The following is a 72,089-nucleotide window of genomic DNA, read 5'->3' on the forward strand; positions in this document are numbered from 1 at the left end:
TTTTGTCATTTTTGTCATTTTTGTCATTTTTGTCATTTTTGTCATTTTTGTCATTTTTGTCATTTTTGTCATTTTTGTCATTTTTGTCATTTTTGTCATTTTTGTCATTTTTGTCATTTTTGTCATTTTTGTCATTTTTGTCATTTTTGTCATTTTTGTCATTTTTGTCATTTTTGTCATTTTTGTCATTTTTGTCATTTTTGTCATTTTTGTCATTTTTGTCATTTTTGTCATTTTTGTCATTTTTGTCATTTTTGTCATTTTTGTCATTTTTGTCATTTTTGTCATTTTTGTCATTTTTGTCATTTTTGTCATTTTTGTCATTTTTGTCATTTTTGTCATTTTTGTCATTTTTGTCATTTTTGTCATTTTTGTCATTTTTGTCATTTTTGTCATTTTTGTCATTTTTGTCATTTTTGTCATTTTTGTCATTTTTGTCATTTTTGTCATTTTTGTCATTTTTGTCATTTTTGTCATTTTTGTCATTTTTGTCATTTTTGTCATTTTTGTCATTTTTGTCATTTTTGTCATTTTTGTCATTTTTGTCAGTTTTGTCAGTTTTGTCATTTTTGTCATTTTTGTCATTTTTGTCATTTTTATCATTTTTGTCATTTTTATCATTTTTGTCATTTTTGTCATTTTTGTCATTTTTGTCATTTTTGTCATTTTTGTCATTTTTGTCATTTTTGTCATTTTTGTCATTTTTGTCATTTTTGTCATTTTTGTCATTTTTGTCATTTTTGTCATTTTTGTCATTTTTGTCATTTTTGTCATTTTTGTCATTTTTGTCATTTTTGTCATTTTTGTCATTTTTGTCATTTTTGTCATTTTTGTCATTTTTGTCATTTTTGTCATTTTTGTCATTTTTGTCATTTTTGTCATTTTTGTCATTTTTGTCATTTTTGTCATTTTTGTCATTTTTGTCATTTTTGTCATTTTTGTCATTTTTGTCATTTTTGTCATTTTTGTCATTTTTGTCATTTTTGTCATTTTTGTCATTTTTGTCATTTTTGTCATTTTTGTCATTTTTGTCATTTTTGTCATTTTTGTCATTTTTGTCATTTTTGTCATTTTTGTCATTTTTGTCATTTTTGTCATTTTTGTCATTTTTGTCATTTTTGTCATTTTTGTCATTTTTGTCATTTTTGTCATTTTTGTCATTTTTGTCATTTTTGTCATTTTTGTCATTTTTGTCATTTTTGTCATTTTTGTCATTTTTGTCATTTTTGTCATTTTTGTCATTTTTGTCATTTTTGTCATTTTTGTCATTTTTGTCATTTTTGTCATTTTTGTCATTTTTGTCATTTTTGTCATTTTTGTCATTTTTGTCATTTTTGTCATTTTTGTCATTTTTGTCATTTTTGTCATTTTTGTCATTTTTGTCATTTTTGTCATTTTTGTCATTTTTGTCATTTTTGTCATTTTTGTCATTTTTGTCATTTTTGTCATTTTTGTCATTTTTGTCATTTTTGTCATTTTTGTCATTTTTGTCATTTTTGTCATTTTTGTCATTTTTGTCATTTTTGTCATTTTTGTCATTTTTGTCATTTTTGTCATTTTTGTCATTTTTGTCATTTTTGTCATTTTTGTCATTTTTGTCATTTTTGTCATTTTTGTCATTTTTGTCATTTTTGTCATTTTTGTCATTTTTGTCATTTTTGTCATTTTTGTCATTTTTGTCATTTTTGTCATTTTTGTCATTTTTGTCATTTTTGTCATTTTTGTCATTTTTGTCATTTTTGTCATTTTTGTCATTTTTGTCATTTTTGTCATTTTTGTCATTTTTGTCATTTTTGTCATTTTTGTCATTTTTGTCATTTTTGTCATTTTTGTCATTTTTGTCATTTTTGTCATTTTTGTCATTTTTGTCATTTTTGTCATTTTTGTCATTTTTGTCATTTTTGTCATTTTTGTCATTTTTTGTCATTTTTGTCATTTTTGTCATTTTTGTCATTTTTGTCATTTTTGTCATTTTTGTCATTTTTGTCATTTTTGTCATTTTTGTCATTTTTGTCATTTTTGTCATTTTTGTCATTTTTGTCATTTTTGTCATTTTTGTCATTTTTGTCATTTTTGTCATTTTTGTCAGTTTTGTCATTTTTGTCATTTTTCATCATTTTTGTCATTTTTATCATTTTTGTCATTTTTGTCATTTTTGTCATTTTTGTCATTTTTGTCATTTTTGTCATTTTTGTCATTTTTGTCATTTTTGTCATTTTTGTCATTTTTGTCATTTTTGTCATTTTTGTCATTTTTGTCATTTTTGTCATTTTTGTCATTTTTGTCATTTTTGTCATTTTTGTCATTTTTGTCATTTTTGTCATTTTTGTCATTTTTGTCATTTTTGTCATTTTTGTCATTTTTGTCATTTTTGTCATTTTTGTCATTTTTGTCATTTTTGTCATTTTTGTCATTTTTGTCATTTTTGTCATTTTTGTCATTTTTGTCATTTTTGTCATTTTTGTCATTTTTGTCATTTTTGTCATTTTTGTCATTTTTGTCATTTTTGTCATTTTGTCATTTTTGTCATTTTTGTCATTTTTGTCATTTTTGTCATTTTTGTCATTTTTGTCATTTTTGTCATTTTTGTCATTTTTGTCATTTTTGTCATTTTTGTCATTTTTGTCATTTTTGTCATTTTTGTCATTTTTGTCATTTTTTGTCATTTTTGTCATTTTTGTCATTTTTGTCATTTTTGTCATTTTTGTCATTTTTGTCATTTTTGTCATTTTGTCATTTTTGTCATTTTTGTCATTTTTGTCATTTTTGTCATTTTTGTCATTTTTGTCATTTTTGTCATTTTTGTCATTTTTGTCATTTTTGTCATTTTTGTCATTTTTGTCATTTTTGTCATTTTTGTCATTTTTGTCATTTTTGTCATTTTTGTCATTTTTGTCATTTTTGTCATTTTTGTCATTTTTGTCATTTTTGTCATTTTTGTCATTTTTGTCATTTTTGTCATTTTTTGTCATTTTTGTCATTTTTGTCATTTTTGTCATTTTTGTCATTTTTGTCATTTTTGTCATTTTTGTCATTTTTGTCATTTTGTCATTTTTTGTCATTTTTGTCATTTTTGTCATTTTTGTCATTTTTGTCATTTTTGTCATTTTTGTCATTTTGTCATTTTTGTCATTTTTGTCATTTTTGTCATTTTTGTCATTTTTGTCATTTTTGTCATTTTTGTCATTTTTGTCATTTTTGTCATTTTTGTCATTTTTTGTCATTTTTGTCATTTTTGTCATTTTTGTCATTTTTGTCATTTTGTCATTTTTGTCATTTTTGTCATTTTTGTCATTTTTGTCATTTTTGTCATTTTTGTCATTTTTGTCATTTTTGTCATTTTTGTCATTTTTGTCTTTTTGTCATTTTGTCATTTTTGTCATTTTTGTCATTTTTGTCATTTTTGTCATTTTTGTCATTTTTGTCATTTTTGTCATTTTTGTCATTTTTGTCATTTTTGTCATTTTTGTCATTTTTGTCATTTTTGTCATTTTTGTCATTTTTGTCATTTTTGTCATTTTTGTCATTTTTGTCATTTTTGTCATTTTTGTCATTTTTGTCATTTTTGTCATTTTTGTCATTTTTGTCATTTTTGTCATTTTTGTCATTTTTGTCATTTTTGTCATTTTTGTCATTTTTGTCATTTTTGTCATTTTTGTCATTTTTGTCATTTTTGTCATTTTTGTCATTTTTGTCATTTTTGTCATTTTTGTCATTTTTGTCATTTTTGTCATTTTTGTCATTTTTGTCATTTTTGTCATTTTTGTCATTTTTGTCATTTTTGTCATTTTTGTCTTTTTTGTCTTTTTTGTCATTTTTGTCATTTTTGTCATTTTTGTCATTTTTGTCATTTTTGTCATTTTTGTCATTTTTGTCATTTTTGTCATTTTTGTCATTTTTGTCATTTTTGTCATTTTTGTCATTTTTGTCATTTTTGTCATTTTTGTCATTTTTGTCATTTTTGTCATTTTTGTCATTTTTGTCATTTTTGTCATTTTTGTCATTTTTGTCATTTTTGTCATTTTTGTCATTTTTGTCATTTTTGTCATTTTTGTCATTTTTGTCATTTTTGTCATTTTTGTCATTTTTGTCATTTTTGTCATTTTTGTCATTTTTGTCATTTTTGTCATTTTTGTCATTTTTGTCATTTTTGTCATTTTTGTCATTTTTGTCATTTTTGTCATTTTTGTCATTTTTGTCATTTTTGTCATTTTTGTCATTTTTGTCATTTTTGTCATTTTTGTCATTTTTGTCATTTTTGTCATTTTTGTCATTTTTGTCATTTTTGTCATTTTTGTCATTTTTGTCATTTTTGTCATTTTTGTCATTTTTGTCATTTTTGTCATTTTTGTCATTTTTGTCATTTTTGTCATTTTTGTCATTTTTGTCATTTTTGTCATTTTTGTCATTTTTGTCATTTTTGTCATTTTTGTCATTTTTGTCATTTTTGTCATTTTTGTCATTTTTGTCATTTTTGTCATTTTTGTCATTTTTGTCATTTTTGTCATTTTTGTCATTTTTGTCATTTTTGTCATTTTTGTCATTTTTGTCATTTTTGTCATTTTTGTCATTTTTGTCATTTTTGTCATTTTTGTCATTTTTGTCATTTTTGTCATTTTTGTCATTTTTGTCATTTTTGTCATTTTTGTCATTTTTGTCATTTTTGTCATTTTTGTCATTTTTGTCATTTTTGTCATTTTTGTCATTTTTGTCATTTTTGTCATTTTTGTCATTTTTGTCATTTTTGTCATTTTTGTCATTTTTGTCATTTTTGTCATTTTTGTCATTTTTGTCATTTTTGTCATTTTTGTCATTTTTGTCATTTTTGTCATTTTTGTCATTTTTGTCATTTTTGTCATTCTTGTCATTCTTGTCATTTTTGTCATTTTTGTCATTTTTGTCATTTTTGTCATTTTTGTCATTTTTGTCATTTTTGTCATTTTTGTCATTTTTGTCATTTTTGTCATTTTTGTCATTTTTGTCATTTTTGTCATTTTTGTCATTTTTGTCATTTTTGTCATTTTTGTCATTTTTGTCATTTTTGTCATTTTTGTCATTTTTGTCATTTTTGTCATTTTTGTCATTTTTGTCATTTTTGTCATTTTTGTCATTTTTGTCATTTTTGTCATTTTTGTCATTTTTGTCATTTTTGTCATTTTTGTCATTTTTGTCATTTTTGTCATTTTTGTCATTTTTGTCATTTTTGTCATTTTTGTCATTTTTGTCATTTTTGTCATTTTTGTCATTTTTGTCATTTTTGTCATTTTTGTCATTTTTGTCATTTTTGTCATTTTTGTCTTTTTTGTCATTTTTGTCATTTTTGTCTTTTTTGTCATTTTTGTCATTTTTGTCATTTTTGTCATTTTTGTCATTTTTGTCATTTTTGTCATTTTTGTCATTTTTGTCATTTTTGTCATTTTTGTCATTTTTGTCATTTTTGTCATTTTTGTCATTTTTGTCATTTTTGTCATTTTTGTCATTTTTGTCATTTTTGTCATCTTTGTCATTTTTGTCATTTTTGTCATTTTTGTCAATTTTGTCATTTTTTTCATTTTTTTCATTTTTGTCATTTTAGTAATTTTAGTAATTTTTGTAATTTTTGTCATTTTTGTTCCAGTTTTGTCTCGTTTTGGCCTTCTCTTGTCTCATATTAGTCTACATTTTTCCTCATTTTTGTATCATTTCTATCACAGTTTTGTCTCGTTATATCATATTTGTTTGGTTCTATTTCTTTTTCGATTTATTTTTGTGTTCATCAAAAATTTTTGTCAATTTTTGTCTCACTTGCGTCCGTTTCGTGTTTTGTTATTGTTCTAGTTTTCAACCAACCTTTTTCCTTTCTATTTTCCAGAAACGAGCCACTGTACAAAGCAACCACAACGACCACCCAGAAGCCAGCTCCCACAACGTCAACGATAGCTCCACCAACCACAGCAAGGCCAAAGCCCCTTAGGCCCACGGTTCGGCGTCGAAGACCACAGGTCGATTACTACTACGATGACGAGGAGTACGACGATGAGTACTACGAGGAGCGGCCACGACGCAGGAAGAATCGACCCCGCAATCGACGACCCGTTTACGAGGAAGACTATGAGTATGAAGACCGAAGGGATCGGTATCGGGAGCGGGATCGAGAACGAGAGCGTGATCGGGATCGCGACGTTGATGAGGATGACTACGAAGATCGAAGACCGTATCGATCGAAGAACCGAAATCGTAATAATGACAGGAGGAATGGAGACGAGGATCGTCGATACAGTGGGTATGATGATCGTCGACGCGATAGGAGGCCGGTGGTTGATGAGGACAGGAGAAGACCGGTTGATGATGATCGAAGAATGCCCTACGAAGATGAGAAACGTTCGGTGCAGAACGATCGACGTCGGAGACCAATGAATGATGAAAGGAGGGCACCGGAGAGAGAACGTCGACCGATGAACGATGATCGTAGGTCTTTTTCCGGTTCTGAGGATCGCAAGAGGCCAGTAGAAGATAGGCGACGGCCATTAAATGATGATCGAAGGTTTGATTACGACGATGAAGAGGATGACTACGCTCCCAGAAGACCAGAGAAAAAATCAAGGCCCGATCCTAATGTTGTAACTGTGAAACCGTCGGGATCCACTATCTACGATAGACCTCGAACAGCTCCAAGAATCAACCGACCGGTTCCATTGAACGAGAAGGACAAGTATTCGTACATTAACCCAGATCCAACGAAAAAGAAACCTTCTACCACAACTCCGGTTCCGTTAATCGAACCAGAACCAGAATACTACGATGAGTATGAAGATGAACCGAAAAAACCTGCTCCAGTCGTTGTGGATAAGCGTAAGGCTCCGGACAATAAGGAACGTACGAGTTATCCCGATGACAAACGACAGAGCGCTTCTTCGGACGTCGTCTATTACGACGATATCATTGTTCCAAAAGATTCGCTGCCTCAAAAACAGGTTCCGGGAAACGTGAAAAAGCCTGAAGGAGTACAACGTGTCAACAGTCGTGACAATTCAGAGCTTACAAATCGCTACAATGAAAAAATACGTACTCCACAAAAGGCTGCAAAACCCGTATACGATGAACCACCAGCGAGATCGAAACCCGAGTACGTGAACGAACAGCCGGAAGAGAGACCGAAGTCGAGAACTACTCCAAAACCAACCACCAACATCTACAGTACATTCAAGGCTAAGAAGCCACAGCAAACTCCAGCTCCGGTCGAAAGCAAAAAACCAGCAGGGAGTCAGAACAACAATCGTGATTATGACTCAGTAGACAAACCTGTTGAAGCACCTAATCACCGTGTAACCAAGCGACCATTTTTGCCAAGTCGTGGTGGTAACCCTTTTGCAGCTCGTGGCCTCCAACCAGTTGGTGTAGCCAAGTCAACTCTGAACTCACCGCCACAGAAACAGCAATCACAGAGACCCCAACAGTCGGAATCGGAACGACCAGCCCCGTTCCGCATTGACGTCGACAACTCCCCGCCAAGCTCTTTCCAGCAGGATTCCCGCACCAGCACAACTCGGCCAACGGACAATCGTGTCAAAACACTGGATCAGCTGTACGATGAAGAGTTCGACGTTACCTTAAACGATGCCTTGAACCCCACTCTTAAACCGCTGACCCGAAGTGCACCACAACCTAGCTATTTCCGCAACCGATTCGTACCCCAGGGCTCCTCGATAGACAGCGAATTCGTACCCTTCGAACCCAACTACGCCCCGTCCGAGTTCCGGAGGGCAGCCGTACGACCTCCGGCAGCTCTGGTTCCCTATCAGCAGCACCAACCGGCGGTCTACGTCAGCCAAGTTCGGGGACACCATCCATCCAGGCAACGGTACGAATATGAGTACGAGTATTGATGAGCGCTGTCAAGAACAGAATTCGGTTTGAGGGAAAATGAGCTACTCAAGGATAACGCCATCCAGAGGGGAATCTTTTAATTTATTCAAACTACAAAATCCATGTACTTTTTTAAGGAGAGGATCAAACGGAAGAAATTATTTATTGAAACCGCATGTATTGAATCAGTGAAAGCGAAAATGAATTGGGTTCCCTAGGATCCCAGTTAAGTAAAAATCCGTTGAGAGAATTCCAAAATTGAGCTAGCCTCAGCAAAACGTGATCCTATACGAGAAGGCTTCTAAGAGAAAGGAAGCTTGCAATTTGAACAAAAAAATAAACTTAAAATCTGTACATATGTCTCCGCTGTAATTCTTAAAGATAAATACTCAATCAAAGGTGATATTGACGAAGCATGCAACTGCAGTTTAGCTAGGTTGTAGGACCAAACAAAGGAATGAACTAACCTTTTGCGAACTTGAACAAATAAAACAATACAAATAAACTTATTAAACAATATCTGAGACACGACAAAAATAAAAGTAAACAGTGACTTATAACTAAATGCAATATATTAAATATTTAGAAAACTGACATTTTTTTCTATAGGGTTAAGCAAACTGAACAGAACACACACACACACCTGCACAAATGTGCGAAAAACGTGTAATACTTATTTGTACATTGAGATCGATTAATTTGTAAAAACAAAAAAACAGAACACAAGAAAGTGCCTGAATCTACTAGAAGCGTATCAACGAGCGCTGGTGGTAGCAGAAAACGGAACCACGCACTAAGCAGAAAGTGATGTGTATGTGGAGGGAGGAGGAGAGATAAATTTATGAGAAAATAAAATTTTCGGAAAAAAATCGCCTTTTTTATTACTTTCTTGAGAAAGACCATTCGCACCTGAATACAGACCGTTCCGTATACATTTGGGAATACCCACGTGAGATAATTTTATTTCATGTATTTATTGTCAATTGCATGAATTTTTAGACTATTGAGAGAATCTGATTTTACAGATAACAATTCCGCACTCACTAACACCATCACATTCTTTATATAAACTATCATGTGCTAAAAGTTGAAAAGGGACTATATGAAAAAAAGGATGAACATCAGAGTTCAGTTACTTCAAATTATTTCTACCAAAAAATCAACTTTCATATGCACCGTTGCCGTCTTTAACAAACTGCGCAGATTGCACCTATTTAGACCCCCGTGCAAATTATTTGCGCGCAGTAAAATCTGCTCCCAGACCTATACATAGACATATCGATATTCTTTACATCTTTGGATAAAATTGAATTAAAAACAATTGCGACTGGTGTGTCAGTAAAAATTGTCAGTGAATCCATAATTTTTTGGCTAATTTTTCAGTAATTCGAAAAACGCCCGAAATGCATGATTTATTTGTTCCACTTACATTCTTGTACCCGAATGTACAGAATGCAATCTGTTTTCTGTTCGTTTCTTTTCATTTGTTGATCGGTAAATTTTCGTTATTAAACTCCTTGGTTCGCATTTCATAATAGATTTCGCAAAAACAATAACGATTATGCCGTTTGGAAATGTGATTCGAAAATCAGAAGCGAGCAACGGCTGATTTGAAGAACTGACACAGGTTGTCTATGTGTGCGTCAGTGCGAAAATATTTCTGCGTGGAAATTATTTGCACAGGAGTCTAAATAGGTGCAATTTCCGCAATAATTTTGTAATAAATAGTTGAGGTGCAGTAGTATTACAAAAATTTGACTGTTTGAACTTATTTGTTTATAATTTATGAGCAGAGAACCAGAAAATGTTATTCCTACAGAATTATGGAAGAATGTGAAAATAAATGAAAATCAAGTTTTCCATCCTACAATCAGTAGAATTTCAGGATGTTTTTAACCTTCAAGGCAAGCACGATCGAGTTTTTAATGCAATATATAACATTTGACAGGAATTGATCCATTGTTTTTTTTATCTTAAAACTTTTTTATTCTCATGCAAAGTTCAAAATTCTTTGTTATGATGGAAAAATAAACTTTTCTTATATAATTCATCAAGTAAATTTTAGATTTAATAAAACTTGGCACATAGTAAATTAGGTTTTAGTATGGATATAAATTTACAAAAAAAAAACAATTATATCTGAACTCCAAATACTGAATTGGAACCTATGATGAGGATTCCTTTTCGTACTGCGGAACGACCGTGCACCCAAGGTGGCTTCAATACATACATGCATGATGAGGATTCCTTATTAAATTGTCCAGTCGAAATTCCACTGTTAATCAGACTCAGATCTAGATTTAATACAAGAAAACAATAGGACACAAAATTAAAAATTCATATTTAATTCAAATCTAAAATTTCATCATGAAACTCACAAATTTATATTTTGCGATAATACTCATTCAATTTTAATTTAGCAAAAGATTTCAAAATTCAAATGCAGACTCAGAATTCAGATTTTTTTTTTCTTTAATTTAAGAGGCTTTCAGCAATTCAGATATTATTTTTTAAAGTTTTTTTTATGTTTTAGATTGTCATTTAGAATTCTACATTTGAAATTGTTAATTTCATATAAATGTTGCAGATTTTAAATGAAAGATTTCAGATTTTCAAATTTGAAATTCTAGAATTTCAGCTTTGAAATTCTAGTTTTCGGATTCCTGATTTCCGATTTTCGATTCCCGATTTCTGAATTCTGAATTCTGATTTCTAATTTCCGATTTCTGATTTCTTATTTTTGATTTCTGATTTCTGACTTCTGAATTCTGACTTCTGACTTCTGACTTTTGACTTCTGACTTCTGACTTCTGACTTCTGAATTCTGATTTCTGAATTCCGATTTCTGTCTTTTGACTTCTGACTTCTGACTTCTGACTTCTGACTTCTGACTTTGGTTTCTGAGTTCTGACTTCTGACTTCTGACTTCTGACTTCCTGACTTCTAACTTCTAACTTCTGACTTCTGAATTTTGACTTTTGGTTTCTGTCTTCTTACTTCCGACTTCTTACTTCTGACTTCTGACTTCTGACTTCTTACTTCTTACTTCTTACTTCTGACATCTGACATCTGATTTTAGCCTTCAGATTTCTGATTTCTGAGATCTTACTTCTGACTTCTGACTTCTGCCTTCTGATTTTTGACTTCTGATTTCTGACTTCTGACTTCTGATTTCTAATTTCTGAGTTCTGACTTCTGATTTCTGATTTCTGATTTCTGATTTCTGACTTCTGACTTCTTTCCTCTGACTTCTTCTATCAGATTTCTTTCTTCTGACTTCTTACTTCTGACTTCTGACTTCTGACTTCTGACTTCTGACTTCCAACTTTTGACTTCTAAGTTCTGAGTTCTGACTTTTGACTTCGGACTTCTAACTTCTGACTTCTGACTTCTGACTTATCACTTCTTATTTCTGGCTTCTAACTTCTGACTTCTGACTTTCGGCTTTTAACTTCTGACATCTGAATCCTGACTTCTGACTTCTGACTTCTGACTTCTGACTTCTGACTTCTGATTTCTGACTTCTGACCAGGCTTCGGAAAAGTACTGCCGAACGACAGTATTCTTGCGAACGTCGCACATCCACCTCGGTGAAAGCTTTCCGAATATTTCTTCCCCGACAGTTTTAAAAGGCGCGGTCGTGTGATGTACAACGACGCCTTGGTTTACCTCATGCGAAAGTTTGCTCGTGGATATGATAGCCTTTAAAGCTCCGTAACAGTTTTGGGAAAATCTTCGTGACAGTTTTCAATGCGTTAAACTTCGCATGACAGTATTGACAGTACTGCTAATTACGTCCGACTGTAGCCGAGCTTCGCATTGGATCATCATCGGCTCACGCTCGGGTCGATTTAATTTAGAATTAACGAACTTCTGCTTGAAGCTCAAGCTAGCTACTGCGGCTGGCTATCCTTACGTTATTAGTTGGTCGACACACAATGATGCGTGTTGTTTTCCAGCCTGAAATTGGATGTCGTTTATGAATAATAAAGTTCAGATTTCAAATTGAAATATGAGATTTCAGATTTCAGATACAAATTCGAATTTCAGATTCATACTTCAGATCGAGATTTTATATTCCAATTCGGATTTCAGATTCAGGTTTAGGATTTAAATTTCGGATTCAACTTTCAAATTCAGATTGCAGACTCAGATTTCAGATTTAAATTTAGGGATCAAATATGAGATTCAGATTTCAGATTCAGATTTAAGACTCAGATTTCAGATTCAGATTTCAGAATCAGAAACAAATTCAGATTTCAAATTCAGATTTTAGATTGAAATTTTAGATTCAGATTTCAGATTCAAATTTTAGATTCAGATTTCAGATTCAGATTTCCGATTCAGATTTCAGATTCAGATTCCAGATTAAGATTTCAGATTCTGATTTCAGATTCAGATTTCAGATTCAGATTTCAGATTCAGATTTCAGATTCAGATTTCAGATTCAGATTTCAGATTCAGATTTCAGATTCAGATTTCAGATTCAGATTTCAGATTCAGATTTCAGATTCAGATTTCAGATTCAGATTTCGTATTTAGATGTAAGATTCGAATTTCAGATTCAGAATTCATGTTCCAATTTCAGATTCGGATTTACGATTCAGATTCAGATTTCAAATTAAAATTTCAGTTTCAAATTTGATATTCATATTTCAGATTCCTATTTAAGATTGAGATTTCAGATTCTTATTCAAATTTAATATTGAGATTCCAGGTTCAAATTCTGAGATCAGGTTTCAGATTCAGATTTCAGAGAAGGGTTTTATATTCAGATTCAGATTAAAATTCTACATTCAAATTTCTAGTTGAAGATATCAGGCTTAGATTTATGTTTCAGGTTCAAATTCCTGATTGAGATTTAATACAAGATCTCATTTCGAGATTTTCACCCCAACATGATTATTTCTACGAGTATTTATTTTATGTTTCATGGTTCCCATCACTTGCCTTTTATATTAGTTTTTTCAATTCGTTTTCTCAATTTTTTTTCATTTTTTCTAATACTCGAACAAATTCTAGAGAAAAAATATAACGGCCAAGTTTCCCTTCGAATCGACACAAAAAATGTGTTCCATCCCAACCCACTTCTCCCGTGAGTGAATAATTTCTAAGGCTATGATTCTAAGTAAAAAATAAAAATAAAATAATAAAAAAGTATTAAATTGTACGATTGAATTCATGTCTTTTTATGGTTTTTTTTATCGAAGGTAATTATTATAACAATTTTCGCACAACCTTCACCGACACCACACATCGCGTTACGCCTCGGTCGTATGCTGCTGCTCGGTTGGAAACGATTGCTCGTTCGATCTATTCGAACCGAGCAGCAGCATCAGCAGCATACGACCGGGCATGGATACGGTATGGGCATGACAGTCGCCAGTGACAGTCCTGCGCAAAACTGTCACGCCCTACAGCCGACAGTTAGGATGAAATTATTTGCGAAACAGGCGGCATGAAAGAATGAAAATCGAACTGTCGGTTCGGTTCGCTACAGCTTAAAGCACAACATTTTCGGCAGCGCAAGCTTTGAGCCGATTGTTCAGATACAGTCTTCGTTCCCGAACGTGTGCGACGTAGCCGAAGCGTTTTGATTCGTCACCGACGGTACAGCAGCGAACCGAGTGGCAAGGAAAACCGAGACAGTTTGATCGGCGAAGAAAAAGCTGTCATCGCAATGGAGTACTTTTCGGAAGCCTGCTTCTGACTTATCACTTCTGATTTCTGGCTTCTGACTTTTGACTTCTGACTTCTGACTTTCGGCTTTTAACTTCTGACTTCTGACTTCTGAATTCTGATTTCTGACATCTGACTTCTGACTACTGACTTCTGACTTCTGACTTCTGACTTCTGATTTCTGACTTCTGATTTCTGAGTTTAATTTCCGAGTTCTGACTTCTGATTTCTGATTTCTGACTTCTGACTTCTGACTTCTGTCTTCTGATTTCTGACTTCTGACTTCTGAATTCCGACTTCTGACTTCTGACTTTTGACTTCTGACTTCTAACTTCTGACTTCTGACTTTTTATTTCTGAATTCTGACTTCTGAATTCTGACTTCTGACTTCTGACCTCTGTCTTCTGACTTCTGACTTCTGACTTCTGATTGTTGACTTCTGATTTCTGATTTCTGAGTTTTGACTTTTGGCTATTGACATCTGACTCCTTATTTCTGACTTCTGACTTCTGACTTCTGACTTCTGATTTCTATTTTAACATTAAAAATGGGTTTAAGTTAGAGTGGCGGAGGTCGGACGGAAAATAAATAAACCGTGTGTTCGGGTTAACGATCCAAGAACTTCTGATCATCTGATTTATTTCCCTTCTCGATACAGGGTATTAAGTTCCCTTTTGTTCATTGCTGTTCTCTCTTGATCGATTTCAAGCTAAGACAATATTATTCAATATTGGTTAAAATACTACAATTTCTGATTTCTGACTTCTGATTTAGGCTTTTGAATTCTGATTTCTGACTTCTGTCTTCTGTCTTCTGACTTCTGTCTTCTGATTTCTGATTTCTGACTTCTGACTTCTGAATTCCGACTTCTGACTTCTGACTTTTGATTTCTGACTTCTAACTTCTGACTTCTGACTTTTGATTTCTGACTTCTGTCTAGTGACTTCTGACTTCTGACTTCTGACTTCTGACTTCTGACTTCTGATTTCTAACTTCTGATTTTTGACTACTGATTTCTGATTTCTGAATTCCGACTTCTGACTTCTGACTTCTGACTTCTGACTTCTGACTCCTGACTTCTGACTTTTAACTTCTGATTTCTGACTTCTGATGTTTGACTTCTGAGTTCTGACTTCTGATTTCTGGTTTCTGATTTCTGATTTCTGACTTCTGACTTCTAACTTCTGTCTTCTGACTTCTGACTTCTGCTTTCTGACTTCTGTCTTTTGACTTCTGACTTCTGACTTCTGACTTCTGACTTCTGACTTCTGACTTTTGACTTCTGACTTCTGTCTTCTAATTTCTGACTTTTGACTTCAGACTTCTAACTTTCGACTCCTGACTTCTAACTTCTGACTTTTGGCTTTTGACTTCTGACTTCTGACTCCTGACTAATTCTGACTTCTGACTTTTGGCTTTTGGCTTTTGACTTATGACTTATGACTTCTGACTTCTGACTTCTGACTTCTGACTTCTCACTTCTGACTTCTGACTTTTGACTTCTGACTTCTGACTTCTGACTTCTGACTTCTGACTTCTGACTTCTGACTTCTGACTTCTGACTTCTGACTTCTGATTTCTGATTCCTGATTTCTGATTTCTGATATCTGATTTCAGATGTCAAACTCCTGTTTACAGATTTTAGATTTTCGATTTCAAATTTTAGTTTACAGATTTCAGATTTTCGATTTCAGATTTAAAACTATAGGTTGATGTCTTATTTTCGATTTCCGATTTCAAATTCCAAATTTGTAATTTATGATTTAATATTTATATGTAGTTCCTAATTCAAATTTAGATATAAGACTTATGATTTCAGATTTCATACTTTAGACTTTAGATAATAGATTTTTTTACTTCAGATTTAAACTGCGAATTCTAGTTTTCCAATTAAAGATTTCAGGAGTCAGATTTCAGGAGTCAGATTTCAGAATAATGATTCAGACCGCAGATTTTTCATTTCTTCTTATGATTTCAAATTTTGAATTAAGAATTTCAGACTTCATATTAAGGAATTCTAATTTCAAATTTCTTATTTTAATTTGAGGTTCTGTCTTGAAAACAAACTTTAGGTTCTAGATAAGATAATATATTAAGATTTAATTTTAGATTCTGAATTTTAATTTAAAAAAAAATCATATTAAGAAACATGATTCACAATTTAGATGCCAGATTCAAAGCAAATTCTCAATCAGTTCTCAATGCTAATCAATCTAAAAAAAATCAAAACCTTATTGGACCTACAAATTAACTTTCTAGTTTAATTTTGGATGCAACTTCTTGATAAAAAAATAATATTTTCAATGCTTGGGATTTTTATTATGAAATGCATTTTCAAGTTTAAGCTGGAATTTGAAGTAGCCTTTCCTATAAAAATAAGTTCAATTTTTGGATTAACTTGTTTCTTCATTTTTACTGGTTTCCCGTTTGGTATTGCAAATCTCTTTGCTACTGCAAATACCGTAAAATTAATTTCAAAATTATTTTGCTTTCAGCAATATTGCATGTTGAAAAAATTCTCAACGTAAATGTTAATTACAAAAATTGGTTTCCGCGCTGGAAAATTTAACGGAACATTGAAGTGTTGTTTTCCAATTTTCCTTGTGCTGTGACAATGAAACAGAACGCGCGATGAAAATTTCATGTTGCGCGACACGTTTGGTTTTACACTGTACTAAAAACTATACTTTTATGGCGAAAAGTTTTTAGATATTAAGTTTAACAATTTGAAAATTTTAAAATCTTTTAATTTGGAAATATTCATTAGAATGTTAGTTTCAATTTGAAATAAAAAAATTCATTTGCAGTGCAAGTGCAAGTAGGTCCATATTATTACTTTGACGTGTAAAATTGTATTTTATTTTTAATAGTTGCATAAAGTCTTTTACTTTAAAATTATTTAAATGGTTGGTTTGAATTTACGATGCAGATAAATTCTCAAAATATGCTTAATCATAGAATTCCACTTTTTTTTAAATTTAATTTAAAATTTTGCCCGAGATATGTTTCGCTGGCAGCCCTGAATATTGGGAGTACTAGAATACATATCAAAACATCGCGCATCATTTCGCCTCGTTGTTTTGAAGCTGCCGGCTGTGAAAGAACGCTTTCGATCCTGATCCTGATTCCTTTAAACCGTGTTTAACTAATTTCTATTTCCTAAATTAAATTAACTATCGAAAATATAGTTAAAATGCAGAACGAAGTAGTAAAGGACATTTTCGATGGCTTCAACGATTACCTGGTCAAGGAGCAGGAAATGCGCGAGGTAACTATACATTGCACGGCTTGTTTCTGTTTTGCAATGTGTTATTTTTTTTCCGCTATGTTTCTGTTAGCAAATCCGGGAAATTGTCCGAGAAATAGACCAGGCGGCCAAAGAAGCTACCATTGCTCTCCAGGTGATTCACAGCAGCCTCAGTGTGGTGAGTTCGGCTTGTGGCACAGCCCGGGCCCAATTCGAGCTTTGCCGTACAGGATTCCAAAAGCTGGCCGAAGTTGTTCCGGTAGGGCAGTTTTACCGGTACAACGATCACTGGCATTTCATGACCCAGCGGATTGTTTTCCTGGTGGCCCTGACAGTTTACCTGGAAAATGGTACCCTGGTGTCTAGGGATACGACTGCAGAAATTCTAGGGAGTAAGTTGAGGGGTCATTCGAAAGATGTTATCAGGTTTTAACTTCACGGTTTCTATTCCAGTGAAAACGAAACAAGCGGATGGTTTCCATTTGGACATCGAAGATTACCTGATGGGAGTCCTTCAACTGGCTTCTGAATTGGTACGCAAATTTTGTTTTTAATTTTTCGTTATCGGTCCAGTCCACTAATTAGTTGATTTTTTTTAGAGCCGATATGCCATCAATTCCGTTACACTCGGAGACTACGAGCGGCCGCTTTCGATTTCTAAGTTTGTGGCCGATCTCAACTCGGGCTTCCGGCTGTTGAATCTCAAGAACGATTCCCTCCGTAAGCGATTCGATGCGCTCAAGTACGACGTCAAGAAGATCGAAGAAGTGGTCTACGACATCAGTATCCGTGGCATGCGAACTACCACTTGAATAGAGAGGGACTAAACGTTACCGGTAACGTTGCATCGATGGAAACATTCATTTTCAAATAATTACTCTTATTGATTTTTTATACTTAAAGCCTGAGGTTGGCATATTGAATAAAGGAAACTAACTTTATCTCCAATGTTGTTTTTTTTTATAAAAGTTAATTTCGTTTCCATCTTCTTTCGCCTATCGTATTCAGTTTTATGGTTCACTCTATCCAGCACAGCAAAAAATTTCTAAAAGTATACGGAATCTAAAAAACGGATGATCTATTTTTTCTTAAGTGTAATTACAAAAAGATGTAATTTTAAATTTCTTTCGATGTAATATTAGTCTTTTTTCCAAAATTGAATAAAAATAAACTGTTGCGATTTAATTTTACATTGCGTCATGCAAAAATCAACCGGTCAATGAAATTTATATCACAAACAGTGTAAAATTATATCTGATTGATTTAAAATAGAATGCAAATATTTAAATTGTGCCTTTTTATATTCCAAGTTGGGTTGCGCATCGGGCACAAAGTAAACAAGTCGGAAAATTATTCGGAAACGAGCCCTTCAAAGGCGGTAGCTACAGGAGCACTTGAGGAGTCTTTTAAAGTAGTAAGTTTATGAGAAGTGAAATGAAGAATGCGGTTGAAACTGATAAGTTTTTTCTCCATTACAGCAAGGTAAAATTTTTCGCAGTGGCTGATATCCGGAGAAAGTTTTGTCAGAACAATTCAGTGTACAGGTGATGCTGACAAAAAATTATGATGTTCCGGAACCATTCGAGGATGCTGATCCGAAAAACATCCTCGAGCTGGGAATTATCGGATCCAACAACAATTCCAGCCTGACACTGATGGTATTTTTATTTTCAATTTTTGAAATAAATGTGAATTAAAAATGATACATGCAGCGTATTCATTCAAAGACAAAACAAAAACCTGAATATTTAACAAAAATATTAATATTTACGATAATAAATTTTAAAATTAACATCCCTGTGTATTTTTACACGACGGCTTTTGTGATCCGATCTCGTGCATTGATTTCGATCTAAATTTACACGCCTCGAAAATTACATCCTTGAAAAAAATACACCGTGATAGAATTTTACATCAAAATCGATGTTCCGTTTTCGTGCATCGTTTTCGATCTAAATTTACACGAAATTTTCTTGCTGTGAGGCTAAAAGTTCATGAACCGAACCCGTAATTCAAAATTGAGAATACAGAATTTACATTTAAGAAAAAGCAGAGTTCATGCATAACATTCTGGAAGATAGATAACATAACACAAAAGATAGATGAAAGTTAAGATTTTGAACTCTGTCTTATCATGTTATTTAGATAAGTACAAAAGCAAAAATATTAAAAACTAATTGAACAAATTTTGAATTAAGATAATCTGAATACAATGATCAGAACTTGGTTGATTCACTTTCAGAATAGAGACACAAAATGAACACAAATTCAGAGTTCATACTCAGACTCAGAATTCGAAATATTGATTTGAAAACATTGAATCAAATGAATTTGAAAATTCTAACTTTCTGAGTTGAGCCGGAATCCACTTTTACATGTATAGGACATGTAAAACATAGTATCAAACTGAGTTTCGAAACAAGAATTCCGAACAAAATTCAGACAAAAAGCAGATTCAAAATTCAAAACTAGAAAATCAATAATCAGATAAAATATTCCAAAATTTTTAATCTCGTTTAGAATTTTGGTTTTGAAAATTAGGTTGTCAGGTTGGATTGGTAATAGTTTCAAAACCAGATTTTTATTGAAAGTTTCAGCTTTGAAACAAAAAAATACCGGTCGAACTTAATATTAACAAATTAAGGGCTGCGAATAAATCTAAGCCAGAGAAAAACCAAAATTTGGCATTCTATATCTCAGAAACCACTTGATCATATTCTACAAATTTAGTATCTTTGAGTTACCAATAGTGTTGTGTTTATTTTCGTAGAATAAAGTTCTCTTGTAAAATTTTTAAGATTTGAGCTATTCTTCTAAGCGTAACACACTCGCGGAAAGCGAAAAACGAGATGAGTATCTCGTATGTGTTAATATTTTTTTCAGGATTTCAGAATTTAAGTTATTAAGATCTAGAAAATTAAGAATCGGTTTTCAAATGAGAGTTTTTAACTTTAATTCAGATTAAAAATTCTGTTTCTCAATATGCGTTTATAATTCTGAATCTACTAGTTCTGAATTATGTAAGATTTTCATTTTGATGTTAAAATGTATTCACTTTTATTTTGCATAACATTTGTTTGGAAATTAAGGATTTCTTTCAGAAACTTGTTTTACTTTCAAATTCCAGTAATGAAAACTTCACCTTTGTTTTATTTAAATTCAATAACTTTATTTCCACCCGCTTCTTCGAACTCCGGAATCGTTTCAGGGCTTTTTTTGTTGTTGTCGAATAACAGAAAATTCGATAGATGATTAACGTGCTTAAGCTTTGCATTAACAAATGTAAATTATTGCCTCAATTCTAGCTGCTTACAGAACAAACGGTACGTTTCGTCGGAAATCAATTAAGGTTTTTGAGCTGTGAAATCAATTTTCGCTACGCGATTTTTGTTTCTTTTCGATAAGCATCGACCTAAACAAGCATTTCCAAATTCTTATTATAAATCAACAATATTTACCGAAAGTATTGTGCTAGTTTTAGAAAATTTAACTTTGTATCCTAACTTCAATAACAGTGGTGGATCCTATACAGAAATTAGTCAGCTAAGAACAGCGCGCGTTTTACTTATAGGTTCGGAATTGAGCTTTGTTCGATTGCTAATACTTCGTTTTTTTCACGTGTTTATTTTTCTTTAATGTTACAGACTAGATAACAATAATTATTAAAATTAGCGCCAACCGATTGTTCAAATTGAATTTAAGACAGAAACGAAAAACAGTATTCGATAGAAAAATCTACAACCTTAAAGTTAGTTTTTGTTTGTTAATCGATTTGGGAGCTCTACCTTCATTTTTTGTGATAGATATTCATAAAAGTACGCCTAGTTAGGTATGTTTGAGGATCAATTTTGCCACATTCAAGATCTACTTAGTAGTTAAGTTTATAGTTTTGTTTTTTTTTCCCAATTTTAAATTTTCATATGTGTGATTAAAATTAATATTGTTAGCTTTGAATCTTCTAGTGGATCGGTTTCCGGAGAGCTAAGGTCTCGATTTTGTTGAGAGAGTTATCGTTTATGTAATTTAGAAGATTTTTTTATGTGTGTTGTTTGATTCTTCATTTCCCATATATTTGCGCGAATGTTACAAGTAGTTGTCTAATGGTATTCTCTAAGATGTACAGGTTAAAAACTCTTATCGCTAGTTGGTAGTAATTGATCCGTTTTGCTGATGGTATTGTTGGTATTTTTTTTGGTATTTTTGTGTTTAAATTTAGTCATTAAAGTACCTGGTGAAATTGCTTTTATTTGTTGTTCATGACTTTTGTTGTAGCAGAAATTTGATAATGATTATGAGCCGATCATTTTTGAGGATTTTGTGTAAATTTATATAGCTTTTCTCTTATTCTTTAAACGATTCACTCGAATTTTAAAAAAACTTAAGATGGTTGTCTCCTAAACGTACGTCAGTTTCCGGTTCCGGTGCAATTAACATGAAATCAATCAAGTGACTGTTTCGAGCAGTTCCACCGGAAAACGACAAATGAAAAAAGAATGGGTAGTTATTTATTTTTTGTTTGGAATTTGAATACATTTTCGACTTGACGAATACGGCTATTCTACTATTTTTTTTATTAAATAAGGATAATGATCCATTTTTCTCTAAAAAAAACATGGACCATTGAAGTTTCTTGATTGTATTTTTGAAGATTTCCGGGGAAACTGCGTACAATTTTGGATTCTCAGTTTGACAATGGATGTATGAGAAAATTTTATCATCAAATTTCAAAAACCGAGCATAGGTATACATTTTGCTAATTGGCCCAAAACACTGACGTGCAAAATTTGAAGTCAATCGGAAAAATTTAGTGCTTGTATTAAATATTTACTGAAGCTTCAAATAATTTATGGGTTCCCAAAAGCGCTCAAAACATTGTGATCGAAAGAACACCAGATCTTTTTTATGTTTTTCAGTCGTTTGGCTTTAAAATTAGATTTTCCAGATATCCTTTGGCTTCTCTTAAGTGAACGAAACTTTGAACGCTTTGAGGCATCCCTAAATCGAGTCCGATTGATCCGGAATTTTTCACAGGTCAATGTTTTGGGTCAATTAAAAATGAAAAAAGTCGGTCTTTGAAATTCGAAATAACCATTTTCGCTGCCTCCCTAACGTTTATAGATGAATATTTAAAATTAAATTTCATTTCCGGGTTCAGGTTTTCCTATAACAAATCACGTTGAACGGATGTCAATACTCGATCCCAACAGTTTTTTTTTTCTAATTTCCGTATAAACATAGATGCAAGTAATTTTTCAAATTTGGCTTTGTTTCATGCTTTCGGAAAAAATGTATATTTTATTTCTCAAAATATCGAAACTCCGAGGGTTTAACTATTTACAAATCAATTAACCAGTAACGAAAACAACCACTGCTAAATAACCACTTCTTCCACAATTGGTTTGTGTACACTTAAATGAAACAAATTGAGATACAACTAAATCTAATCGTTCGCCCAAGTTTTACTTGGGCACCATCACTTTGGCCAGACTTGGGAATATTTCGGCCTGAATCGGTCCGTACTCTACATTTTCACCGTCCACCGTCATGTGCCCGGTGGTCCCGCTCGGTTCGATTCGGAACGCCGTCACCGGGATCATCTGAATGTATTCGTTCTCACGATTGGGTATGTGCGTCCCACTACTTAAACCTAACATAAACGAAAGCAGCTGGGCCCTGCCGACTCCTCCGCGGATTATCACCAACCAGATGACTCCGTCGTTGAGCTTCGATCGCGGGGCGAAGAAACAGTCCGTACTGAGGTGCGTTTGGTAGGCTGCATGAACCATCACAAAGTCTCCGCTGATGGTCTTCCAGTTTTCCATCGTAAGCGGGGCCGTAACGGCTGGCAACCGGGAAGGTGGTCCATACATCTGGGCAATCCTATCACCCCCTCCTCCACCCATTTGGGTACCACCATCGTTGGAAGCGCGATCACTTTCATACAGGCTATCCACGGTCGAAAAGTATGTACTCTTCCGCGAAGTCGCCGAGTACCAACTGTCTATCCTAGGCCGGAACGTCTCGAGATTGCTACCCGTCTCCAGCGACAAAACATCGCTAAAGTTTGTGTCACATGCATCACAGTTATTGTGCCCATCCTGCACATCTCCCCCTCGACTACAGTCGTGACAATCCAGCGTCGTATTGTAACTTATACTATGCTTCAGCTGCCCAACTCCACCGCCAATTCCAAATCCTCCTCCGCCTCCCCCACCGCCCCCAACACCATCCCGGGGCAGCGAATTCGATCGATTGTAATGGCTAACCAGCGCCGGAATGTAGGACACCTTGCCCTGGTAGGTACGCAGGCTGATCAACCGGTGGACGGACCAGAGAGTGAACCGCTGACCCCCGATGGCCCGCAACCGTTCGCTCTCGATGTCGATGTCCGAGATGAGGCCCCAGCCCACCGACAGGAACGAGTACATTATCTAAAATGAGAGGAAAAGTGTACAGATTATTATTTGGAAAAAACAAGATTAGACTTCAGAATATAAGGATAGGTAAATAGGCCAGAAGACAATCATTGGAGTATTAACATTGAAATATTCATCAACCTTACGAGATTTCTTTAAATATTTCATAGTTTCATTCTCTGTCGAATACTTAATACGTTTTTGGCTCATTGCATTGGATTCTTGAATAAAAAATCTTTTTGTTCATTGAAGATGTTACCACAAAAATCGAAACGTTTTTTGGCGAGATTTTTGAATGAAACTTACATTTTTTTCAACCAGCATTAATATCAAAATCTATTATTGCCCATTTTTGAAATAAACAGGAGCAAGTTTTGGTTTTGTTGGCATTTAGGTTGATTTAACCAAAATTCACATAGTGGATCCTTTAATGTCTCTGGTATGTCTGTTATTTGACCACAAATTTTGTTTTGTTATTATCATGTTTAAGACCAATCAGCTGTGAGATTCATCCAATTAAACAGGATTTTTTAACTGCTGATTGATATGATGTACTGGTGTACTGACTACACTAACACGACACTTAGAGCCCCAAATTGTCATAGACACATTACTCGAAATCAAATGTCCTCCCATGCCAAATTTGGTTCCGTTGATCGATCGTCGTTCACGAGTAATGCCAAAAATTGCAGAGGTGCCCCATCTCTCCTCTTTTGTTCTTCATTGAGAGGAAGAAAGAGTACCAAACCATCATAGAAATATTTCTCGTTCCCATATATCCTCGAGCAAAATTTCGTTCCATTTTTTATCAGTTCTCGAGCTTTGCTATAACATACTTTTTTGCTTGGAAAACTCTCCCCTTCCTCAAAACCATTAGGGAAACCTTCCCCGACCTCAAAATCCTCCACCTGTTTAGTTTCACGCATATTGGTTAAGTAATTTTCGATTCTATAGTATTTGTATTTGTATTTATATAGGGAACAGACAGAAAGAAAGACAGACAAAAAAAGATTTTATATAAACGTAAATTACTATTTGCGTTAAATTTATTCTATCAAATTTGCCTAGTTCTAAAAAAAAATCTTCAAAGAGGGTAAAGTCGAGGCAGAACTTTTACTGTTTTCAAAAAATCATTTCACTGCACTGAACCCAAATCCACTCTTAAAATACACATGATTTTTCACTTAAAAACAAGGATCCAGTGATTTTCTTCCATTCAAGTGCGACATATACATTTCACTTGGCAGTCACTTAAATTTCAAGTGAATTCATCCACATTCACTTCACTCGTCACTTGAATTTGAAGTGAGAAAAAATATTCACTTCCCCATCACTTGAATTTCAAGTGAATGTCGGGTCGGTTGTGTTTATTTTCAGAGTTCAAAATGGCAAATTTTAAAGAGCAGCGTTTAAAGCATATGCTGGATTTGGATTTTCCCAATTCTTTACTAGGCGATTTTGGCGGTAGTTTGTGTTAAACGTGATGTAAGAAAAAGTTATTTAAAGGTGTTATCATGTTTCAGCTTGTGGGTTGAACGGGACAGATTTTCTGGTTTGCAGCAGGGAAGATTTAGAAGTCGCACTATCCGCAGTAACCGATCTGCCTTGGGATTACGATGGAATTTTCCTTTCGCCATAAATTTATGGCGAAAGCGTATATGTAAGTATTTGAAATCGTAGTGCTGTTCTATAAATGTTCTTTTATTTAAAAACGCGAGAGATAATTAACTAGAAACTTACTTAGAAACTCAGATAAATTTCATTCGAACGTCATAGTGTAATTCACTTGACCGGTCACTTAAGTGAATTCACTTGACCCATCACTTAAAATTCAAATGAAATTACGTATGGCGAGAATTTACTACAGATGTCACTTATTTTTTAAGTGAAAATTATTTTGGGTGTGGACATCGGACTTTTATCAGATATACTTGAACCGACATACACACCACTTAACGAAAAAACGGGAGACACGAATAGCGCTATCTGGCGACAGAAATGGAAGTATTACACTGTGAATTTTTTCAGAGGTTTGATCAGAGATCCCAGGTGTACCGATTTTTCAACTGAGAATCGCAAAAAGTGTGGCGTAGCATATCGAAAAGGCGGAAAGTAAAATGAGTACTTTTTGAATAAATATAAATTTTTAACAGCACAAATTCTTACAATTCTTAAAACGTTATCTGACCCTTTACGCATCGTGATAGTGATATGACAATCGATTTAGCGCAAAGTTTAAAAAACGAAAGAATGAAAAGTGAATTTATGACTTTTATGTTATTTATGACTTCATAAATAACTTAAAATAAAAATTGAATAGGCGATGGAAGCGCTACCGAATTTGGGTGATGATTTCCCATTCGTGCAAGTGGGATGCAGCTAAAATTTCACCCAACTTATGACAGATCTTACGGGTTTTTCTTAAGAAGAAAGACTAACTTTTCGATTCCATCGCCCATTACGACATTCACGATGAAATCTGCAGGGCTTGAGATATAGCTCAGTTGACAAGTCAGTTGCTTCCTGAACAGATTCCCGTGAGTTCGAGCCCAAGATTAAACATCGAACACAGTTGTACCGGATAAGTTTTTCAATAACTTTCCGCCAACTGCAACGTTGATAAAGTCGCGAATGCCACAAAGATGGTAAACAAAAAAAAAAACGATGAAATCTGCGCTTATCTCTTTTTCGTTATTATTATTATTATTAATAATATTAGAGACACTTTACCATTTTCACGGCTTTCGTGTCTATCGTTCTTCCAGCTTATCACAACTTATCAGTTAGATTACAAAGTTTGATGAATTTCAAAACACAATTTTCCCTATCATTACAGTTGGAAAGAATTTCATAGATAGAGCCTTCCAATCCACATAAGTCACGGGCTTCGTTAAAACCTCGACATTCTACCAAAATGTGTTGAACTGTTATTTGAACTCCGCAGAAAGAGCACTCTGGCGGTGAAGTTCGGTCAAGTAAAAAGCTATGTGTTAGTCTAGTGTGTCCAATTCTCAATCTCGTTAACAACCGTTGCTCTGAGGCACATCTCCTATCTGTGTATGGGCTAATGTAAGGTTTAACACGTCGTAGAAGGGTTTGAGACCGATTCCATGTTGACTGCCACGCATCCCGTAGACAAGCTTTAACCGAACGGACTGCATCTGCTGGTGGAATGGGTATATTTAATGGTGATTTGCTTCTTCCTTGGTTCGCCAATCGATCAGCCTTCTCGTTCCCATGAATATTGCAGTGTCCTGGAATCCATGCTACAACCACGTTTTTCTCCAACAAATGTTTTTCTGTTTCATGTATCCATGGGTGCCTTGTGTGACCTTTCGAAAGCGCATCAATACAGCTTGCCGAGTCGGTGAAAATGATCGCGCGTTGCAAAAATTTGGCTTTTTCGGCTGCGATCATGAGTGCATACGCCTCAGCAGAGAATATACTGCAAATATTTGATAAAGAGCAGCTAAATTCTAGGTCTCGACTATAAACAGCAGCTCCTATGTCGTCTCCCAACTTAGATCCATCTCATAATTTTTGTATTTGTTCTGTACCATTTCATTGAAGAAGGTTAAAACTTTCGAGCTTGGATCACCTGCTCTAACTTTTTGTCGCATATAGTTATCAATACGAGGTGGTTTCAGGTACCATTGGCGGACTGTTAGTCTCGTAGGTTCACATACTTTCGGAATAGGTAAGTTTGTGGTGGCTTTGAACAGTTCTTCTGATCGTTTCGCTAGCGGACAATCATAATTGATTATACCTTTTTCTACCATTCTAACTGCCGTAACACAGAGACGTTCAATCATTTTTTGCCGGAAATTAAGCCAACCTGCCTCGGCCATTATCGAATCCACTGGGCTTGTACGAAAAGCGCCGGAGGCTAAGCGAATCATCTGATTATATATCGGGCTCAAGATTTTTTCCATATCATCGAAACGCAAACTGGTTAAACCTATTCCAAAAAGTAATTTTGAGACGACAATAGATTCACCGACTGTAATGAGTGTGTTACGATTACTTCTTTTCAACCGACCACCTAAGTCTCTTTTTCATATTTTTGTGTAACTGGCCAACCAACTGCGATGTCTTCGGTCATCAGAAGACGCAAAAGTTTTTCTTTGGAAGCGGTTCCTTAATCCATTCCAGGTGTTCTAGCTGAATCAAAGAGGAAACTGCTGATTTTAATGCCGATGTTTTTTCGGGCTTCATCATTGATTAAATCTAGTGTCTTCAGCCATAATGGATCACTGGCTGAAAAACTTGTGCATGCAACATAATCATATAATGAAAATTCAATTCAGTATTTTCTGTGCAAGATTTCGTCAGATGTGAACTTGTACGAAAAAAACAGTGCGGTTTGAGAGCTACTATTTCAGGATTATCAGAGCGTTTGATCGGAAAAATGACTGCGTTTGACTGGGCAAAATGACTGCAGTTATGTTTATGTAATTAAGAAATTTACGAAAAATTTTACTTCACTTTTCTTGGCAATTTTTCAGGTCCTGCTATGCCAACTCATCATTGTTTCTGGTTTTGTGCATATTTAAGGCAAAGTTTCTTTACATAATTTACGAAACAATGTTTGTTTCCTTTCACAAAGATATTGGTCGTAAGCCATGAGCGGGTCATGGACGAATCTTAACCCTTCGTTTCATAAAGTAACATATTTGCAACAATTAAAGTATGAAAAAAGTGAAAATTCGTGTTTTATTTTAATTTTTGATCTTGATGTCATCATTTCCAACTGTTTAAAACGATTTTAAGGGAAAAATAAAAAAATCATGAAATGAAGGCTTAACATCAAATAAAATTAAAAATAATTAATTAGTAATTGCTGAGATCCATATTTTGTTCAGAAATGTTTACATGTATTGTATGGAAATATTTTCTTAAACTCCTTTTTGTTCGCTTGTTGATTCACTAAAATTTTTATGGTGCAAGAATAGAAATAAACAATTCCATTTATTATAACTGGCATCCCTGATCAAGTCGAGTCCGAAATACACGCTATTCATAAGTTAGACGAATTTCTTAAATTAATACTTCCATTTTGTCCGCTAGAGGATGCTGATGATGTCGCCTTCTCAGTATATGAAGAAAACAAGTGTGGTGAATATTGGTTTTTATTATATATTTGCTTTTATTATAGTGAGATCTGATGAAACGATCTTGTATTCAGGACATTATTTAGTTGTAGAGAAGAATATATTTTCAGTTCCAGATTTTATACCTACTTATAATTCTGTGATTCTGGATTATTGACCATTGATTTTGAAATTTACTAAATTTTTAGAGTGATGGTTATGAAGTTTAGGAGCTTCAGAATTCGGATTCAAGGTTTAAAGCTTAGAAAATAGAACTCAAAAATCAGATTCAAACTAAGAATTAGGAATACAAAAATTTATTTAATTAGGAATTCAGATATATCATGTTTCAAAAAACTGGAATTTAGATGTGAGGAATCAGAATCCTTAACTTTTAGAATTAAATTTTTATTTCCGAACTTATATATGGAAGCTGAATCTAAAATTTATCAGTCATTCATTATTTATTCAGAATTGTTAATCCAGAATTAAAAAAACAGTTTTTTTGGAAAAACCAACTTGAAATCGTCAGTAATAAGAATAATTTGAATAAAAACGTTAAAAATTATATTTCACTAGCTACTTGCTAGCATCCTTAGTGGGTTATCGAATTGATATTTGAATTGTTTGTTACAAGTTCTGATGTAAAAATTCCGCCTTCAGTCTATCAATAGCTTCAATCAATAGTAGTCAATAGTTCAATTTTTTAATTATTGAATTATTTATTTAAAGTTTTTTAATTGTCATTTTCCGATTTTATAGCTGGCAATTGGTGGATGATGTGCAACACGAGACCCCATAGTGGTCATATAACCTCTTATTCACAACTCCTATCTCTACCTCCCCGTGGTGCAGGCTGGGATGCGAGTAACCTAAGCGGAGATTGGGCGGCGTGCAACAACAACCGAGCGTCTGTTCTCCAGGTCAGGAGCGGCTCAAACAGCGTCTGTCTAGCAGCGAGTGGCTGAATTTACGAAATGCTGCTCCCGCCAGCTAAGTCCAAGATGGCAGCGGGATAGGGACCTTAGGCTAGCAACCTACTGCTCCCGATTCATTAAATAAATTGTTACGGAATCCGAAAGAAATGACCGACCTGGAACTATGGCGACGACTTTTAGCATGAAAACACGGACACGAATTGGAACTTGGAACGTTTTAACCCTTGCCCAACAAGGCAAGCTGACACAACTTGCTAGAGAAGCTAGCCGCCTCAAGCTTGAAATTCTGGGAATGAGCGCAGTCCGTTGGCCTAACACTGAAGAACACAAGACACAGTCCAGGCAAGTCCTGCTTTACTCTGGCATACGAGGAGAACATGCTACTCGGGAACGAAGAGTTGGCCCATGCGGCCCTTATAAGATGGGAACCGATAAACGGAAGAATAATCGTAGCCAGATTTAGAACACGGGTTAGAAATGGTCCAGTGTTATGCGCCAACTGACATTCCCTCATCGACCAGCACATAAGGTCACTTGTGTATCCCGAGATAGCCGAACAGAAAATCAAATGACCATATCTGCATCAGCCGAAAATGGAGAAGAAGCCTTCTTGACGTCCGCAACAAACGAAGCGCCGAAATTGCATCTGACCATCACCTCGTTCTTGGCGAGAAACGACTGAGAGTTGCGGGTGCCCAACGGCGCGAGGAGAAAGTCGGGTGTCGATACGACGTCCGCTAGTTAGAGAATCCAGAGGTGAACAGAGCATACGTTGAACAGCTAGAGTCCCGAGCCTCGGAATTGCCGATAAACGGAACAGTCCAAGAACAGTTGCAATGGTGTGGAATCGAGAATGCCTTTATCACGACGAGCCATGGTACTCTCGGTAAAGTTTGTGAAAAAATAAGTCAATGGATGTCAGATGAAACTTGGAGGATGGTCGATGATCGGAGAAAGGCGAAAGTCGGAATTGAGCAGGCATGTTAAATGTTACGATATGCATAGCTGGAAAAAGCAGTTAGTAAACGAGCTTGTAGACGAGACAAGAGAGCCTGGACAAACTCCCTAGCCGAAGAAGGAGAAAGAGCCGCCGCCAATGGAGATATCCGATTACTTTATGACATTTCTCGCCGCCTCAGTGGTGCAAGGACTAATGCGAGAATGCCGCTGAAAGACCGAGCAGGTCAGTTTTTGACCGATCGAACAGATCAGCTCAAACGATGGACTGAGCACTTCGAACAACTCTTCCGAGTCACGAATAGCGATGGCCAACAGAACCCGCAGCTCGAAGCGCCAATAGTAAGATGCATAAATGGCGTCAACTCGGAAGCGCCCTCGCTGGCTAAAATAGAAGCGGCAATCAAAGACATGAAATCCAACAAAGCACTTGGGATCGATTGCATCCCAGCTGAAAGCCGACCCTGCCTTCTGTACTCTGCAAAGTGATCCTGAACAGGATCCAGGAGAAAATCGACGCTACACTCCGGTGACAACAAGCTGGATTCCGATCCGGACGATCATGTGTGGATCACATCACAACGCTACGAATCATATTGGAACATATCAACGAATTCCAGAAGTCCCTTCTGCTGGTGTTCGTTGATTACGAAAAAGCATTCTACCGAATTAACCATGAAAACATCTGGGCAGCTCTAATGCGACGAGGAGTCCCAGAGAAACTAGTCCATCTCATCAAGGCACAGTACGAGACATTTTCATGCAAGGTCTCGCACGACGGTGTCTTGTCCGATCCAATCCCGGTAACTGCTGGAGTGAGACGAGGATGTATCTTATCACCGCTAATTTTCTAATAGTAATGGATGAAATTCTCTGGATCGACCGACTGTGAACCGAACCGATGATTGCCGTGGAATCCTTCAACAATGGAGCAACTGAACGACCTTGACCTGGCTGACGATATTGTTTTGCTCGCCCAAACACAATCGGATATGCAGAGCCAACTCGACGACCTCACCGAAAGCTTCAAGACAGCAAGCAGGTCTTAAAGTCAATGTCGGAAAGACCAAGTCTATGGAAATCAACACAGCAAATCCCTCCAGTTTCGTGGTAGCTGGACAACAGGTTTAGAAAGTGGAGTGCTTCCAGTATCTTTGTAGCTAGATTACGCCTGATGCTGATACCAAGATGGACATCGAAACCCGGATCAGAAAATCCCGATTTGCGTTTGCGAATCTCCGAAACATCTGGCGCTCACGCCAGATCTCTCTACACTAAAATCCGAATCTTGAACTCCAACGTCAAATCCGTATTTGTCGGACCCTTAGATAGAGATAGATAGATAAATTTGCACGATTAAGTAATTACCGTATTATGTAGAGAAAATTATATAGGAGTCCCCTTGCTATCTTTCCATCTCCCTACTGGTTAGAGAACGGTTTTCTACCTCCATTAAGAGATTCAGTTATATTTTTTAAACTAAACCCTAACATTTTAACATATTTAAGAACTTAACAAGCTTCCCTTTGACAAACCCTGATTCTGCGCATTTTCATTTTTAGCTAACAAGGAAACTAATTTGAGAATTAATAAGAACATTCGAAAAACCCAACTCCAATTTCAAATGAGAAAATGAATAAGAAAAAGATAAAAAAAAAAGTTGTACTATAGTGGGATTGTACTTCATGTACACTCTTTTTCTATTTACTATAGTAAAACTAATTTTCAATTCATATAAATAATTCAAAACAGGCGCAAATAAGTAAATTTAGTTGATATTCGGAATTTTGACTGAAACATGTTACTTAAAAAATATAGATAGCAAAGAAATTCAATGAAAAAATCTCATATTTCAACCAGCTATTTCTAGGTAACAACTGGATTGAAGTCTACAATTTCCTCATTTTTTGTTGCTCGAAGTTATGAGATTATTGTTTTTAGAAAATGTTTTGAGTGTTAGTTTGAATTGAACAATTGAAGAGCATAAGAGGCACTAAAATATTCCGATTTCTCGGAGGAATTCCCGACTTTGTTCCCGCATTTTCCCGATGGATTTTGAATCCCGACTTTTTCTCGCATTTTCTGACTTTCCCGAATGAGTGGCCATTTTGTACGCTGTCTAATTTGATTTCATTTGCTTGAATAGATCTCGATTTATGTAAAAAAAAAATCTAATGGAACCCACCCCGCTCCCCCCTTCGTATCTTTTCACTGGAAAAAAGGAGTGTTTCAAACAAGCATTTATCATTCTTAACTTTACTCAAGCCATTCCTCGGCACAAGGCAAAAAAGAAATAGTACTCTTAGACTGTACTCGAAAAATTGTAACCCTTTTTTTGTGCAACCCTATAGTCTTTATCGTGCCCATCCGTCAAATTTTCCCGCATTCCTGTAAATATACTCAAAATCACATTTTTTTTAAGAATTTCAAACAAAATGAAACCTAAATACAAAGATTCACGTCTCTAGTACCTACTGTTCACAACCCTTTTCCCCTACAGTAATAATAATTCAAATGCTACTTTCACCAAGTGTCCCGGCGGTGCCAAACACTTACCCGAGAACGTGTCTCCACTCGTACTACATCTAGGGAGGAATGTTTGCCTTTGACGACGGTGAGTGCCGAGGCCAGGATCGGTTTCATCTCAAACGGTTCGCTGAAAAGAGGATGGAGAAAAGCAGAAAAAAATAATAAAAATCACAATCCTTAACCAAAAGTGGCGGCACTTGATTTCATGCCATGGTAATAGGGGGAAGTGTTCCTAAATGCGCATGTTGGGTAATATGCGCATACAGCCGATTGTCGATATGGCTAGAGATTCATCATATCTAATCAGTGCAGTTTGAGGGTAATATGCTTTTAACACATGGCATTAAAAAATTAAATTGTTATATAAAGTCGAAAAAATTTAAAAATTCAAACAAGATTTTTGCCAGTTTTGTTATAATATATTGAACTTTAATTATTGTGCGTACAGATTCTGTGAACAAAAATTTTAATGGTTTTTCTCTCTTATTCATCTGGAAATCGGAAATTCAACAAATTGAAGCTTTTGGCAAAGTTGTAGATGATAAGATATTGGAATAAGAGACAGGTTCTGAATGCCCATATCAAGGCAGGTTAAATGCCTATATCTAGAAAAATAGATTATTCTTATAAATTTTTTACTTTCTATCATTTAAACATTAAATCTACGCTCAAATCACGATCTTACAGCGAAAAAAGAAGAACTTCATACTAATCCGATAAAAATACATTATGGACAAAATATTACCATGAAATATGGCCATATGGCATACTTAACTATGCTTCATGCAAAAGAACTAGTGATGTAAAAAATTTCACCAAAATTTCAGCCTTGACGTATGCTTAACATCCGTTTCTACCATTTTCAATTAAATAATTTCAAAATATTGCAAGTGTAAATGAAATATAGCTTAAAACATAAATATGCGCATTTAGCGCGCCGGTTTCGGAAATCGGTTATTTTGACTTCTTTTATTATAAAATTATTTTCACAAAAACTCTAAGAGATTTTAACAGAAAAATTGCTCTTACGTATAGAAAACAGATTTCCGCTCATGTGCATATAGTTTTCAGACTCCTATCTATCGGAATATGGGAGAAAATGAGTGTTTTCCTTAATATGCGCATATAGCCCGCCTCTCCCCTACTTGTTGATTATTCAAAGCCAGATTTATCCGAACCATCTCTCTAACGAACCAACTGACACTCTGGTTAGTGGAAAACCACCAAATCTGAAGTGAGCAAATGTGTGCAACAAGATAATAATATATGTACAATCAATTATTCAGCAGGCAGAATGTGAAACAGTTTAGTAAGCGAGACGAAACAGTTGATAAGTTTTCATATATAAAGCTCTGTCAGAGTTACTTTCCATGAACAGTACTGAAATCTTCAGGGAAATTGTGAAAGCATTTTTAAATACTTTTGTTAAGAATTTTTATCAAACAACATTAAAGATATCTTCAGAAACATAAAACTAATAATTGCATTTTTCAACGTTCAAAACAAGTCAATTTTCTGAGAAAAAAAACAACTCGATGTTTATCTCTGACACCTCAACAGAAAAGAAAACAGTCGGTTACATGGCATGGGAAAATGAACTTAATAAGGACTAATTGCTCCACTCTCATCGTGTCGGTCACTAATGGTCGGTAATAGAATGATCTAATTTACATGTCAATGTGATAATTTCAGATAACTGGCCCAACCACGTCTGTAATGATGCCGTTCGTTACACTGCACTTGAGAAGATTGTATTAAGATTTAGCTAACTTAATCAAACGATTTGAGATAAACTAGTATAGGTTTGTTTGCCTATTTTATTTACGAGCATTTAATCTAGTAGAGGTAAAACGACGTAAACGAACCAACGATTTATGTCGTTGAAATATGTACATATAAGTCTCAATATCTTTATGGACCATGAATGTTTGATGCTCCCCACTGCAATTGAAGGGATATTTTGAAATTGTTGCTATATTTAGTTTCCAAACAGAGATTCTAATTTAGGTAATATTGATTCAAAAATCTGTTACTCTACTGCTAAACTAGACCAAAACACCTTATTAAGATTTTTCCCTGTCCAATCCGACAAATATTTGTATTTAAATATTCTACTGTGCAGTATTTTAGTTTTGATACTAGTTCATATAGCAACTCCATCAACTACTTTTTCACTCTACAGGCAGATAGAACAAGTTTTCCGTATGCTTAGAAAACGTGCTGCTATTCAGCCTTTTTCCTTTTCCAATGTTTCACCAACTGTTTGGCAAGAAAAAACAAGCGTCTACCATGGGTTCTCTATTTAAAAAAAAGATTCAGATTATCATATGCACAATTAAATTCTAAGTAATAGGAATATGGATTAATAAATAAGTCGTACTTCACCTTGTACATTTCAGAAAGCACGATTCAAAATTCCCCATTCTCAAATTGCAGTGTTGAACAAAGTTTGAATACAGAAGCAATTCCTAATTAAGAGCTTCGAAAAAATAACACTTAGTATTAATAATCTTAGAATCAGAGGAAGAACAAAATCTTCAGTTGTTTAATCGAGATTCAAGAACCTGTATATCAAAAGAAACGACATTTGATCCATTTAAAAATTATATATCTGGCCACATCGGTGAAAGCTTGGACCAAAAAATCTTCAGAACTGAATAAAATAACGTGGAAAAGCGCACTCTCTTCCAACTTCGGAAAGCTGCCCTTTCCTTCTCGGTTGATATTTTTTCGAGAAATTTTCACACAATCTAGTTCAACTATCCAACTAACGCTCCACAAATTTTAAAGTTTGTGCAGTAGAGGGTGTCGTTGCAACTTTTCCCGAACTTCAAAAACCCTGTAGTCTAAAAAGTTTCCTTTTTGGTCAAAACGAACTGATGAATTTTTGCAGATTTTTTAAATAAGATTTAGGTACCTGGGTTTTTATTCGAAATTTTGTATGGAATAACGCAAAAATTTGTTTGGAGAACGTCACTCTTTTGTTTTTCTTGGATATTTTGTCTGACGCAATGCAAATGAAATTGCATTATATGGAGCCTATTGGAAAATTCTCTGGCTACATCTGGCCTCAGACAAAGTTTATTCGTTTGAAAAAAGGCATGAATTTGTTCGAGCAAAACATGCTACACGATTGAAAATGCCCAAACTTTAAATGTGATTTGGGTAAGTAAAAGAAACAGTTCCACCTAATTTATGTTACAATTTTGTAAAACTATTGCATTTGGTGACCCGAATAATCCGATAAGTTAATAGGTCTTAAATAAAATAAAATAATAATAATTATTGCATCTGGTGACTCCAAATTTCTGGTAACCCTAACTTTTTTTGCAAATGATAGAAAATCTTATGTAGATTATTTCATAAGAACATACTAAGACTCTAAAACTAATAGGTTTCTTGTTTAAATAATATTTCTGATAATTGGATGGAAAATACCAGTTTCTTTTAATAAAAAAAAAATGAATGCTCTGTTTGGGGGGTTAAAACGTTTTTCTCGCTACTCCTACCGCTTTGCCGTCTTCGGCAAAGTTTAAGCCAGAGAATTTTTTCAATAAGTTTCATATGTTGGAATTTCATTTGCATTGCATCAGAACAAAATATTCAAGAAATACCAAAAAAGTGACATTTTCCAAACAAATTTTCGCGTTTTTCCATACGAAATTTCAAATCAAAACCCGGGTACCTTAATCTTATTTTAAAAATCTGGAAAAAATCCGTTGTTCGTTTTGACAAAAAAGGAAACTTTTTTTAGGCAACAGGTTTTTTTTTAAATTCGAGAAAAGTTTTAATACGACACACTCTACGGTGCAATGATAATAACAAAAAATACAGCTATTCCATTGAAAATGGAAAAAAAAATATTTCCCAAAAACGCAGGAATAAAGTTTCTTTCAATTTATCCATTTTTTTTTTTTGGTAAATTTTGATTTTGAAGAAGAAAAAGCCCCAAAAACATGGATTACAATATTTCCTAAACAAACATCCGTAAATAAATGAAATCCGCAGCATTTTGATCACGTTAATTGATTTAGATGAAACTTGGCCAAATACTAAATTAAACTTTTTTAAACCATTTGACAAAATTTTAAGTTTTTTTTTCAATGAAAATTTCCGATGATACAGTGAATTTTGTGAAACAATCTCGAATTTATCTTTTTCAAGGTTTACCTTTATCTTTTTTTTGTCATTGCCCAGTCTGCAAATTTTGTGAAGCGTTAGTTGGATAGTTGAACTAGATTGTGTGAAAATTTCTCGGAAAAAAATCAACCGAGAAAAAAGGCAGCTTGTCGAAGTTGGAAGAGAGTGCGCTGCTTTACGCCATTTCATTATTTTTCGAACACTTTTGAACGTTCAAGCTCTAAAGTGAACACATAAAAAATCCCAAAAAACAATACATTTTATTCTCGGTGGATCGCAATACACGGTATGAAGAACTTGAATTTTGTTAAAATTCAGGTGGTTTTCTTACAACGAACACGAGCCAGAGCTAAGCAGTGAATAAAATTACTCCTTAGCATAAGTTCATATAACGAGGTTTGAAAATAATCCTCCGAATTACAACAGCAATAACAATACTTTCCTAGGTTGAATTTTTATTTTGAAAGCTGAAAGTTCTGCTACGAAAGCTTGGCTCGATTGGAATCGATTTTTACAGTTCTTTTGTATCGATTGGAGTTCTTGGCAAGGTTTCCGAAAAAAATTCTGTGTTTTGAAGAAAAAAAAATCTGAGTTTCTGTGACTTAACCCAAAATTCTGTGATGGTTTTCTGTGACGCTTATTCTTTAAGTTTCATTTAAAATTCCTTAAAAATGGGTCTTTTTACATTTAACATGAGGAAAACCCATAAACCTTACTAATCTTATAATATTTTTTCAATCTGAACTTATAAATCCGAAATTTATACTGGCATCAAAACTTAAAATATTTAAAACACGTACAAAATTAAAAAAATCTGTGAATATTCCCAAAATTCTGTGTTCTGTGACACAGATTCTGTGATGAAAATTTGCTCAAAATTCTGTGAAATTATAGATTTTTCTGTGATTTCGGCAACATTGGCTCTGGGTTGCAGATGTCGGGATTTGAGTAGATTTCTAATAACTATTGTTTACTTGCTATCAAGATTGTGTAGACGGTAAATTTTTGACTCGATTTCCAGCAAAAAGATCTGGTGGTAACGTTCAGCAATCCAAATTTTTGCTGGAAATCATCAATCGGTTATCTAATTGCTGGATTTTTCAGCATTCGGTAGTATTCATGTCATTTTTGCTAGAAAATCAGCAATCGGTTTTCAGATTGCTGGACTTTTCAGCAATTGCTCAAGTTTGCTGGAAAGTCGACAAACGAGTTGTCAAATTGGAGTCTGTTTGATTTCATACACTGGAGCAAGGTGAGACTATATTTCACGAATTTTGGTTAGGTTAATACAATGATTTTTATTTTCTTCTTTTTTCTAGATATTTCATGAAAAATATTAATCAAAACTCTATTTTAGGTGGCGGATGATAAGCACTTTGGCAGAAAGCTGCCACCTCAGAGCCGATGTTGGTATATTGACAAAACTTATATAGATCAAGAAATAAAAACATACATAATTGAAAAATTAAAGATAATCATTGTTATTTTTTTTGATTATCATGTGCACAGCCCGCAAATACAGCCAAATGTTTTGAGAAAAATAGCTGGTTTTCAGCAATCTTGATTGACGATTTCCAACAATTTGAATGGAACTATAATTTTGATTATTATCTTTTATAGAATATCAGCCTGTCCAATAAAAACTCACTGAATTAATATCTGATAGCTAGATTATGGAGGAAAATAAAATAATTATATTAATCTAACCAAAATTCGTAAAATATAGTCTCACCTTGCTTCAGCGTATACGAAAACAAACAGACTCCAATTTGACAACTCGATTGCTGATTTTCCAGCAAAGTAGATCAATTTCTGGAAAGTCCAGAAATTTGAAAACCGATTGCTGATTTTTCAGCCAAAATGACAAGAACACAACCGAATGCTGCAAAATCCAGCAATTCGAAAACCGATTGCTGGTTTCCAGCAAAAATTTGGATTGCTGAACGTTTCCAGCATTTTTTTTTTTTGCTGGAAATCGAGGCAAAAATTTACAATGTAAGTTTTGAAATTCTAAATCATGTCAGACTCTGAGTAAAAATTCAAAGCATAAATCAATATTCAATTCAAAATTCAAAATACATTAATTTAAATTTGAAATAAAAACGTACAAAGTACTGAAAACTACAGTATTATAATTTCGGTACTGATTATTTTAATCATCGAGAATTACTCCAAACCTGTTCAGTTGTGTTTTTCGAGTTAAAGTGATAGTATTTCACTGATCAATAATTGTTTTGCTCATTTAAAAAAAATGCATTAAAAGGTCAAATTTCTAAATATGTAATAGATATAGAAAGTGAATTTGGGAAAATTTGTTGTTTTGCAATACACTTCAAACTATAACGCGATCGTAATCGTATTTTTTTTTTTTTGTGAAAAAATGAATCCAACATCGTGGTTAGGAATTTGATTCATGAATTTTCATCGTTACTCAGGAAATAAATCAGTCGTCAGTATTTAGTAGGATTCGAACCCAAATTTTGTACCTCTTGAATAAAAGTTTCAAGTGTGACTCTGACTTAAGCAAGATAAATATCTACAGGGAATAAAAAAGTCACCGAACACATGAGAAAACAACTTCCGTTCTCCAGAGGAATGGACATGAATGTGAGTTCGAATCCTTCAAGAGAACTGTTGATTTTTATTTGCAGGCTTTCAACATTTTTTATTTGATTTATTTCCTCAAAATTTCTAAGTTCATGAATTCACTATTACATTGTTAGAAAGTATCGCTCAAAATATGTGGTGCTTTTAATTACTTTCGTGCTTTTCGTATTGCTAAAAATTACGACAACAATTGATAACATTCTACGATTTGATTGAGTTTGTTGAAATTTGTTCCTTTCAAAACGCAACCATCCTAAGAGAACATAAGTTTTGATTCTTTCCCTTGTTGCGGTATCCGGCTAAACTTGTCCAGTCCCCTTAACGATGGCCGTCAACAACATGAAGGAACAACGCGGTCCAAAACAAATAAAACTGTTTTTTTCCATTTCCGGCTCAGATGTACATTGAGATTGCCCCCGAATGGTAGCCTCAAGCAATGACGACGACGACGCTTTTGGAAGAATCGCCTCCCTAGCCATAAATCTGATATGGCAAGCCCAGCTGCTTGTTGTATAGGTATAAATATATTACTTCAGAGAGTTCCTAGCAATTCAGACAAATCGCAAACACGCATTGGGACGTATAAAGCTTTCATTGTCTGATTTACTGCGCTTGCATTGGCGTGGGAGCTATCTGAATGACTGATATGATTGTTGGAGGAAATAATTAAATTTATAAATATAAATAAACCTTTTTAAAGGAATTTGTTTGGAAACCTCCAAATGAAATTTTGTATGACGACTCCAATTTTGACCTTTGAACGACAAAACTTGATTCGGAGTTATTGACCCCACAAACAGGATTAGTGCCTATCGCTAGCCTAGAGCCACTGTTGTCGAGTGCTTGACAACAACATCTTACCGCACAAAATAGTAAACAAAATAGCTGCATTTCGATCCCCACACACAAACCATCGTTGTTTGACTCACGTTTACCTTGAGGTGTCAATTCTCGTACCGCATTCGCTTGCATTGTATTGCGCGCATTTATGCATACGATTGAAGAACTGCCATTGAAGGAATTAATTCTTGCAGGAAAGCATCAATCGGTTGGAATGCAACGGTACTGAATGGCTTCGTGCTTAAACTTAACCTTCAACAATTGTTTTGGTGAAGAAAATAAAACTTTTAATGTGCAAGCATATCAAGGTCTTATAGCCACAACCGAAGTAATGGGCGATTTTCGTGTCAATACTTGAATGTCGATACCACGAAGAAGGCAATTAGTAAGTTGATAAAGATCGACACAAAAAACATGACCCTTCCAAGGCACTCCAAGGGAACAGTTTCGGATGAAAACCTCCTCTACTTAGGTTCGAAGTTTTAAGTATAGGGCTTTACAACAATTATTTACTATTAGCACACTCACGAGGCTCACTTGACACAACTTTAAGTGGGACTTCTTGCAAGAAAAATATTAGATGACGATAAGAAAGTAAGTAGCATGGTGGAATTGTCCAGATAATCACTTGTTATGTAAGTTTTGCTTTGCATGGCTTAGGAGTGGAGTTACTAAGGCATAGAAAACAGCAGCACCTCTTAAACTAATAGTATGGCTTTAAAGGTATCATTTTCTTCCGTGTAGTAGCAACTAATTGTTTCATTTTTAATAATAATTAAACTTTCTCCAATCGACTGCTGAATGAGACACGTTAAACTATGAGAAACTTAGCTTGAATGGATTGTTTTCTCCTATTCAACTCATGTAGTACTTAATATTTTTAAATTTCTTTTTTTTTTTAATATTAGGAAATCCTCAGACCATTGATTTTTTCTTTCTATCACAAAGCCAATTAATTATACCCGATGCCGCTTGTCATTCTGTAAATTTCCATGTCTAACATTTTGCAATATCGGACGACAATTTCTTTTCTTATCTTGAAAGGACTAACAATTACAAAAATTTGCAGACCCACGGTTTTGGATGCAAGAGATGGCTAAAATGCTTGATATCATATGTGTTAAGTATAAACTTAAGAAATAATTGATGCATGACTGGGACTTAAGACACGGGATAAGCTGGTCCTCAGGTTGGTGTTCTCTATTTTATTGATGTTTAGAATTGGCCATTACAGCCTTCAAAGCTTCTAGTTATTCTAGTATAAGGCCCAGAGAACGGACGTACAAGCTAGCCCATGAAATTTATGTAAAATTTCCAACGATCGTTTTGAACCTTTTTTTTTTTTTTCAGATGTCTCTAAACACACCAAAGAGAACTGTCAAAACCAAACTGAGAAAAAAAGCAAAATTTCGCTTAGTTTTAAAGTGGTATGAACTGTTTGGCATGTTTCAAAATTTCTGTTAAAGTTTCGTAACGCTTTCGTCCGGTTGCATAATATCTTAAAAGTTAACCGCTAATTCTTTCAAGCAAGTAGTGCTAAATTTTGGGCAATGGGATGCAAAAGTGATACTTGAAAGTAGCCCGCTTCAAGTTGTCTAGAATCAGTTCTGATGAGTAAGACTAATCGTCAAGAATGTTCCTAATTAACTGGATATAGCCGATTCGTCCTTTGCGATAACCGCTCAAGAAGTGCAAAAACTTATTGTAAAACTGTTAGTGATTTTGACTGCCTCTAAAAGTTTATCACCAGTACTTTATACGATTTATACTGATTGACTTTTTTCGGTGAGTGAAAAAACTTTTTTTAAATTTTAAATTTGCGTTACGTTTCGGCTTACTCTGGGAGATCTTCCTCTGATGGGTGAAGGAAAGGAACCCCAAACTTTACGTAAATTTAAAAAAAGGTTGTTTCACCGAAAAAAGTCAATTAGTAAAACCCGTCTATAATAAAAGAAGTGGAATTCTGTCCAGCCAAGCCGTGCGAACAGGTGGGGAGGGGGGGAGGGTATACTACCCCCCTCCTCTATGGAGATTTTTTCCAAGTAAAATTTTCAGAACAAGAAAAGAATTTACAACAGTAACCGGAAATTTCTTGATCGAAAAAGGTATCAACGAATAAGAGTTAACAAACATGTCAGAAAATTTACTCGCCTCTGGCAGAATTTTGTCTAAAATCACTCAAGGCCAAAGACATTTCATTTTACGAAATTAAGTATATGACTTTCACGAATTGAAACCTAATTTTTATTGTAAGTTTAGAATTGCAATTCAATGAACCTTTTGTATTGAAACTCAAATCTTGACACACAAAAAACCTACCTTGAAAATTGGTTTTTATTATGAAGTGTTACTGAATAAATTTAAAAATTGAAACCCACAATTATAACTTCAAAATTCATGCATCGAACACTAATTTTATACATCGACAAGTTGGTGGTGGCTGGGGGTGTTCAATACTCACATTTGTCAATAGAATTAGCCATTAAAATCTTAAAGCTACTATCCATTACTGTATTACTATTCTTTTTGATTATAAAAAAAAAATCGTGTATGTAATTAAAAATTCTATGCTAATATGAATTAAAAAATAATTAAAGAATTAAAGAATAATGAAAAGAAAATATTTTCTCAATGCTCATCTTCACATTGAAATGGGTTTTGATAAATTACACAAGGCAAAAAAATTCGCATTTTCCAAGGTGCAAAGAATGTAAGCACTTATTACGATTAATTTTGTGCTCTGAATCCAAATATCCAATCAGATTCTTTTCTATCAGCTTTTATTTTTGAAATGTCTTTTGAAAATAAGTTAAAATCATTTAAGATTTGTTTGTATTTTTTCGACAAAGCCTCAAACATTAAACAAAAAGGTTTCAAATCAATTATCTACTTTCCTCAAGACCGCAAATAAAAAAAGGGATTTTTTTTACAATTTTATAAAAAAATTAATTTTGAATATTTTAAAAGGCAAAAAGCAAATCGTTTTGTAGTGTTTAGCAAATTTGTTTAATTTAAAAAAAAAATTTGCAAACTTTCTTCAGTAATGTCAGTAATTTTATCGAATTTTGCATAATTGTAGAATTTAACTTTTTAGATCATTTTTCATTCATTCATTCATTCAGATTCAATTTTTTTTTTCATGTAGATTTGAGGCCCTTGGAGCCAGAGGGGTTTTATAAGCGCATAATTTCGAGAAAACACGCTTGTAAGTTGTTGTTTCTGCCCATTTTCTTTTTATTTTTCGAAAATTTGTGTTTTTTAATATAATAGAGTTTGAATAAAATTTTAAAAATTAAAAGAAAGCTCAGAGGGCCTCATTTGTTAGTGCATCACTTATCAGTAATTGATTTGATCCAAAACGCAACTTATCTTCTTTTTAAAACTCATAAACATCGAATCAACAAAAATAGAGGTGAAAAACAAAATCTGACAAAAGATTAGAGTTCAAGACGCCAAAATTTTTGAAACATAGGCTCCAAAACGCTGTTTCCTGTAATCAATTCTATTCTTTAAATAAGTTTTCAAAATGGTAAGTTGTTTTTATTGAAAAAAAATCCTTCTAAATTGCTCAACTACATACTTTGTTTTAGTTTTCAAATAAATTTTCTGAAATTTAAAGATTCCTTGTTTTAGTTTTACCGAATTTTTCAGTCAAACTATTTAAATAATAGCAATATTTAAAAAAAAAATTCTTTGTTTTTCAATTATGAATTTTTGTGTTTTAAAAAAATATCTGCTCGGAAGCCGTTTCTGATAAAAAAAAAATAGTTTCTATATGTTGTCTTTTCCAGGACCCAATATTCCAATAGACGGCATCAATTTATTTGGAGCTTAACGTTTTAAATTACAAAAGCTGCGCTCGAAAATTAAAAATGTTTCACATATTTTCATAATGAAGAATAACGATTTCTTGAATCGTTCATCATTATTTTATAAATCTATTGAAAGTTCGAAAAATAGCAGCAAGTAGCAGCTGTAAATCTATTTTTGTTATGGGCAATGTTAACTAAATTATTATATGCTTCGGGCTTTCAATATTTACAATGAAACTGGAAGTTCCATTTTTTTATTTCTATCAGTTCCTCATTGATCATTCAAGAAATCACTCATTACCAGACCTTGTTTTCAGTTAAAGCTTTCAATGATGAACATGTTGCTTTAAAAGCCCTTCAATCGAAAATGAAGAAAAGAAGTTTAAATTAAGATCATAAATCAACAATTATTTTCATATTGCTTAACAATTTTAATCATTACATTTTGAATTTGGTATTATTCGAAATTTAAATTCGCATTCTATTTCTGTTGTTCCAGAAATATTGATTTAAAATTTGTAAGACTGCTTAAAATTTATTTTCAATCAAGTTTTAGTTCAGATTAAGGATCATAATTATCATAGTTTATGGGCTTGAGATATAGCTCAGTTGGCAAGTCTGTTGTCTCCTGAGCCGCTGTCCGCGAGTTCGAGCCCAAGAGAAAACATCGAACACAGTTGTATCGGATAATTTTTTCAATAACGATCCGCCAACTGCAACGTTGATAAAGTTGCGAATGCCATAAAGATGGTAAAACAACTATAATCGAAACAAAAAAAAATCATAGTTTATAATGACTAACCGGAGATCGCATCAAATGAAAACATTTATTCTGATTGATTTTAAAGCATGGATCACGCCAAATCTGGACGCATTAAAAAGGGTCCATCTCGGGGCGTTGTATTTAAATGAAATTAAAATGTTTTGTAATCAAAATGTAGGGTTTTTATTGCACTTCAAAGGAAAAATAAGAAAAATATTATTTCGATGTTGTTTTGATGAAATTTCGAACTTTTAGTTTAGAACCACTCATCATAGTTTGGACACCCTATTCACTGACCTCAACGGCCATTTTGTTCCACAATCTCTTCATCTCTGTTGCATCCCGGGTCGTTCTACCATTCTACTTCATCTTCTGCTTGACAATTGCCCAAAATTTTTCGATAGGGTGGAATTGAGGGCAGTTGGGCGGGTTGATACAAAATCCACCCGTTGGCCCAATACCACTGTAGTACCTCCTAGCTGTAGTGGCAGCATGCCAAATCTGGCGAAAACTTTACTGGTCCTTTGTGACATCTAATGTACGAAAAAAAAACGTTTTTAAGGCACTCCTCCTTGTACATTTCGGAGCCCATGGTCTTGTTTTTCACAAAAACCGGGGTTTTTCGTTCGCAGCTGCAAATGCCTTGACAGATCAAACACTTTCTTGCCAACTTATCGGCAAAAACGAATTTGAACTTGGCGGGGACATCACCCCGACCAGTGGCTTTGTAAAATTTTTGGCCAGGAAGCCGTCCAAAATCAGATTTCACGATTTTTTAACCAGACCACGAAGGGTTTTTGACGTGGGTGTCCAAAATTAATTTTCGCCTCGCGGCTTCCATTACGTGTAACTTTATTGGAACAAGACGAATCATTATAAAATTTTCAGCACTGACAGAAGAAACATTTTCGAACAAAGTACTGTCAAAACATTCCAAATCCGACAACTAGGAGCGCTGTGGTATAATAAACAGTGTGTCCAGATTTTGGATGATCCATGCTTTAAATCGTATTAGTAAAACTTATTATGTTTTCGAATATTTGTGATGGTCATGCTTGAGTAAGAAAATGGTCTTAGAAATAAATTTGCTTATTTGTTGTGCATTTTTGGTATTGTTCTTATTTCTAGCAGAATTTGAATCTCGAACCAACAGATTCATTGTGAATGTGAACAAACCATGCTGGATATAAATACTTTGCGGACCTAATATGTACTAAAGTCTGTTTCACATAAAATCTGGTCGCATCTTTTCATTTACTGCAGCGCCCCTAGATGTCACATCGCGAATCTATTGACAGTGTTTTGATCCGGATGGTTTGTTTACTTAGTGGTGAAAATTTCATCAAGATTGAAGCAGTTAGTCGAAAGTTACGACGATGGAACGCGAAAGACGAGAGAAAATTCTGCACACTCACGCAGAGAAACCGACGCACACAGGGGTAAATGCGCCTAATAAGCGATCAAAATTATTTGCGGACAAACGGTAAACGGTAGACATTTGATGTCTTCGCAACATTTTTATATTTTTGATGATCTATCAAATTCTTGAAAGAAAAAAGTGATTTTTCCACCTGGAAGGGAGATAAAAAAATATTTCTTGAAATAATTAGTTTAGAGACTCGATGTCTTCACAAAAGTTGTAGATGTTACTATTTTAAGCAACTTTGTTGAAGACACCATAAAGATCGCATGAAAAACATAAAAATTATGAGCATTTTAAAAATAACGAGCATTTTAACAAGTAATTTTGAGTTTTTATTTAATATCATTTTTAGTATACGATTTACAAACTTGGTATATTTGAGAAAGTTGTTCAAATTGTTGAAACAAACAATTTTATGGAACATGTCAAATACAAATTTCAACTAAGAAAGGAGATATACTACAAAATATCCAAAATATTGCCTTTTATCAGTAAGCTATAACCTTAAGAGTTCGGACGAGTTCGTATAATTTTTTGGGTGGGATTTGTTGGTCAAGTTATTGACTTTCTATTGATGTATAAATTAAACATTAGTTTTGGATAGATTTTTTACAAACTAGCAATCAAAAATGAGCTTTTTCCATATCTATTCGTGTTTTTTTACGAGCGATAAAAGTTTTTGCAAAAATGTGTTTTTTTCGGAAATTGACGCTTCGTTATTTTAATATTTTGTTGTTGTCAAGGTTGCAAATAAGAAATCAGTTAAATGCAAGTTTTCGGGAAATGACGTAAACGTATTCAACTAAAATAAACTTTTCTACTTTTTCCATTCAAACTGTAATATGTCAAAAACGACAAAACATCTTTTGTTGCAAATTCACTGAGAATATATAAAAATGAAGCAAACATGAGTCAAGTTTCAAAACTTATATGGTAGGAATCAGAATATAAGCAGGTTCGATTTTGTTGGATTTTGAACGACTTTATGTACAAAACATCAAATCTACCGATTTTTTATCTCATTTTGTATTGAGATCCAAACCAGAGACTCATGAATTCTAATTTCAAAATTTTAATGATCCATTCATCCAAATTTTCTTGTCATTTTGACTTTCAAAGGAAATTAATTGCATTGTTTTTCCATGCATCGTTACAATTCAGTAGAAATCGAGGTTTTCTATGCAGGAATTCAAATGTTTTCCTCGAGTGGTTATTGATTCCAATTCAAGAATCTCTGAAAACTGGAGAAGTTTTAGTTTTAGTTTTCAAGAATCTCTCAGTGACCATTCTGTAGAGCAAAGCGTTTGGTCGTATGTGAGATATTGCAGTTTTAATGAAAGAAGTTCAAAAAGTCTTATTTTCATAAAATTGATGTGTCTTATGTTTCGAATACTTAAGAAAATGTTTAATGTCATCAGATAATAAAACCAAAAAAAATCAAATCTTAAAATATTAAATTTTAAGGAAACAATGTCATTGGAGTTGAACGTTAGATATGTGTAAACTATGAGATATTCTTGCGTGCATCATAACGTCTATTAAATTATACATGGTACTGGTAGTAAAACCATGCATTATAAGCAATGCTGAATACATTCAAGTAATTTAATATTATAAATAGACTTTTTGCACTTATATCCCAGCGTATTAAGTTCTCAGCTTGAATGAGGTCAAATAAACAAAATTACTTGGAAATCAATTATGTTCATTCTTTATGAGTCCGACTGTGGTCAGCAAAAAATAGTTAAAATGAACCGGTCTAATTCTAATTGTTGCAAAACGGTTTCCTATGATTGTCGCAAAATTACGACGAATTATGGGATCCGAGTGATTCGATTTCAATCGAAAATTGACAAACTTACATAAATCAGATTAGTTTGAGATCATTTTTTTAATTTTATTTCAACATTTTTCTGTTGGATTTTATGATTTTGATCGTTACAGGCATTGAAAGGAAGCGTTAAAGCAAAGAAACACGTTGGAGAGATCACTAAGTTCGTCTTTCAATATGGCGGAGTGCGCCAATAATTCATTTCACCTCGCGATTTCGAAATCAAATAAATCAAAAAATAGTTTCAAAAGTGACAAATTTGTGATAGAAAATAAATTCACAGGCGTAAGTTTATCATGTGAAGTAGCTAATTCAAGTGGAAAGTGATTTTTCGGCTCTTAAACATGCATTCATGAATTAAGACTAATCAGAGGGATACGACGGAGGTTGGTGCCCCTACCCTATTACGTTTAGCTCGGTACGATCCGTGATCACGAAATATTGATAAATTTTTTCTTAAGAAATAATAATAATTAATCACTCTGTTTGCGATTTTCTAACTATTTTCTATTCAATTGTATCACTTCGATGTCTTCGTCAGATTTGTAGCCAGTGAATTTTCTTATAAAATCATATGCACTAAAGTATGGAAATGAAATAATGGAAAGAACAGATCTGTTAAGAAACAAGAAAGATATAACTAATCATGTCAAAATTATGAAATTGGCATTCCTAGGACTTCAAGGGGTAAACTAATCTGGGATGGATGAGGTTGGTTTCGGGTTTGGTTTTTCTAGCATAATTCAAAGCCTGAGATAAATCAATTTCTAAGTTTTATGTGTAGAAGAAATTTCTAAATGTAGCTAACTGGTGCAAACTATCCCTGGCCTTATGTCATCAGTTACATCGGTGATGCAATTTTTCACAAATTTCCACCAATGATGAATGAAACGAAATGACGTGACGTCGCCGTCGTTTAAGTTTATACCAGTGATTCTAATTTCAAACTTCCTGCCACACCTTATTTGTATGCTGAAACGTGCACTAATGGCCTTTATTAATATCCTGACTCAATCCACGTCGAAATTAATTAAGCTCTCGCCAGATTGCGAGCGCTCGATAAGATTGTCCTGTTTTTTTTGTACCTCATTTCCCCACCAAAAATACAAAGTTCCCCACGGGGTGGTTGGTGAAAATCCTCGAACGGACTTGGACGTGGACTTCGTTCGTGGTACGCGACAGTGTTTTCAAATTATAATGACCATTCTGCCATTAGCTGATGGACCGCTGCGTTTTGATGGCGTCGTCGTCGTCGTTGTTGTTGCTGTCATCATCATTCGAGCCGGCAAATCCGTTTACTAATTTTCCCCCGGTGGCAATTAGTTTTTCACGTGATTTTCCGCTTCCGTTTGTTTTTTGTTTGTTTGTATTTTTGCCCGTTAGCAGTAGAAGGATACAAGTTGATATGTTGGTTCAGTTATGTTTATAAGCAAGCAATCGTGACGTTTGATTGGCGCTACATGGATTAGGCATTTGAAAGAAGATTTCCAACGATCTTTTGGTTCGATTTAGTCCCTATTCTAACGAGAATCTTTAAAGCTTTTTCTATAAGAGGTGTTTGAAATAGTTATGACAGCCAATTTGTATTGTTAAGGAAACATAAAGATATCTTGTAGAAAGCATCGAGTATTTAATAAGTAATTGTTTTGATTGCTTTGTAGTACTCTGGAAAACTTTTTTAAAATCTCCATGTAGAATCAAATGGTGAGTTTTATAACGGTTTGGAAGCAGTCGGCAGAGTGATTTATTAAAGTTTTTTTTTCTAAAATACGGTTTTACAACAAAGAATACTTTGGAAAAAAATGTATACATAAACATCAAATGTTGGAATTTAAACTTTACCTTGTATGTTTACGAGAGTTTACAGGGCTATCGAAATTTTAACATGCAAACAAATAATGTGTTTATTAATGAAATTAATTAAAATTACACTAATCGTAATTTTTGCATAAACATTGTGTACGGCACGGAAATAGGCGTCTATTTTCACCCACTTATCTGGCACCACCCATTGCGTGACTTGTTCCGGCGAATTAGTCTCCGTAGCTCTGGGAAAGGACTGCTTGCACGATTTAAATGTGTTTGAAATTAGAGTGGTTCACAACATTGTTTATTAAATTGGCTTGTGATATAGCTCAGTTGCCTCCTGAATCGATGACCTCGAGTTCAAGCCCAAGAGTAAACATCGAACAGGGTTGTACCGGATAAGTTTTTCAATAACTGTCCGCCAACTGTAACATTGATATAAAGTCTCAAATGCCATAAAGATGATATAACGACTATAATAGAAATAAAAAAGAAGTATATGAAATGTTAGAAAGCAAATACGTCTTGACATAGTTAAATATACACAATATTCTGGTTTAATTTTACTCATTATTTTGCAAAACCGAAAACTTGATTATATAATCAGAATTTTTTTTTTAAGATTTCAGTCATAATAAAAGACAAATTCCTTTTTTTTGGTAAATCGTTTTATAACTGCAATAGAGATATAATTTCGACAATCAAAATTGTGACACCTACACCGTAATAATTGGACGCATGAACCGTTCCACTGAACTGTATCTAGCGAGGGGGGGGCGCCGTCTTTGGCGTGACTATTTTCTAAACACGACACATTAGTTATATTAGCAGCGGGCGAAGCGATGAGGAAAATTGTAGCAATAGATGTCTTCCAAAAGAGTAGAGCGAGAAAAAAACACACACAGAAAAGTTCGGGCAGACAAGGTCTTTACGTGAGCTAGAATTGTCAGCACCGTCACACTAAATGTGTAGTTTTTTTATTTTTTTTTTTTTGCTGGATTGTTGTAGGTTATGTTTTTCCGTGACAGTTAGCCATATCGCATTGGACACCATCATCATCATCAGCTACAGAGCGCGAGCGAAAGTGTCGTGCTTTTTCCGGTTGCTTGCCTCGTTTCGCCGAAGCCCGTGGAACGCGTTTTAGAACGTGTTAAGTAAGTAGTTAGTTTGAATGATAACAATCCATCCGTTTCACGTTGTTTACCTTTAAACTGGTAGAGTCATCAACTTTGCTACTGGTTCTGATTTACAACTCCCACCCAAGCAGACAGATTTTGACACCGCGATAATCATGATATATTGCTCATCAGTTCATCGATCGCCGCTAAGTTGTTGCTTCAGGAATATTAGTCTTTTTAAATCTTTTTCAATGTTACTATGATGAATGTTTAATTTTTGACTTGAACTTGTGAACATCGTCTCAGAACATTTGCATTCAGAAAATCGAAACGATGATTCAATATTTAACTGCAAAACGTCAACGATTGACTTCATTATTTTAAATATCAAGAATATAAAATTTAACACTCAGAGGACCAACGTCTGTGTTCGTTACACAAAAATCGGTTCATTGTGAAATGAGATACAGAGAAGCAAAGCCAAAATTGTAAGTCATTTTTTAAAGTAAGATTTTTTATACAAAAATTACATCTGACCAAAACATATTTATACATCGTCGGATAGGTTTATTCTTGACAATTCCAAAGATCAAAGAAACACATGAATGCAACAATCTATCAGAAATTATAGATCATTAAAAAAAATCGGGATCTTTTTCATAAGATCCAACTATAGACAACTTATTTACTTAATTTTGGAAAGTTTAGAAACTAGAAAAAATTACCTACACAACGAATATAATATCATCAAAATAGGTTAACATTTGCGGCCAGAGGAGCACAGGTTAAATTTTCCCCAAAACGAATATTTAGCGAAAAGCTTTGAAGGGTTCGAAAAACATGCTACAAAATTTTCAAAAAAAAAAAACTGCAAATTATATATCATTCAGTTTCTCGGATGCTGAAGATTACAGCAGTATAATTTTTAATATTGTATCTCAAAAAATAAAAGCGATATTGCATGGGTAGTGTTATCTACAGGGTTGGTCGGCTCTTCTCAAACAACAAAGAGCCGGGAGTAACCAACACTGTTTTCAGTTCGGCTTCCGAGTGTAATCCTCTTTCGCTGATCGTGCTCCACTCGTTACCCGAGTTTACACGAGCTGTAAGTGACTCGGACGGCAAGTGTGAGAGCATTTGCATCCGAGTGGGAGAAAGAGAATTCTTAACAAAGAGCGCCCTGTGTTTCAGTCATGCACCTCAGAGTATAGAAGGAAAAAATTATGTAGACTCCCACCACACAACGTAGAAAAATTATAAACAATTTCTACTCCGCTACCATGCCTACTGCTGTTAGCTGTTTTGAATTTTTTTTTTGCAAAAGGTAGCGTTCGAAGAAGAGGTGACAGGTGGTTTCATCAAAAAATTAGGACACCGCGAAGAACAAAAACCAGGATTTTTCAGGGCCCCAGTAGATTGGTGGAAATGAAATGCAGCTCTTTTTAGATTGCATAAATTAAGGCGAAATAGCGGTGCAGTATACGTCTTAATTTATGCAGCAGAAGAGATATGAAGTTAGGGGGCTTTTAGTTTATACCTTCAAATATCATCTGAACTGAAGATTATCATTGGTTTAAGAGGTTAAACCTGTTTTTATTGCAAAATCAATTGATATTAAGATCAGGACGGCTTCTAGAAAATCAGGACACCGCTGGGAGGTTTGATTCGGAAAGTAGCATCTTTTTTCGTGAACGTACCGTAAACTGGGGGCACTTTGATCAGCGGGGTAACTTTGATCAACATGAAATTTTTTCAGAAAATCATCATTAACTAAGTAAGTAGTAAGTTAAATATCTGAAAACTGTTTACTACGTTTGAAAGCCTGTAAATTGAGTTACAAATAAGCTAAATTTGGTTTTTATTAGGAGATTTTTTATGTTACTTAAAATATAATTTTAAAATCTTAAAATATCTGGTTTTTTGAAGGCTCACAAACAAACACCTCTCCTGATCAAATTTAAGCATTAAGGAGCAAATGGATTATTTAATGTGAAAGTTCAACTTTTCCCTTGGTTTCGGGTAAGTTTAAGTGATATTTTTATGGTCATTTGATGATAATTTTTGGATATTGAAAAAAAACGGTCATTTTCCATGAAAAAGACCCCATAGGAAAAATGTCTAAAAACCATATCAAATGGTTAAGTTTGAAGAAAAAAAGGACATGGGAACAGTACGAGGTCTTAGGGAATGGTGTGAAGGTAAAATTTTGTTTGTTTTTGAGGCCAAAAAATATTGAGAAATGTTTATAATTTTTGCCCCTAAATGTATGCAGTAACATTGTCCTTCTTTCGAATATATTTGTTTTTGAAGGAAACCTTGAAAAATTCAATAAAGTCCAAACAAAAATTACTGGTTTCGATGTTTTGAGCCTTCTGTGCTTAATGGCATCAAAATAAAAAAAATTGAAGATGTTGAGATACGTAAAAAACCATAATTATCAAAGTTACCCCGAAACTCGAAATCTGGTTTTGTAACAAACATACAATTCGTTTGAATTTACTGCAATCAATGATCATGTTTAATACTCCTCACCTCAGTAAGGGTTTTAAAGCTTTTAGGTATTACGAAAAAGGAACCCCTTCCAAAACATTTAAAAATGAATGAAAAATGTGATCAAAGTTCCCCCAGTTTACGGTACCAAGAATTAACTGAGTTAGCTCTCGAATTCTCCTCAGCACATTGCGCAACAGATTTTTCCGGAGAAGGAAATTCTTTTCATCAGCGGATATGAATACTCTCGCTCACTCTTATGTGTTGACAATCTCACTCTTCATTTCAGTGCGATTTATCTCTCCCCGCACCGATTGGGGGAGCAGACGAAAAAAAATTGCACTCTCTTTCACTGGACAAGCCGATCTGAGGAGTTTTGCCACCCATGGTTATCTATATAAGGCGGATTACGATAAAAGTTGATTGATGTATTTTTTGGCTTCAAAACTACAGCGTTTGCATGATTTTTTTTTTAATTATATACGATCGAAAGTTCAAAATTAATGACACTATCGAAAACTCAAGGCACATCCAGCATTTTCAACCAAGCTTTAACGATGAGTTAAGTCGTTGAAAAACATGGGCGAAGTCGAGGTAAATTTTCAAAAAAAAAGTTACCAAGACAATTCGATATAAATTCCAAAATTCTTAATTTTTGTAGAAAAATAACCCAGCAAACATTGTTTTAGCTATATTTTTGTGCTATTTTTACATTATAGAATGATCGTATGAATGTTGAAAAAACAGCATTTACCTACCACAGTGGAGGCAATAAATAAACATAAATTTCATTTATTTCTAAAACAACGAAAACTAAACCAATAGGGGGTTTTCCGACGCCTTACGCGTACCTTTAAGCAGTGATGTCAACCTTCCAGATTTTGTCTGGATCTTCCAGACCTTTCGGACTTTTGCCAAACATTTTTTTAGGTTTCCAGACTTCCAGACTTTTGTCATTTCTTCCAGACATTTCCAGACCTTGAGTTTCGACATACATTTTTTGAAAAAACAAAATTTTCGTTGCAAAATGGCAGGAAATGATTCGAATTAGGAATTGAAAAGTGAGGAATGCCACGAAGATGGTAGTAAAACAGTAAATTAAGCATACAACGTAGTACCGCCGACACCACCACAATAATCACAGCCATTGGTAGTGATTCTATTCATGATTATTATCAAGTAATGAGTGTTATTCCATTGACTGCAATATTGCAATCTGGCGACCAAAAAAAAAAGGTCATCACCTATAAAGTTCGCCATCCAGACTTTTCCAGACATTTTTTCAAAATCTTCCAGACATTACTGAAAAATAGTTGACATCACTGCCTATAAGGAGGAATGCAAGAGAGCACACGATTTTGCTCTCATAGCCTTCATATCGTTGCCAGTGCCAGTGACAATATTTTCTAGTTCTCTCATTGGTCAATATTATTCAATTCCCATCTGATTTTAAACCATTTGGACGCACTACTGGTTGCGACTTAGGTTATCATTTCTGCTGCGATTTCATGTTTGCTGGGAAGGTTCTACAAACTAAAACAAGAAACTTCAATTAATTCAACGAGGCCAGGTTTGTGATATTCGGATCAGTGGTTAGCAAATTACAACTGTTTAAGTTTCTGGACTATTTCTGGAGGTTGGCATTTGAGTGTTAAGGTCTTGTAACCGTTTCATCAAATATACTTTAACTTTAATTTAAATATCAAATGAACCGAAGATTACCATCGGTTAAATAAGCTTTACTATTTTATTGGACAATTCAAGACATTTTTAAGACCAATTTTCAAAAATAAGGACAATATGAGAGTTTTTAAAAAATCAGGACTATATGAAGAAGGAATGTTCATTCACTTATGAAATTAAAGCAAAGGTAAAGGGATTTTGTCCCTGGATCACGATAGATTTTTGGCAGTGGATGAAAATGAAAGATAAAATTCTAAGTAAATACAAGAGAAATCCAAACAGCCATTACCTAAGCGACCTTTTGAAGCACAAAAATTTTCAAATCGTAAAAGAAACAAATAAAAAAGAATACTATAGAAACCTGCTAACAAATGCTAGCTCGAAAAATATGTGGAAATGCCTTAATTCCCTTGCCGGATCTAAAAAAGAGAGTCAATAAATCAAGTTAAATGTAAAAGGGAAACTTATCGAGGATCAAGAATTGGTTGCAAACGAACTCAACGAATTTTTCGATGAAATAGGGCTCCAGCATGCTGCTACGAATAATAGTCGAGGAGCCCCAATAGATTTGGTACACTTACGCCTCAACGAAACTCAATATTTCTTCGACCTGCAAGTTTCCAGGAAGTTATCCTGCTTATCAAAGACCTCAACCCTAATAAAAGTATGGGGGATGACGGAATTCCAACCCATTTTATCAAGCAACACTTCAATTTCTTCTCGCATTTGATAAAAGACGTCTTTAACGAGAGTCTTTCAACTGGAAAGTTTCCAGATTGCCTTAAAATTTCCAGAGTTGACCCTGTTCATAAACAAGGGTCAAAAACAGATTCCAACAACAACCGTCCGATCTCAATTCTGCCAGTCCTGAGTAAACTCTTCAAGAAAATGTTAGTCTAACGCAGGGGTCGGGAAACTTTTTGAATCATTTCCCCAAAACATTTTTATTTGAGTTGATATTACCCCATGACGAAGAGCAAAAAAACGTATCCGTTAACACTGAGCGAGCTCTCAAAGCGTGTTATTTGAATACCTCAGGGAGTAATATTCACTTTTGCATATGCCGCTATATTCTTTACTTTCGAAATAAAACCAACAAATTCATAAAATTGTAAAATGAAAATATACACTTTTCACTGTTACCCCCAAGAATACCACTTTTACCCCATTTGGGGTAATTTACCCCGGTTTCTCGACCGCTGCTTACGAATAACAGATTATTTCCAACAAAATAATATTATCTACGAACACCAATATGGATTCCGCTCAGGCGGCTCAGGCTCAAACACCACCACAGCAACCTGTGATTTATTTCCTGAAATTTAACACGCATTAGAGAAAAAATGCATAATGGCCTTCTTTTTCTAGACCTAAAAAAGGCGTTTGACACCATTGACCACAATATCCTGCTAAGGAAATTTGATCTCTATGGAATACGTGGACAAGCGCATTTAAAAGTCATCTTCGCCTCCTAAAAGTAGGAGTGCCTCAAGGAAGTAACTTGGGCCCCTTGTTATTCCTCATCTACGTCAATGACTTGCCTAACTTGCAGATCTACGGAAAACCACGATTATTGGCTGATGATACCTGCTTGTTGTATACCGAAACAAGTCTCAACGATATGATCCAGCACAAAGCTGAAGATATGAAACTCTTCCAGGAATACTTCAGCGAAAACATGTTGTCTCTTAACTTATGCAAAACGAAGCACACGATTTTGAATCCATTTCGAACCGCTGAAACTGAACAATGTGAGCTTTTTGTTGAATCAGTTAAAATCGAACAAGTGATTGTTCGCTTTAAAATGGACACATCATATAAAAACACTCAAAAATGAAGCTGCCGCAGCGCAGCGTGCGTGCTGTACTGGAAAATAAATAGCTTCGTACCCCAAAAGCAACTTTCCATTATGTACCAGACGTTTGTTCAATCCAAACAACAGTACCTGATAATCATCTGAAGAGCCGCATCCAAAACGCATAGGCATAGGCTGTATCCAACTAGGAGGCTTTATCACGAAGCAGAAAAATCTACTCTACCACTGAATGCATTGAAAGAACTACAAACTGCATCTATCAATCACCTACATAGCCCGCTTGAACATCATAATCTGCAATACGATCGTCCAGACCACAGTTTTTCTTTGAGAAATCAAAGTAGCCTGTACGTATAACAGCCCACTTCAGAATTTTCTAAGAACGCTTTTTCCTACCTACTATGGTAAAGTCTGTTATAATCGACTGCCAGCAAATATATGATCTGAAAGAAACATCGCCAAATTCAAAGTGTTATTAAGAGGCACATTAGATCTAATTTAGAAACGTACATCCAGTGATCTAAGCCAACATTCCGGTTTCCGGTAACATGACAGACTGCGTTCCCTTAAAAGAGGATCTCCTCACTGGGAACGCGTAATGCCGTAATGCGATGCGTAATGCCTGATTCCTCATCACACTTTGTCACTAATGTCTGTGTATATATTTTTTTTCTCGCCACCAGCCATCACCGTCTCCCACCACAAAACACCGCCTCCATCCACCGTCATCGCATCGCCTATAATAAAGTGCATAATATCTATCTGTCGTTATGAAAGCTTGAATTGTAAAACCAAATATTGTAAAAATATCATTGAAAAAAAATCTTATAATTAAGTGATGAGGAAGTTTTATGCCTTTGGGAGAAGTGGCCTGAAAGTAGCTCCACTCCTAGGGGCTTTTCCCTGATCAAAAAAAATCTTTGGAACATTAGGACACCTGGCACCTCTGGTTAAAGCTCCGAAAAAATCACAGTGTAGGAATACTTCCATTTCTGTCGGCAGATAGCGCCTTTCTCCCGTTTTCTCGTTAAGTGATGTATTGGGCTTGGGCCTCCTAAAAAGAATAAACCTTGCTCTTAACTCTAGATTTTCGTAAGAATGACAGCTTTTCGGAGTGAAATAGGAGTGAAGGCTATTGCTTTTTCTGTTTAACACATGAAAAATCGTATACCGAATGTCTAGGCAAGTGGACTGTATTTTTTATAGAGAAAGAACGCACTGGTTTCTAACCTAAGGGCATTTTCAATTTATCGATTCTTTTCTTAATAGTTTCAATTTAGCCAAGAAGCCCTTCAATTTATCAGTTGACGATCAGACCTCATTGTGTACGGATGTGTTTAGATCCTAAGCTACTCAAGTTCTCACCCTAAATTTGGCAGCAGTGCTATGTCCAGTGTTTAACAATGGCGGATAAACTAATAAAAAATACGCTGGCCTTCAGATTCCAAATGGGGCTCCCAGTCCATCGTTGATCGAGATGGCTAGATTTGTAAAGAATCTTGACGCGGAAAAGTCGTCAATGGAGACCTCCTACAAAGTTGAAGAAGAGAAATCCCTTTTAATTAAATTTAAAAATAACGACGCATTGAAAGATGCCGTTGCTCAGAATGCGGAAAAACTTTCGTCTTCGTATTCCAATGGGAAAACAGTGGAAGTTACTATGGATGTTGCGGGTAGTTTATCAAGATACGTTCGTATCTTTGACCTGCCGCCCGAAATAACCGACGCAAACATAGCAGCTGTACTGGGCCAGTACGGTTGCATAAGGAGGATGGTAAAGAAAAAATTCCCGGCAGAATTGGAACTCGACTTGTACACCGGAGTTAGAGGTGTATATGTTGAGGTAAAGAAGCAGATTCCAAGTTCATTGTTTTTCCTGAATAGGAAGGGACGTATTTACCACGATGGAATGAAGCAGAAATGTTTCCTTTGTAAACAGGAGGGTCAAATCTAGCTGTCCGCAAAACAAAAACAGGAGCTGGAGGAAACAGTCACCAACTCGACGGAACGCACTCGGCTCTTCCTGTTAGCTCTGCTAGCAGGGTTGAGACGCAAGCGAGCTACTCAGGAGTGGTCCAAAACCTGGTGCCCGTGCGCACGTCACCGGAGCTGCAGATGAAGATGACTACCTTGACATCATCAAAAGAAGCGGTCAATCGGGAAACTAACGTTGGAGACAAAGAGAGTAGGTTCACCAAGACTCTTTGCGAATTTGCGGAGCAGGAGAGAAAGGAGTATGAAGAGGCTAAAACACAGAGTGCTGTGAAACGGCATCGATCTCCGCTCTCGGAAACAGCTACGGATGAAGACGGTTTCTCGCAACAGACTTCCCGGCGCGTACGCGTAGAGCGAAGAAAAATACCCTGGCTGTGATTGCAACAGCGCCCACAGGCAAATCTACTGTTGTAAGTCGCTCACTTATGGCGTTTTTTTTTTTATTCCGGATTGGCTCTGGATCTGTCCGAATAAAAAAACGACTTTCGGTTTTCGAGTTATTCTACAAGTAGGTGTGCGTGAGAACGAGCGCAATGTTTACATGCAGCTGTCATTTTGTTCTCCTTTCTGGATTTCTTCATACGGTTCTTCACATCCGGATTGCCTTTTTTCGTGTCCGGATTGCACTGGACAGCAGATAGTACGATTTTTCTTGGCTGAGAGGTTAAAAATCGCGGCAATAATCATTTTCCCGTTCTTTATTTCAACTGTTTTGCCTTCAGCCACAAACAGCTGTTTAATGTTTTGACAACAACGTTGAGAGTATTGGTGAACTTCTCGAAAAACTGACTTTCTTCTCAGGGTGACTCCGTCCGTTTTTCGAGCGAAACTAGGTTGCCTCTAGAGCAATAAATGAGCACGATGACAGCAGTTAGAGCGAACCTAGGTTGCCTCTGGTTTGCCTCCAGGTGAAAAAAAAAACGGTATTAGTAAGTAGGTTCATTATGATTCTTGATTTCTCAAAAGAATACTCGATAACTCAATTCGTTCCACCTGAAAAACAAATTAGTACATTTTATCATAATTTTCTTCTTTGTAGTTGTAAGATCTCAGCACTTTTTTAAATGAACATTATAATTTAACTATGGAAGCAAAATCTACGTCATACATTGAAATATTTAAATGATAATAATGTTGTATAGGAAACGGCTTGTCGCAGAAGCAATAAATTACAAAATGATATATTTTCAAAATCCTAGCTTTTTTTCAGAAACATAATAGAGAATTCAGATGGGATAATTAATTTGTTTCTAAGAAGTTTCTTGATACAATAATAAATTTTTGTTAACGACAGGAATTCAGAATTTGACTTGAATTGAATTGAATTGACATGAATAAGACTTTGTAACAAGTTACATGAATTTATTAATTTTAATCATAATTCAAGATTCAAATGAAACTTTAATGTAGATAATAAAGAGAGAAAAAATTTCTAAATCAAGAAGTTTTTCATCTAAAAAGTTAATAAAATTAAGAATACAAAAGGTGAAATAACTCCCATCTTCTACAATTGTTTTTGGTCTTGTAATCTTTCAGATATTTGCATTTTTTATCAACATTTACATTAAATACTTCAAACTTTATTTACTCCCTCTTCGGGTTTTTTGGTAGGGGGGGGGGGGTGGTAGGGGACAAAAGGAGAAATTCATTCCAGCCTTATTGTCCTTTCGCCATCTAATTATTTTTCGTCATTCTGACATGAGGATTTAAAGAAAATATTAATGACTTTGTTCTTCTCATATGTGCAGCAAACTACACATGAAAAACGGGAAACACTATGAAACTTATTTTAATTGCCTGTACGTATTTCATGAACACGTTATTCATGAAATTCCCTCGAATGCATGAGCCCAACAGATGAATATTAAACCAAAAATAAAGCGAATCAAACAACCAGCAAACGGAGGTAGAAAGTTGGTTCATTAAATCCCCCGCAAGTCAATTAAGCTGATTAACCCGTTACATAAAACCCCTTCAGCCATGGAACGAAACCGTGGATGATCCAGAGCTCCCGTTTTCCGTGACATAACTTTTGAAACGCTGCCTGCCAGTCAGCCTGTTGGAAGAAATCGACCAAACAACACCTAGCTTTCGGGATACATGCAACACACCGCAAAAATAGATAGATATCGCATCCTACTAGAGCTTGTTGTAACAAATCCCACCCACCCACAACAAACTACTCGAATAAGCTTACACGAGGAGAGCTTCACGCTGAAGTGTGGGTCTTCAAACTCTACTTCAAGCGGCTGTCAGTTAAAGTTTGGATGATTTTTTTACAGACATTTTTTTTAATCATTTGCTATTTTATCGACTTCAAACCAAAACCAGCATGACTGTCAACTTGGAAAAAATCTGGCTTGTTCATCGTATTTTTGGTTCAAATAGAAAATGTCTCTAAACGAACAAACGCTTGTGACCTTCCAAAGAGAAAAAAGAAATCAAATCAATAATGTTTGGATTTCGCATAAAAAATGTCAACTCAGAACCTATATTTCGGGACAATCCACTTGATTCGCCCATCACCACAGGTATGCCCCAATAAGTTGTCCCTTTGTATTTTCAACTCGGGATTTTCAAAATTTACAATCAACTCAACATAAATAAGAATAAACATGACAAGTAATGATTATAAGTAGGTTTGCCTGATTTTCTATACAAAAACAATTTTCAATGTTCCCAGATGAGTTTTACGATTCAGATGCTAGGGCACAATTCCGTGGGGACACTATTGATATACTTTTTCACTCTTTATTATTGATACGGTGATGGGTAATAAAACTGCCGGTATACCACACTGCCATCCGGAATCGGAAATGGCTTTATGGGCTTTGCGTTTGGCGACAGTTGTGTGACGTGTATTTTCAATCTGTAACACGAAAGAAAGTAGATACCTATTTGGTGGATCGTGATATTTGAAAGTGTGACATGCTTCTATCGGATGTGGAGAACACAATCACGATCAAGAAAATTTGATCGAATCTTAGTATAATGGAAGTTTTATTTTCTACTAGCTGACCCGGTGTGCTTTGCTACACCTTTCAAAAACAAACGATTTTTTCATATTCAAATTTTTATTGTTTTGTTGGCATTTTAAATCAAGTTTTAACATAATTCATAAGTAACCGCTATAAAATGAGATCTGCAGCTGAAGTTTCAAATTGCAACACAAAGATGACTTAAACTATTTTTTCTGAATTTTGATCTATAAATTTGTGTTAAAGATCTGATAATTTTAATCTGTTTCTTTGAGGTTCGCCCTCAAATTAATCGTACGCAAACAATCTTACTTATGAAATATGGTTGTTTTTGCTCGAAATTCTCGTAAAGCGTAAGGGTCAATAACATTCGTAGAAACATATCTCGTAACCAAAAACCTTTCCATGCCATATTTGTTTCCATTTGTTGGCTTCGTTAGCATATATTGAAAACTTATGCTAACTTTTGTTAGCATTTTGGTATTGAGTTCACCTCCCTTTTCCTATGTACCTACTCACTGAAAGGAGGATGGTTAGTCAGATAATCATAGAATCGTACCAAAATAGTTTTTCATGTCAAATTTTGTCCATTTCTTGGATTTTGTAAAAAAAAATAAAATGTAAGCTTTCCGCTTCCCTTCATATATTCCCAATTCTATCATCCAACAGCTAGAAAAGAATTGTTTCACATAGAAAAATTTCTCGCATTGAAATACCATCCCATGCCAAATTTGGTTTTTTTTGCGTAGTAAATTCTTGAATTATGCATAAACTTGAAAGGAAGTATCATCCCCCCTTCCGTTCTCTTCTTTCAATAGAGGGGTGATAACTTAATATTCATAAAAATATTTTTCGTACTCAATTACTTTTTGATGCCAAATTTGGTTCCATTTGCTCGATTAATTCTCGAGTTATGCAAATGATTTGTATGGATGCCCCCCTTCCTCCTTTTATATCTTTCCGCTGAAAAAAGATCCAAATACCCTCACATGCCAAATATGATACCATTTGCTAGATCAGCTCTCCAGTTATACCGATAATTGTAAGGGAGACCTCTTCCACCTTTCCATCTAACTCTTTGAAAGAGTGATGAATATAAAATTTTCATAGAAGCATTCCTCGTACCCAAATTTCGTTCGTTGCCAACGAAGGTTCCATTCGCTGTTGTAGTTCTCGAGTTATGCAGTAAAAATGGTATGAAATTCTCCTCCCTCTTTCCTTTCTCCCCGCTGGAAAAAGGAAGGGGTCTCAAACAATCATGGCCTGTGTCAAATTTGGTTCAATTTGCTTAATAAGTTATTGAGCTATGTAAAAAAATATAAAAGATGCCCAATCCGCTCCATGTATCCTTACTGGAAAGAGGGAGGGGTCTCAAATAATCATAAAAATATTTTTTGTATCCAAATATCCTCCCATGCGAAATTTGTTTCCAATTGCTTTATTAGTCTTCGAGTTATGTAAAAAATTATGAAAGAGGCCCCCTCTCCCTTTCTACTGGAATGAGGGAGGGGTCTCAAATAATCATTGACATATTTTTCGTATCCAAATACCCACCCAAGTAAAATTTGGTCCCAATATCTTGATTAGTTTTCGAGTTCTATGAAAAATTGTAAGTTAGCCCCCCTCTCCCCTTTATATAACCCCACTGAGAGGAGGGAGGGGTACCTTATATTCATAGAAATATTCCTTGTGCCCTAATACCACCCACCCACCCCATGCAAAATTTGATACAATTTGCTTGATGAGTGCTCGAGTTATGCAAAAAATTGTCTTTTGTTTGGGAGGCCCCTCCCTCCCTTAATGAGAGAGGGAGGGGTCTCAAACCATAATAGGAACCTTCCCCTGCCTCCAATACCCCCACCTACCAAGTTTCACGCAAATCGGTTCAGTAGTTTCCGAGTCTATAGGGAACAGACAGACAGACAGACAGACAGACAGACAGAAATTCATTTTTATATATATAGATTGGAAACCTCAAACATTAACCTTTTACCTAAAACTACGAGTCTGACTCGTGGTAAAAAGTGTTTCAAAACGTAAGAAAAAATAAGAATCTGATTCTTACCGCCATAAAAAGCCACCAAAGCTCCCAAGTAGGCAAAATAAGATTGAATTTCCTCCTCACAACGAGTCTGACTCGTGGCTTTTCATAATGACACGAGCCAGACACGTTTTTGAGGAGTTATATTTGTTTTTTTGTTTGAAAATTTAACACCAACTCGCAAATATGTATCCGTCAAGAGGGGTTAAACTGTGGAGAATTGCCTAAGTCATCTAAAAAAACATAATTTTCAAGAAAATCAACCACAATCAACCATCTATTATACATATTGAGGTTGGAATAATTACGATTTGCTGTTGTGCTACAGATTAAATGCCAGGGTGAAAATATCGGTCGCCGGTTATAAATAAAAGAGAAAAAAAAACACAATGAATCATTTGTTGTGTGTTAAACACGCCTTCCAGCTCTAAGTCGACCGACAAGATAAGTGAAGGTCGTTTGGCGGCCTTCCGAATGCGCAGCTGACCAGTCAGTGACCAGCCTAGTGATGTGATGATTCGAAAAGAAAAACACAATGAAGCGCAACAGAGAAAACCAGAATCGCGTTTGGAAGCTTTGTGTGAATGAAATGGTATCGTGTTCTCAAAAAAAAAACGCCAACAAAAATACGGGGATTTTTGTTTAAGTCGAAATCTACGTTTGATATCGAAGAACCGCGTAACTTAAGCCTGCTTTAGGAAAATGACTACTAATCCCCTTTTCAGACATCTCTGGGATTAAAATTGTCTGAAGGATTGTGTTGGATAGAAAAATCGGATTATCATCTAATGTGATTCTTGTTCCTTCTTGGATGAGTTCCAGAGTTAATACAAAACTAGAACGCGTCCATATCGAAATGGCTATTAAAATGCAATCAGATCGTCCATTCCCGGATGTGTGGTCTACAGAGACTTTTTTTACATTCTAATACAAATCATCAGTTGTGCTAATGTTAATCTTTTATTTTCGCTTTACAGTTTTTTAGCACCATTACTGTTTCAAATCTGCGCTTGGTCAAAATGGAAAGATCAAAACTTGGAAGAAGGAACAACACCTTTTATGACGTCAATTCAAAGCTGTTAATCGGTTGAGGATAGTTAGTGAGCTGTTGAGATGGACCTGTATATGGACAACAATGGCTTGTGTTTTGATTTGGTTCCGTGACACTTTGCAGTGTCATTTTGGTAGGTAAATATATAATGAATCATCGAATTGGTTGTCATTTGGGTTTTACCCCTTATACTGACTTGATGAGGGTTGATTTACACAACCTAAATGGCTCCATTCGTACGAATTTCTTGACCATTATGGTTTTTTCTTTCGAAAACTCGTTTAAAGCTTGTCTTGTTTTGCCCATCTATAAGTATTGAAAAAAATGCAATAACATTTATCTCTTCAAAAACTCGTGGTGTTAACTTTTTTCACCTCCTCTTTATATGTTTCACTAGAGCTTCAAGAAACAGATTTTTTTTATTCAACGGTTCAACTCCATTGCAATTAACTTTTTATTACCCCACAGACTCAAAATCGTTTTATTTTCCTTCAATAAAAAAAAATGACGAAAATTTTGTACATTAAAATACAGTTATTTCAGGTGTTGCCAAATGGCTCGAAAAGGGATGATCCGTTCAATGATAAATTCGGTACCTAGAAATTTTGTAGTCTTAGGATACTTATAAAAACCTCCCATCTGAGAGTGAGGCTCCCATACAAAATCAACATAGAATACGCCACAACTCAAACAGTTTTGAATTATTTGTCATCAAAACAGCATGGAACTTCAAACTCAGTTCTACCATAAATGTTCTGAAAAGTTTTTGACCTGTTAAGCCAACAACGATACCATTAAATTTCGGTAGTGGCAGTTTTAGAAACTTCCATTCAACATTTTTATTTTTATTTTTGTCAAATATAGCGCAGTAGTCTGTCTTTCCTGAATCGTGAATCTTAAAAACTTCCAAGATGTCTCGTCGCGATAACAAACTATCGACAGAATAAAAATTACCTTACCCAATACTTATCAACATAAGAAGTATATTCGATAAAACGCTACACTTTGTTTTGTGAATAGCTTTTGAATACATGGATTGAAATTGATAAAATTTTCGGCGAAGCTTCCTAGCAATGTTATGTTTACATGTGAATTTTTTTCAATTGGTTTTCCGAGATAGCGTTCATTAACACTAAACGTACCGGAGGCGGTCGAATGACGGCTTTCGAACTTTAAATGAGGATTACGCTGAATATATATTTTTTGAAAATTTACCTACAGGCAGGCTTATTGTAGAACAGAAGAACGCCGTCTTATAGCGTGTTTTTTTTATTCTCAGTTTGCTTCTGATTATGTCTGAATAAAAAAACGACTTTCGATTTTCGGGTTATTCCATGCGTAGGTGTGCGTGAGAACAACATGCAGCTGTCATTTTGTTTTCCCTTCTGGATTTTCTTCACTCGGTTCTTTACAACCGGATTGCCTTTTTTAGTGTCCGGATTGCACTGGCCAGCAGATAGTCGGATTTTGCTTGGCTGAGAGATTCAAAATCCCGGCAACAATAGTTTTTCCGTCCTTACTTCGACTGTTTTGCTTTCAACCACAAACAGCTGTTCGTTATTTTGACAACATTGGTAACAGTATTGATGAACTTCTTACAAAACTGACTTTCTTCTAAGGGCGACTTCGTCCGTTTTTCGAGCGAAACTAGTTTACCTCTAGATTAATAAATGAGCACGATGACAGCAGTTAGAGCGAACCTAGCTTGCAACTGGTTTGCGACTAGGTGAAAAAAACACGCTATTAGTGAACTGTGAATAATGATTTTTCGTTCTGTTTGCGTTGCCTAGCATTCCTTGTTGATTTTCTCCTCCCGATTTACAGTCATTGTCTACTCTAGCAATCATCCGCTTCGCAACTGAATCCATTCGTTCGCGAGTTGATTCGGCGCGTGTTGATGACGATGCTGTTGATGCATGCCCAGTAAACTGAGTCGATTTGGGGTCATTTTTGAATTTCTCAAACCCTGGGGTCTTAAAAGCTTCGTCTTGGTCCAAAACTCATGCATGATTTTTTGTAGAATTTATAAGTAAAGTTTACATGAGTAAATTTGAACTTTTATGTTTGTATGGGAAAATTGAATATTTTGTTCTGAAAAATCAACATCATTTTTGTTTCTTCGATGGAACCGAGCCAGCTGACAGTTTTTGTGCAAATTTATAAAATTCTTAAGGGCAATTTTCCACTGATCAACTTTGTCCAAGACCGTAACTTCGTATCTTATTAGGCAAACAAGTTATTAGCTGTTTAACAAAGGTATGTCTTTTCGCATTGATAAACGACAAACTCAATTGACATCACAGCTGGAGCCTTGTGAAGTATTGTAAGAAAAGTAGGCATGCAATACCTCGCTAGGCGCCCTGCAGGGATGTCAATTGAATTTATTGTTTATCAATGCGAAAAGTCATACCTCTGTAAAACAGCTAATAGCTTTTTTGCATAATAAGATACGAAGTTACAGTCTTCGACAAAGTTGATCAGCGGAAAATTTCCCTTAAGAATTTTATAAACTGGCACAAAAACTGTCAGCTGGTTCGGTTCCACAGAAGAAACAAAAACGATGTTGATTTTTCAGTACAAAATATTCAATTTTCTCATACAAACCTAAAAGTTCAAATTTACTCATGTAAACGTTACTTAAAAATTCTACTAAAAATCATCGATGAGTTTTGGACCAAGACGAAGCTTTTAAGAACCCAGGGTTTGAGAAATTCAAAAATGACCCCCAATCGACCCAGTCTAATGCCCAGACTCAGACCCTCAAGGAAGAATGCTACTAGGAGGACAATTCCCAGGATAAAGACTAAGACCCTTATTTGATAAACAATTTACACAACTTGAGAGGAAAATAAGCCAATATTGGCATAGATTTGTCTTTTGGGCACCTCTTGGGTTCCTAGATTTAAATCATTTTTCTTCAAGAAGCATTCGTGGCGAAGCATGATCGTCAGCGAGTCTAGAAGACGTCGAATGATTTTTTATTAAAGGCAAATGATGATTGTTTAGTGGTTGTCGATAGTAATTCAGAAAATAACTGACCACCAATGAGGGGAAGAAAAAAAACTAGGTATGCGTCGTTGATGCTGAAAAGCCTCGTTTCTAAAGAAAACAGACTTTCTATGTTAAGGAGCTAAATCGTTGGTGACTAGGATCGGGGTAAAAATCATCCTGATCGAAGAACAGTAACCTTGACTACAGGACTATTTTTAATTTTAAAATGCAAATATTTTTGCATTATTATAATTTCTCTAAGTTTTGTGGTTTTTGTGTAACGCATGTGTTATACCTATTCATACCGCGAGCGGTCAAATGACGGCAACCATTTTTTTTCTAAAACGCTCTTGTTTCTCAACCGATTTCTAAAAATTTTATAGTTTTGGAAAGCGTTATATGCGAAAGCGATTCTCATGATATGATTCTCAGACAATATTCAGATATAATCATTTATTTTAAAGTAATTCAAAATTCAAGAATGTTACTTCGTTAAAAAGGCTGGAAATCAGTAATTAGGGGCTTGAAAAAAATTTCACTTAGTGCGTAAGCCGAAGTGAGAAACTATATGTCACACATATGAATTTTATTTTTTTCTATTTTTTTTTCAAGATTATGGTCACAAAAAATGTAAACAAGTAGTGTAAAACTCGTACTTTTCAATCAATCTACTGCCAAAGCTAATCTAGTCATAGTAGGAAAATTTTATAAAGTGAATTAGAAAGTTGACGTAATTTGTCACATTTTGAGTATGTTAACGTAAAGTTTAGACATTTAAATGTATATGTACAAGAAAGCAAATTTCATACCGGTTCTAGTGATGTCTCAAAATGCAGATTGATAAAAATAAAAAATCGAAAAACAGCTACCTTACCTCGTATTTCACAAATCTAAAGATGCGAAAATATGACAAATTACGTAAACTTTCTTTTAAAAATTTTCTACTGTAACTGGAACAGCTTTGGTGGTTGATTGATTGAAAAGTACGGGTTTTTCACAACTTTTACATTTTTTGTGGCCATAAACTTGAAAAAAAAATAGAAAAAAATAAAATTGATATGTGTGACATATAGTTTCTAATTTAAAAAAATATATTTTTATATGTGCAACATATAGCTTCTTACTTCAGCTTACTTAGGCACTAAGTTAATTTATTTTTTTTTTCGACTTTCTAATAACTGATTTACAGCCTTTTTCCGAAGCATTTTTTTCAGAAAAAAAATCTTGAATTTTAAATTACTTTAAAATAAATGATTACAGCTGAATATTGTTTGAGAATCATATCATGAGTCACATTACAAGGTTTTCAAAACTATAAATTTTGTAGAAATCGGTTGAGAAACAAGTAAGTTTTAGCGAAAAAAAAACTATTTGCCGTCATTTGATCGCTCGCGGTATGAATAGGTAACTGCCTGTCAAAAGTTTGGGATCACCCCTCAGTATCGGCCAAAAGATTTTCAGACCCCAAGGTTTAAAAAATACAAAAAATGACCCCAAATCGACTGAGTCTATTGTATCATATTTGGAGAGATTTTCATATTTTTAAGCCAAATTTTATGAAAATCACTTTAAAAAACTCGCATTTAAAATGAGCAGTAAAACACAATTTTGGAGAAAATCTATTCTTTTCTGTGAAAAAGTTGAAAATTAGATTCCAGTCAAACGTAGGCCAGTGATCAAAATTTTGATAAAAGCCTGCTCATCAGCTTCAGCACACACTGATTTGCGATGAACTTGACCACTTTTTCCAGTCTTTGCCAAATTTTCGATAGACTCTGCAGGCTCCACATATTTTCTCTAAGACGACTAGGTATGGAATCAAAAAGTTTCAATCGGTCTAGCTCGAGGACAATTTGGCGGATTCATCGCATTCGGTACCATTCGGGCTTTGTTGGATTGGTACCAAGCCAACGTGTCCTTTGAGTCAACTGATGGAATATCAGGCTGGGTGATCATGCTTGCGAATCATGGACAGCAGCCGATGATTCGGACGTTAACAGCTGTATGCATTGTGTCAGTGTTAACGAACTGCTCGGAATGGATGTCACACATATGCCTTGACAAGCCATTGCATTTTCACCGATGAAGCCCGCATGATTTTCCGGTCCAAAATTTTGTCCACCGCATCCGGTTTCCGCCCAGATTTTTATTTGTCCACGAATCTGCTTTCCTCTCCATACTTTAGAATCGCATTTCGGACCACTCCAATGCTTACTTCTTCTATTTTCGCTAACTAACTCAGCGAAATGTTGGGGAGAGTACACCAATTGTGCACGATATTTTCGCGCTTTTCAGAGAAAATGTTTTTAATTTTCACGAAAATTTTGAAATTGGAGCTAACGATATACTGAGTTTTCAGTTGAACTGTAAACAACAACACACAAGAGAAATCAGATTCGAAATTCGCCTTCCCTCCCTTTTTTACAAAGTGTTAGGTGTTTTTCAGTGCAATGAATCTTTTATATGAAAACGTGTTTGATTTTAATTTCCTAAAAGTCACTTTAAAATTGTTGAAGATTTTGCGTATTTTCACTTATTTTATACACATGTTTAGATCTGTTGAAAGTAAAGTTTATGAGCTTAAAGTTCAATAAATCATCGGGTGATGTCAAAATTTGCTGGTGCACATAATTAGGTGAAAATTGATATTTTTTATTTCGAGTTTTGTCGTATTTTACATTGATTTAGAATGAAATACTCTCACGTTAAAAGCAGGGATGATTTATTGGCCAGAAATCATCTCGTAATGATAAAACCAACTTAAATGCCAAATTAAATCCTCAAAGGACTACCTCACACTGAAAAAAGACTCACTCCCATATAACACTTTTGTGGAAAACGACACAACCTAAACAATAACAATGAAATGCCTACAAGTTTTATCATGAGAGAATAAATTATTGGATTGCAAAATTTACCCTTCTTCAAAAGAGTTTTTATTAAAATTTCAAAGCTATACAGAGCATTTATCAGGAGACTCTGTGTCACCCTGATTTTTCTTTCCTTTCTTGATAAACTTGACCCAGCCACTGTATAATGCGTACCAGCTAAAAGTAAACAAATCGATTACCATCAACCGGCTTTTGGCCGTCACTATGAAAACAAGATTACTGGGTTCGGTGAATCAACGGTACTCTGTACTTGTGTTGAATGGGCACTCCTGGTACAAACAACTGCGTTTGATTCGAAAATAAAAGGTCAATCACATGAGCTGAACGGCAGTTCGCAAAACACCGATAAACATAATCCATGGAGTGGAGAGGGGCGGTTTAAAATTTATGACTGGTACGCTAATACTATAACAACCGGGGTTTATTTACGCGTACGTAGGTATGTACTTGGCAGAAAGGAAATCGCAAAAAAGTATTAAGGTAAAAATAACTGGGGAAATCAATCTGATAACGCGTTGCGCTACCCACTTGATAACCGGCACTCAACCCACATCCGGGGACACAATCGATCGTTTACATGCAGCGTTCGGTTGCGTTTGGGATTCATTTTAATTTTATTCGCCCGCTGTCATGTATTATTTTGATTCCCCGGGAACTGATATGGAAATGACGCAAATCAAAAGTGGAGCATTGGCGAAAAACTGTGTTTGATGTTTTTGGTACGCAAATGAAAACAAAAGTCAATATTTGAAAAAAAAAAAAGCTTAATATGTACAGATAAAAATTTATAAAATTTAAAAATTATAAGTCATCTTGCAGCAGTTAACGTGAAAAAACAAATCGTTCCTAAAAAAACGACACCCAGCCTTTCGTCAGAGGTATTCTTAGCTAAAGCGAAAAGAAAGATGGTCAACATTGGCTCCGTTACTGACGATTTCATGCATAATCCAAGCGCGAGTCCAAGAAGTAGCCAATATGTATGGTATGGCACCGTTTCGAGCGAAACGGTCTCGTCTATGCCACTGAATGACCAAAGTAAGGTAGAAGGAGGTTGATATTTGAGAAAGCATGTACGCTCCGTTTCGTGACCATGACCTTCGAAGTGGAAGTGA

At 34.8% G+C, this 72,089-nt stretch overlaps 3 protein-coding genes across 3 annotated transcripts; 2 read left to right on the forward strand and 1 right to left on the reverse strand.

Moving 5' to 3' along the window:
- Positions 1 to 5,817: 5,817 nt before the first annotated feature.
- On the forward strand, positions 5,818 to 8,700 carry LOC129759224 (proteoglycan 4-like; the record flags this gene model as incomplete). The annotated part of the gene is made up of 1 exon (XM_055756629.1): positions 5,818 to 8,700. A coding segment is annotated over one exon (2,048 nt), but the record flags the coding sequence as incomplete, so codon positions are not given.
- A 7,891-nt stretch (positions 8,701 to 16,591) lies between these two features.
- Positions 16,592 to 17,712, forward strand: LOC129759226 (translin). The gene is made up of 4 exons (XM_055756631.1): positions 16,592 to 16,792; positions 16,863 to 17,163; positions 17,225 to 17,304; positions 17,371 to 17,712. Exons 1-4 carry the CDS (start codon positions 16,718 to 16,720, stop codon positions 17,581 to 17,583), a joined length of 669 nt encoding a protein of 222 aa, XP_055612606.1. The 5' UTR covers positions 16,592 to 16,717; the 3' UTR covers positions 17,584 to 17,712.
- A 2,202-nt stretch (positions 17,713 to 19,914) lies between these two features.
- LOC129759225 (sphingosine kinase 2-like) lies at positions 19,915 to 32,834 on the reverse strand. The gene is made up of 2 exons (XM_055756630.1): positions 32,729 to 32,834; positions 19,915 to 23,202 (listed from the first exon to the last, which is right to left on the reverse strand). Exons 1-2 carry the CDS (start codon positions 32,813 to 32,815, stop codon positions 22,231 to 22,233), a joined length of 1,059 nt encoding a protein of 352 aa, XP_055612605.1. The 5' UTR covers positions 32,816 to 32,834; the 3' UTR covers positions 19,915 to 22,230.
- Positions 32,835 to 72,089: the final 39,255 nt, after the last annotated feature.

This window comes from Uranotaenia lowii, unplaced genomic scaffold, assembly GCF_029784155.1.
Source record: "Uranotaenia lowii strain MFRU-FL unplaced genomic scaffold, ASM2978415v1 HiC_scaffold_124, whole genome shotgun sequence".
Lineage (NCBI taxonomy): Eukaryota > Metazoa > Arthropoda > Insecta > Diptera > Culicidae > Uranotaenia > Uranotaenia lowii.

What these genes read in the sequence shown, in the direction of transcription:
- LOC129759226 (XM_055756631.1), top strand. Translation starts at nt 16,718, where the DNA reads ATGCAGAACGAAGTAGTAAAGGACATTTTCGATGGCTTCAACGATTAC. An exon ending in AGGAGCAGGAAATGCGCGAG is followed by an intron (nt 16,793 to 16,862) that starts GTAACTATACAT and finishes TGTTTCTGTTAG; the next exon opens with CAAATCCGGGAAATTGTCCG. An exon ending in TTCAACTGGCTTCTGAATTG is followed by an intron (nt 17,305 to 17,370) that starts GTACGCAAATTT and finishes GATTTTTTTTAG; the next exon opens with AGCCGATATGCCATCAATTC.
- LOC129759225 (XM_055756630.1), bottom strand. Translation starts at nt 32,815, where the DNA reads ATGAAACCGATCCTGGCCTCGGCACTCACCGTCGTCAAAGGCAAACAT. An exon ending in GAGTGGAGACACGTTCTCGG is followed by an intron (nt 23,203 to 32,728) that starts GTAAGTGTTTGG and finishes CTCTCATTTTAG; the next exon opens with ATAATGTACTCGTTCCTGTC.